This window comes from Lotus japonicus, chromosome 1, assembly GCF_012489685.1.
Source record: "Lotus japonicus ecotype B-129 chromosome 1, LjGifu_v1.2".
NCBI lineage: Eukaryota > Viridiplantae > Streptophyta > Magnoliopsida > Fabales > Fabaceae > Lotus > Lotus japonicus.
Window position 1 is genome coordinate 102,678,593 of NC_080041.1, and position 72,089 is coordinate 102,750,681.

The window sequence follows — 72,089 nt, forward strand, 5'->3', positions numbered from 1 at the left end:
CCCCTAATTTTCGGATTTTCAAGTTCCGAATTATTTCGGAATCTTATATTTCGAAATTAATTCTTGATTTGTAGTGCAAAATACATGTAACAAAAAATACTTCGGAAACCTTATTTCCGAAATATTTCGGAAACTAAGTTTTCGTAAGTGGGGTGACATTTCTAATGAGTGGGGTGTCAAATCCAATGATCGAGAACACAGGCTAAACAATTCAAGAGTGAGAGAGAATGAAACAATATCAGGAAAATGTAAAAGTGTTGGATCCCCCACCGCTTGGGCGGTGTCTTTTATTTATACTTGGGTTTTGATCCGTTGGGTCATGGGTTGCCCGACCCATTATTTACATAGTATCAGTAAGCCCAAAGCTGTATAATATTGGTACGCCCATACCAGACCACAACTCAACTAGAAGTAAAGACAAGTTCCAAAGATCTAATTGAAAATAGGCTTAATCCAGTTTTTGGTCCCTAACCTTTGTCATAAATATGACTTTAGTCCCTCGTCGGAGTAAAGGTGGGGATTGGTCCCCAATTTTTAGCAAAATGATTGGTTTTAGTCCTTCTGACCGGTTGGGTCAACGCCGGAGCTCCGCCAGCTGATGTGGCCCTTGCCACGTCATTTAATGAAGTCCAAGTGTTTTTTTTTTCTTATTTAAAAAAATAAAATTAAAACACTATTAACCCTCACTAATTAACTTCCTTTTTAATTAATTCAAAAAAAAAACCATCTATTATCTTATCAACATCTTCTTCTTCATCTTCTTATTCATCTCCTTCAACCCAGGCAAATGCTTGATCTAGCACTTCTTTTCACATTTTTCGCATCATATTTCTTCCATTTGTAATCATCATCCACCCTTTTTCTCACGTTGAATTTGTCGGTGACCATTTGTAACCATCATCCACAGAATCAATATCTACTGCAACATGATCTTTCATTCTTAGAGTTCCAATTTTTTTTTGAGAATCCAACAATTTTTCACCAAAAAAACCCCAACATTCAGCGCCACTGCCACTAACCCCCTTCTCACCCAACAACATCACCACCGAAAACTATAAACCTAGAATCGCATGACACATCAAACCCAATCCCAGCTAGATGGCCAGATCTGCGTGAGAACGGTTTAGAAGAGAACAGGTGAGGGCTTGGTTCGAGATCTGCTAGATGGCCTCCGTCTTGTTCGCACGCCCCCGCGCCGCCCTCCTCTCCCTCCGGCGCGTTCAGATTTGATTGTTCTCTGTTGTTGCAGACTTTTTTGTTTGTTTGTGTTCTGAGAAAAGAAAAGGGAAAACAGAGAGAAAGGAGAAGAGAAACACAAAGAGAAAGGGGAGGAATTAAATGGAAGGGGTAATAAGTGAGGTAGAAGAAGAAGCAAAATGGCACTGACACTCCTTCCAGATCCGAAAAATTCCTCAAAAGATCTGGGGATTTTTCCTCCTTTCCAGATTAAGTTAAATTTCCTTTTTCCAGATTTTTTGGTTTTTATTTTAAATAATTTTTTTTTAAATTAATTAGGTTTTTTTTTGAAAAAAAAGCCACCTGTACCTCATTAATTGACGTGGCAAGGGCCACATCAGCTGGCGGAGCTCCGACGTTGACCCAACCGGTCGGAAGGACCAAAACCAATCATTTTACCAAAAACTAGGGACCAATCCCCACCTTTACGCCGGCGAGGGACTAAAGCCATATTTATGGTAAAGGTTGGGGACCAAAAACTGGATTAAGCCTTCAAAATACAAACCCAAAGAAGCAAGCTTATGTTAAAATAACATAGCTTGACCAAAAATAAAATCAAAAGGGTTAAATACTTTAATCGTCCTTGAACTTTAGACATCGTTTGAAAACCGTCCCTCGCCGGAAAATTATCTGAAAATCGTCCCTGAACTATTGAAAACTAATTTGACCCGTCCCTCCGGCCGCCTTAGCTCCAGTAAGAGCCTTTTTTTAATTTTTATCCATATCTGAACTTTGAGCGAAATCTGAAAACCGTCCCTTTTTTATTTTTATTTTTTTAAAATTGAAATTCCCTAATTTCTAAGAATTAAATCTACCTAATTTTAAAATTCCCTAATTTGAAATTTGAACTTTGAGCAAAATCTGAAAAATTCCCTAATTTGAAATATGAAAATTCCCTAATTTCTAAGAATTAAAATTCCATATTTTTTCTGTTCTAGGAATGAACATTGAAGAGAGGTATAGTACCTAGAGGTAGAGGGATTGTGCTAAGAGAGAATGAGAGTGAGAGAGAGTGTGCTGAATTTCGAGTGTTATTTCATCAAATGAGCAAAAAGTCCCCTTACACTTGATAACTACCTCCTATTTATAGAGCTTGGGTACTACCTATTGGGCCAATTGGGCCTCCGAGGTCAAGGCCCATCTGAAGGCCAGGGCCCCGCCTCAGGGCGGGATACATGCTGGGCGTTGCCCCTCTAGGGGCTCGCCCAGTCCACTAGTCCACAAGACACCGAGCTCGAGGTATGAGAGCTAAGTGTGTCTTTTAAATGCTTTTACATATGTCTTACAGTACACCGGAATCTGCACTGCCAACATGGCTTGAGAAAAGAGAAGTAAACTATATCGCCAACATGGCGTGAGCAAAAGGAAACTAGCATTTTCAGTTACCCAGTCCACTGACTTGACGAGCAACCCGAGCTGGCAAGTCCACAAGTCCACAAGCGGCGAGAACGATTACTTCGTATTGGCGATAAGTTGGAGCAGGTGTATGATCGTTCGCCGGCGGGAAAGGTGGCAGGCATGGGTCATGTGCTGATCATTCAATCATTGACTGGCGGTAACCCCGGCGAGCGACTGAACTTTGTTGTTGGTGTCACCTGTCAGGCGATGGTGTTTGATCTTTATAGTGGCGAGGCTTTTCGCGCTTTCCCTTATTTTAAAACCCTTTCAAATCCCTATCTGCCCCACGTGACTGCCCCACGTGATGTGTCGGTTACATCAATTTCCCTCTTTCTCCGGAACCGTCACTTCACCTTTCATAACCGTCCCATCGTGCGCAGTAACTCCCCATTTGTAACACCCCGATTTCCAGGTGTCACTTTAGTAACCAAAAATAATCTTTACGCGGAAAACAGGTAATTTTTTTTTTCGTTTTCTTTCCTTTAAATCAAAACGATAAGGAAGTAAAGACAAAACCCAACTACTAAACTAACCAACATACATCAAATATAAACATGTACAGCCTCAGCTGCACTCCCACGTCACGCGCACTCGCAGTGACTCCAAAGCAGTGTGCCCGTAGGCAAATATCTACAGACCCAGAAGTGTAAGTGAGAAAATTAAAATTACAAACCACTAGGAGAAAGTCGGCCTCAATATGGCCTAAGCAAAGACCCCTATGGTCCAACTGACTCACTGTGATCCCTCAGTAAGAGAACCACACGAAAAGTCATGCGTCGGAAACCTACCCGATCCCAAAAGCAAAACGAATCAGAGCTCTACACAAAACATGACGCCTGCCCAAACCTAACCTCCCAGTGCCAAACCCACAACGATCTGAAGTCGGCAAGTTGAAGCTCAACTCTATGCGCCATAGAACTCCTTTCGTCAGACGTCCACGCTCGTCAGTCCGGTCCCCCATGCCCCTTCCCCGATACGTCGCCCGGTGACCAGCTACATCGATCACCCAAGCGGTGGGGGCATCCCGATCCAGCAGCTCATATCTGATCCCCCCCGAGGGAGAGACCGTCGAGAACCAGTCGACCATCGACATCTGGCAGCAGGCCGACCGCCCAAACACAAACATACAAACAAAGCCAAGGCGCTAGGGTCAACTCACAGCAATAAGTACATATACACTCAACATGTGACGGGGTATATATATAAGTTGTTATATAAGCATATAAGTAATCCTAGCATGTTATGGCTCTAACATTGCTTCAATAAACAAACAGCACACAGTCTCAGTCAGCATGCATGTATGCGTGAAATGCACAATATGAATCCGGATTTGTGACGCGTTCCCGTTCGCCACAAGTGAAGCATTCCCGTTCTTCACTATGGATGGACCATTCCCGTTATCCATCCTGGATGAACCATTCCCGTTATTCATCCTTGGTGAACCATTCCCGTTATTCACCGTATGATGAACCATTCCCGTTATTCATCATTTATGCAAGGTGAACCATTCCCGTTATTCACCATGATATGCACAGGTGAACCATTCCCGTTATTCACCCGATTGAATGCAACGTGGTTAGCCAAACAACGAATCGCCCTTACCACGAAAGTGTTTAGCTCACAACCCAATCTCAACAAACCCATGAGTTAGTGTCGGTCAATACAACACAACTCGGAGTAAGTGTCGGTCAATACAACACAGCTCCACCAACAAGAATACACAAGGGTCTAGTGTCGGTCAATACAACACAGCCCAAACAACAAGAGCGCTAAGTGTCGGTCAATACAACACCGCTCCAACAACAAGAGAACCCAAGGGATTAATGTCGGTCAATACAACACAACCCCATCAACAAGAGTACGTAAAGTACTCGGTGACTTTCAATCATCACCATAGCTCACCTTAGTGGCTTTCCCCAATTCCAATAACTCACAACAAAGGTCGACTTTTCCCCGTCTTTCGTAAATATTTTCCCCTTCAGTTTTCTTATACTTAAACATTAATAAAAATGATTTCAATTCAGATTAGTCAGGTTATGAGTTTATTTCTCAAAATCTAGGTTTCCCAAGTCTTTAGTTTACAAAATTCTATTCATTCTAGGTTTTCCGAAAACCAACCACCCAAAAGAAGTTTCCCGGGGAAAGTCTAAGTAAACCAACGAATCCCAACAAATGGCTAAGTCCCAAACCCCTCGTTTGAACTTGCCTAGGGTTGCTCATCCAACCCGAAACATCAAAGATCACCAGATCAATGAATCTCCACTCCGAAGTCGCGTCAAAACGCACAATCCAACAAAGCACAACATCACAACATCAGTTCATCAACATAATCAACATCAAAGTAAAGCATAAGTCGAATTGATCGACGCCTATCATGCATTCATAGCTAATATATAGTAAGTTGCCCTAACCTCGAGCTGTTCCAGCTTCGCAAACAAAGTTCTTCTCAAACAATTGCTCTGAGTCTTCCAAAGTTCCCTCAACTGAACCTCGGAGAAAAACAAAGCAGAATCCAAACAAAATCGATTAGTTCGATCGCAAAACAATACATAAACGATAGACAAAGCATTAAAGCTTCAGAATAGGACAATCAGGTACGAAAAGACAAGTTTTCGAAAACGAAAAACTCCCCCCCTTAGGGAATAGCCCATGGCCATAAGGAGAAAAGAGCTTCGGCTCTTTTTCTTCGATCAAATCAGTTTACAAGGTAGTTTTAGGGTAAAACTAAGGCAAAGAAACTGTCAGAACAATTTTCGGACAATCGGGCCGAAATATGACTATCCAGGGGCATTTTGGTCCAAAATAAAGGCTCAAAACTTCAAAGTTATCAGTTCTGAAAACAAATTTGACAGCAATGATCCTCATGACATCCGTGACAACAAATCCTAAAGGCACGAAGTCAGATTAAGTCTTTTTGACAATAAAGTTTCGAAATGTGAGACAAAAAGGGTTTTGAAACAGTTTTTCAGATCCTGGACAACTGGATCACAATCAGCGTTTACTGACAGAGGTTTTAGGCTCATGGGAACCTAGAGAACATAACCCAAGCGAGAAATCGAAGAAATCAGACAATTTTAGAAAAAGCTCAAAACTGTGAGCACAGAAACGACTTCAGAAACGCAACAGAAACAACAATCAGAGGTAGGAATCGTGTTAATTACCTCGATACCTAGAAGTAGGGACGAACTGCACGAAGATTGGTCAAGATTTCGCGAAAATCTCTCCTCTCCCTCTCTCTCTACAATTCTCGGCCAAAATGGGTGAAATGGAGAAGATATTTGCTTTTTCGCGCTATTTATAGGCGGGTGAAATCGCGGAAAAATGAAAATTTCGCGATTCCGATTTTTGCAGCACGATCACCGAGAAATTCTAAGAGAGATTCTGGCGTCGGAATTCCAGAACTCAAAACAAATATCTAGGATTTGGGAAAAACGATATCGAAAAACTCAAAAGCGGTGTCGGTTAATCTGCCCCGAAAAACTACTTTTTGCTGTGATGCTCAAACGACAAAACTTCCTACTGAAGAAAGATTAGAAACGTCGAAACAAGTCTGGCAACACGGACGGAATCTTCGTTAGAAGTCTCGAATAGAAAAAGTCTTCATCCATCGCTCAAAACTAGGGTTTCGAAGCAAAGAAATTAGCGTCGGCGGACATCCGAAAAGTGAAACCTATCGTGCGTACAGTCCAGAGTTCCGAAATGAAACGCTGGTCGATGGAAAAATAAAGAGAATCTTTAAATTTTCCGAGAGTTCGAAATCTCACTCAAAACGTTGCTTTAAGAGCGAAATAGCCTATTCTGGACACGCTCGCCATAAGGCAGGTGTGCAGACGACTCGCACTAACTCCGAAAACAACTACGCAACATTCCTCAAGCAATTCCTGAACTTTCTTCTTCATTAATCTTTCTCAAATGTCAAACTCCTGTCACGCTTACACTGATTCTACGTGTGAGTCGGAAACTTAACTTGTTCTGAAAATCTAGGTCTTACAATACTCCCCTCCAAAAAGAAAGTTTCGTCCTCGAAACTCAGAGTTCTGAGAAAGTCCGGAATACAGTTCCTCGATCTTATCTTCCAATTCTCATGTAGTATTGCCTGTGTCATTGTTCCTCATACCCTTTACTTAAGCAATCTGTTCTCCCCTTAATTGTTTCACTCTTCTATCCCCACTGCTAACGGTCGGCGTCTCAAAAGACAAAACATCATTCAACCTCATATCGTCTGGCTCGATTACTTGCGTCGGACCTCTGCTTGAAATGATACCGGTTGGCACTCCGTGCAGTCGCACAATCTTAGCCACTTACTTCTTTACTTTCGGTCGTCCGAAATTCTTCTTAAACTCGGTGCCTCTCTGTCATCTTAAGGTAAATACTCAACTCGTCCTCGTGATCTTCATCTACAGTCCAAAACTCCACTTGTCCGTTCGATAACTCCTAGACGAAATATTGCGTTGGAATCTAATAGTCCATTAACGTCACATCCAACTTCGTAACTATCATCACTCGCACAATGAAATCAATCTCCTACTTAGTCACCATTCGAATTAAAAATCGACTTATGTCCTTATTTCTTGTCCTTCACTAATCTTATCCCCTTCAACATCAAGTTATCATCAACTTATAAGATAATCCTCTTCTTAATATCTAACAATCCATTATTATCGTCTTCTTCCTTAGAACTTCCCTCACTCAAACCTATTTACACTTACTGAAATCCCTAACACTTCGCACAAATCAAGACTTATCCTCTAGAAGATTAAATCATAACTATACCTCAAGGGACTTAACTAGCCATCTTATCATCCGATCCTTCAACATTCTGAGATTTAACTCTTACCGTAACCGCTAACACCACCAAATCTCTTATGTGTACAGGAATCTCAGCTCTCTAGGACAACCTTAGCCCTAGGATTCTTATTCAACTTTAGCAAAATTCACTTGTTACCCGTAATGTGCACCATCAAAATCCATAACAAAGTTTCATTCCCTCTTAGGCTCTGAGGAACTTGTCCAAACATAACAACTTCAAGTATTCATCTTAATACTAACACTTTCCTTTTTGTCACTCCATCACCATCTCGTCACTCAACTTCTTAATCTCTCAATCAAATTCTGACAACCTTCGAGTCTTACACACCTTAGACAGACATTCATAGATTTAAAACCTAAACCTTCACCAAGTTTGGTCCTCTAATGACCTTTAATCCTTCAATACTTCTTAAATGAATATCCGTTTCTTAAAAACTATAACTCCTTCACTTACCCAAACGACCTGATAAGTGTCGTCATGCTTCCACACTCACCACTTGGTCCTGCTATCCATAATCATAACCTATTATGCTAACATCATTCAAATCTTATCACATGGTCATTATGTCCGCAATCTCATAATCAACATCAATCGATCACCGACCTTAACACTCCACACAACCCAGAATTCCTTTACTTCAAGATCTCTCTTATACTACACCTCAATGGTCTTAACCCGAAACTCACCTTCAGGTCTTCAATCTTCTAAGATTCAACTCCTATTGTCACACCTACAACCATAAGATCTCCTACTCGTACGTGATTCTCGGCTCTCAAGATTCAATCTTAACCCTAAGATTTCAATCCAACTTAGTAAATCTCACTTAGTAATCTCAGCATATTTCCTTGGAATCCATATCACCAACCTCAAGTATTCAACTTATGCTAAAACTTTCTTTCTCCAACTTAATCATTAATTCAACACTTTTCAAATGAAAATTCATCTCTTAAGACTATAATGTCTCCACATATTAATCAAACGCTTAGCGAAACTTATTGCTCGAACTCGACTATAACAATCTAGTTCAGAGTTAATTCTTCTCACTCTTGCTACCATCAAGCTATCATCTAAAACCTGATTAAATCCAACTTATTTAGTCTCTAACAATTCCACTCAGCAATCACATAACCTATAACTTCATAACTTCCGAGAAACTACTTAATACTTTTCCAGCACTAAATCTCTTGACTTGGTCTACCTCTACTTGGAGTAATCACACGAACTAACCAATCAATGTCTATACGACACTCATCGACTTCCACAGATTCAAATCTTAATCTTTTACAATCAAATGCTTAACACGAACTTTCCTCCCAAATTCGACTAATCCTCAATCAATTCAAATTCATCTTACCCGTCCTTCTATCAAAGTCCATAACCAGCTGTGATTCCGAATATCACCCCCTCAATATTAGGTTGATCAGGCCTAATCCATCGAAGGTGGAAATTTAGAAAAACCCACTGGAACAGACAATGAGTTCCTAACATCCAGTAACCACAATTATCCTGATATCAAGTTCCTAACGATTCCGCTATGGAACCACACACCCTCAATCCATGTAAAAGATTAATCCTTCCTCGTCAATTGAGTCAAAGGTCCAACAATCTTGGCAAATCCCTCAATGAAGCGTCTATAATATCCAGCTAAATCCACAAAACTTCTGATCTCTGTCACCATCTTCGGTTGCTCCCAAGCCAAAACAGTCTCCACTTTCGCCGGATCCACAGCTATGCCCTCCTTCGAGATAGCATGGCCTAAGAAATTGACTTCCTCCAGCCAGAATTCACACTTGGAAGGGTTCGCATACAGCTTTTTCTCTCTCAACACTTGTAAAACTTGGCGCAAATGTCCTTCATGTTCCTTCGCGTCCTTCGAATAGATCAGTATATCATCAATAAACACCACCACAAACCGATCTAAGAACTCATGAAAGATGCGGTTCATGCAATCCATGAAAACAACAGGTGCATTTGTCACTCCAAACGGCATCACTAAGTACTCGTAGTGTCCGTAACGTGTTCTGAATGCAATCTTCGGTATATCCTCAGTCTTCACTCTGATCTGATGATAGCCTGACTTCAAGTCTATCTTGGAAAATACAGCAGCCCCTCGTAATTGATCCATCAAGTAATCTATCCTTGGCAACGGGTATCTGTTCTTGATCGTCACCTTGTTCAGTTGTCGATAGTCCACACACAATCTCGACCTTCCGTCTTTCTTCTTGACTAAAAGCACTGGCGCTCCCCACGGTGAAACACTTGGTCGAATGAATCCCTTTGCCGAAAGATCCTCTAACGACTCCGCTTCAAAACTAAACGCCCTAAAATCCTACGTATCGTACCCATAAGGAATTTCCCTGAGATCCTAGCTTCCTTATCAACGCGTCGGTAAAACAACTTCCTAGCTCAGCGTGCTATTCTAGACCTCGTGTAACTTCTATAGTTAATTCACGAGCAACTTTGAATAAGGTCCTACTAGGGATAATAATCATAAGATCTTAGTCTAAGTAGTAACGCAAACCATTAGAGCGAAAATCGCTCTGCAGACAATCAAGTTTCACTCTTTGCAGAGTCACACAACCTAGCACAGAAGACCTATTCCCCAAAGACTCCCAAAAGACTCGACTAAGCTCTGATACCACAATGTAACACCCCGATTTCCAGGTGTCACTTTAGTAACCAAAAATAATCTTTACGCGGAAAACAGGTAATTTTTTTTTTCGTTTTCTTTCCTTTAAATCAAAACGATAAGGAAGTAAAGACAAAACCCAACTACTAAACTAACCAACATACATCAAATATAAACATGTACAGCCTCAGCTGCACTCCCACGTCACGCGCACTCGCAGTGACTCCAAAGCAGTGTGCCCGTAGGCAAATATCTACAGACCCAGAAGTGTAAGTGAGAAAATTAAAATTACAAACCACTAGGAGAAAGTCGGCCTCAATATGGCCTAAGCAAAGACCCCTATGGTCCAACTGACTCACTGTGATCCCTCAGTAAGAGAACCACACGAAAAGTCATGCGTCGGAAACCTACCCGATCCCAAAAGCAAAACGAATCAGAGCTCTACACAAAACATGACGCCTGCCCAAACCTAACCTCCCAGTGCCAAACCCACAACGATCTGAAGTCGGCAAGTTGAAGCTCAACTCTATGCGCCATAGAACTCCTTTCGTCAGACGTCCACGCTCGTCAGTCCGGTCCTCCATGCCCCTTCCCCGATATGTCGCCCGGTGACCAGCTACATCGATCACCCAAGCGGTGGGGGCATCCCGATCCAGCAGCTCATATCTGATCCCCCCCGAGGGAGAGACCGTCGAGAACCAGTCGACCATCGACATCTGGCAGCAGGCCGACCGCCCAAACACAAACATACAAACAAAGCCAAGGCGCTAGGGTCAACTCACAGCAATAAGTACATATACACTCAACATGTGACGGGGTATATATATAAGTTGTTATATAAGCATATAAGTAATCCTAGCATGTTATGGCTCTAACATTGCTTCAATAAACAAACAACACACAGTCTCAGTCAGCATGCATGTATGCGTGAAATGCACAATATGAATCCGGATTTGTGACGCGTTCCCGTTCGCCACAAGTGAAGCATTCCCGTTCTTCACTATGGATGGACCATTCCCGTTATCCATCCTGGATGAACCATTCCCGTTATTCATCCTTGGTGAACCATTCCCGTTATTCACCGTATGATGAACCATTCCCGTTATTCATCATTTATGCAAGGTGAACCATTCCCGTTATTCACCATGATATGCACAGGTGAACCATTCCCGTTATTCACCCGATTGAATGCAACGTGGTTAGCCAAACAACGAATCGCCCTTACCACGAAAGTGTTTAGCTCACAACCCAATCTCAACAAACCCATGAGTTAGTGTCGGTCAATACAACACAACTCGGAGTAAGTGTCGGTCAATACAACACAGCTCCACCAACAAGAATACACAAGGGTCTAGTGTCGGTCAATACAACACAGCCCAAACAACAAGAGCGCTAAGTGTCGGTCAATACAACACCGCTCCAACAACAAGAGAACCCAAGGGATTAATGTCGGTCAATACAACACAACCCCATCAACAAGAGTACGTAAAGTACTCGGTGACTTTCAATCATCACCATAGCTCACCTTAGTGGCTTTCCCCAATTCCAATAACTCACAACAAAGGTCGACTTTTCCCCGTCTTTCGTAAATATTTTCCCCTTCAGTTTTCCTATACTTAAACATTAATAAAAATGATTTCAATTCAGATTAGTCAGGTTATGAGTTTATTTCTCAAAATCTAGGTTTCCCAAGTCTTTAGTTTACAAAATTCTATTCATTCTAGGTTTTCCGAAAACCAACCACCCAAAAGAAGTTTCCCGGGGAAAGTCTAAGTAAACCAACGAATCCCAACAAATGGCTAAGTCCCAAACCCCTCGTTTGAACTTGCCTAGGGTTGCTCATCCAACCCGAAACATCAAAGATCACCAGATCAATGAATCTCCACTCCGAAGTCGCGTCAAAACGCACAATCCAACAAAGCACAACATCACAACATCAGTTCATCAACATAATCAACATCAAAGTAAAACATAAGTCGAATTGATCGACGCCTATCATGGATTCATAGCTAATATATAGTAAGTTGCCCTAACCTCGAGCTGTTCCAGCTTCGCAAACAAAGTTCTCCTCAAACAATTGCTCTGAGTCTTCCAAAGTTCCCTCAACTGAACCTCGGAGAAAAACAAAGCAGAATCCAAACAAAATCGATTAGTTCGATCGCAAAACAATACATAAACGATAGACAAAGCATTAAAGCTTCAGAATAGGACAATCAGGTACGAAAAGACAAGTTTTCGAAAACGAAAAACTCCCCCCCCTTAGGGAATAGCCCATGGCCATAAGGAGAAAAGAGCTTCGGCTCTTTTTCTTCGATCAAATCAGTTTACAAGGTAGTTTTAGGGTAAAACTAAGGCAAAGAAACTGTCAGAACAATTTTCGGACAATCGGGCCGAAATATGACTATCCAGGGGCATTTTGGTCCAAAATAAAGGCTCAAAACTTCAAAGTTATCAGTTCTGAAAACAAATTTGACAGAAATGATCCTCATGACATCCGTGACAACAAATCCTAAAGGCACGAAGTCAGATTAAGTCTTTTTGACAATAAAGTTTCGAAATGTGAGACAAAAAGGGTTTTGAAACAGTTTTTCAGATCCTGGACAACTGGATCACAATCAGCGTTTACTGACAGAGGTTTTAGGCTCATGGGAACCTAGAGAACATAGCCCAAGCGAGAAATCGAAGAAATCAGACAATTTTAGAAAAAACTCAAAACTGTGAGCACAGAAACGACTTCAGAAACGCAACAGAAACAACAATCAGAGGTAGGAATCGTGTTAATTACCTCGATACCTAGAAGTAGGGACGAACTGCACGAAGATTGGTCAAGATTTCGCGAAAATCTCTCCTCTCCCTCTCTCTCTACAATTCTCGGCCAAAATGGGTGAAATGGAGAAGATATTTGCTTTTTCGCGCTATTTATAGGCGGGTGAAATCGCGGAAAAATGAAAATTTCGCGATTCCGATTTTTGCAGCACGATCACCGAGAAATTCTAAGAGAGATTCTGGCGTCGGAATTCCAGAACTCAAAACAAATATCTAGGATTTGGGAAAAACGATATCGAAAAACTCAAAAGCGGTGTCGGTTAATCTGCCCCGAAAAACTACTTTTTGCTGTGATGCTCAAACGACAAAACTTCCTACTGAAGAAAGATTAGAAACGTCGAAACAAGTCTGGCAACGCGGACGGAATCTTCGTTAGAAGTCTCGAATAGAAAAAGTCTTCATCCATCGCTCAAAACTAGGGTTTCGAAGCAAAGAAATTAGCGTCGGCGGACATCCGAAAAGTGAAACATATCGTGCGTACAGTCCAGAGTTCCGAAATGAAACTCTGGTCGATGGAAAAATAAAGAGAATCTTTAAATTTTCCGAGAGTTCGAAATCTCACTCAAAACGTTGCTTTAAGAGCGAAATAGCCTATTCTGGACACGCTCGCCATAAGGCAGGTGTGCAGACGACTCGCACTAACTCCGAAAACAACTACGCAACATTCCTCAAGCAATTCCTGAACTTTCTTCTTCATTAATCTTTCTCAAATGTCAAACTCCTGTCACGCTTACACTGATTCTACGTGTGAGTCGGAAACTTAACTTGTTCTGAAAATCCAGGTCTTACACCATTGCACGCGACCCACCTCCCCAAAACCATCATGACTTCCAACCTTCCACACGCGTCCAACACGCGTCACCCTTCCAGCTTCCCCCCTTCTCCTATAAAAACCCTTCTTCCCCACAGTCATCCCTTTCCGAGACCCCTCTTTACCTCCCTAATCGCTTACCAAACTCCCTCTGCCCACTTCCGCTCCGGAGCCGTCGCTTATCACCCTTTCCGCTACCCACTCTTCACATCCTACTCCGGTGAGTCCCACTGTCCTTATCTTTGCATCATACACATACTCATCTTTTCCTTTCTTTCACTTCACTGTCTTCTAAAAATGGCCTCAAGCCCTTCCTCCCCTAACCACTCCTCTTCTTCCTCCGGAAGCGACCCTGATGCCACCGCCGCCGGCAGCCTCCGTTTAGAAGTCCCGGAGATCCCACCTTACCGACTAAAAACCTACGCCACTCTGCCCTTTCCAGTCCAAATAGCCCCCACTCACGAGGCTATAGACCAACCTTCTATTTTCCAGAATAGCGATCTCATCGTGCAGTTCGTGAACTCCCTGGGTGGTTTGTCTAATGACGATGAGTTTAACGCCAAACTCAGGATCTGGATTTGCAGTCCTGGGGACCGCCCCTGGCTTCATAAGCCAGACGGCGACGTAAAGAGATCCCATTTTTTCTTTGCGTATGAATACATGTTTAGCGAGCTTGGAATCAGGCTTCCTTTCTCGCCCTTTGTCCAAACCGTCCTCCGCGACATCAACGCGGCTCCCTGCCAACTCCACCCTAACGCCTGGGCCTTCATTCGATGTTTTGAAATCTTAAGCGCCGCTGTCGGCATCGCCCCATCCCCCACCAGTTTCTTCTACCTCTACGACGTCGACCCCAAGTCCATCAAAAACAAAGGATGGATTTCCTTGAAGGCCCGAGCCGGCCGGAAGTGCTTGCATCCCCACAAAAGTAACGCGAAGTCCTCCTTCGCACGGAAGTACTTCCGTGTGGCGGTTCATCCCGCCTACCCAGAGGCATTCACCCTTAGAGACGGGACCGCCCTTTTTCCTCTTTACTGGACGGAGAAGCCCAATGGGATCACCGATCCTTCAGAGGAATCTTTGTCCGCCAACGACAAAGCCTTTCTTAATCTCCTTGCCCCACTTCCCATCCTTGACTGCACAACAGTCCTTGAGGGCGCTGACCTCTCAAGAACTCCCAAATACTTAGGTTGCCCATAGCTCACTTTTATTATTGACATTTCCTTTCTCGTCTCCTATGTTGTCACTGATCGTATTTTTTATTGTTACAGAAGATATGAATTTCACGAACGACGAGCTCCTGAAGGCCCGCGAGAGGAGAATGGCTCGCTTTTCCCCAAAATTCAACACTGAGGGCGACGTGAAAAAACGGGGCGGTGCTGAGAACCAAGCCGAGAGCACCAAAGCTCCCAAGAGGAGAAGATTGGTCAAAGCCTCCTCCGGCGCTGGCACATCCAACCCTGGCGCTCAGCCCACCACTGCTGCTGCGCCTAAAGGCAAAAATGTCACTGAAGCCTCCGTCGCCGCGGCTATCGAGCCAACCACCGTACCAGCTTCTACTCCTGCCACCGCCGGTGCGACCGCTACTGTTGCCGCTGAGTCCCCTGCCGGCGCCACAGCCGCCTCCGTCGGTGCCACAACCACCAACATTTCTCAATCCTCAGCTGCCGAGAAACTCGCCGGCGCCAACGCCACAAAAGCTGCTGCGTCTTCCGACACTCCTGTTGGAGAGAAGGAAAAAGAAAATGAAACCCTGAAGTCTCCCTCTCGCCAAGATGCGCCTCCTAGCCCGCCCTCAACACATGATGCGGGCTCCACGCCTTTCCCGCCTCATCAAGGGGAAAAATCCTGTCCTGGCGCTGCCACTACCTCTGAAGCGGCTCAAATTGAACAAGCCCCTGCTCCCGAGGTCGGTTCTTCAAGCTATTATAATATGCTCCTCAACGCCATTGAACCCTCAGAATTCTTACTTACTGGTCTTAATCGTGACGCCATATAAAAAGAAGTTTTGAGTCGGGGCCTTAATGACACCAAGGAGGAGACTCTTGCTTGCCTCCTACGCGCTGGGTGCATCTTTGCCCACGCGTTTGAGAAGTTCAATGCCGCCACCGTTGAAGCTGAGCGGTTGAAGGCCGAAAGTGCTAAGCATCAAGAAGCCGCCGCTGCTTGGGAAAAGCGTTTCGACAAACTGGCGACGCAGGCAGGAAAAGACAAAGTCTATGCCGACAAGATGATTGGCACGGCGGGGATTAAAATCGGCGAGCTGGAGGATCGGCTGGCGCTGATGAAGGAAGAAGCAGATGAGCTTGATGCAAGCCTTCAAGCTTGCAAAAAGGAAAAAGAGCAAGCTGAGAAGGACTTGATCGCACGAGGCGAGGCGCTGATTGCTAAGGAGTCAGAGCTTGCCATACTGCGCGCTGAGCTGGAGTTAGTGAAGAAGGCGTTGGCGGAGCAAGAGAAAAAGTCTGTGGAGTCCTTGGCCTTGGCGAAGTCTGACATGGAGGCGGTGATGCAGGCTACGTCCGAGGAGATCAAGAAAGCGACCGAAACTCATGCCGAGGCCCTCGCCACGAAAGATGCTGAGATTGCTTCCCAACTGGCAAAGATCAAAAGACTAGAGGACGAGCTGGCGATGGAGAAGGCCAAAGCCACTGAGGCGAGGGAACAAGCCGCTGACATCGCGCTTGACAACCGCGAGCGCGGTTTCTACCTCGCCAAAGATCAGGCCCAACATTTGTACCCGAACTTTGACTTTAGCGCCATGGGAGTAATGAAAGAGATAACCGCCGAAGGACTGGTTGGTCCCGACGATCCTCCCCTGATTGACCAACACCTCTGGACAGCGACTGAAGAAGAAGAGGAAGAAGAAGAACAGGAGAAAGAAAACAATGAATAATGTAATTTTAACATTACTTTAGCTTTTACTGTCACCTTGTAGTGTACTTTTCCGCCATTCGTCTATGTTTAAGTAACCCTTCGCCATAGCCTTTTATATCGCCGTTGGATATTTTGTAAATCATGTTGGAATGCTTCCGCCGTACACTTTTTAGTCGCCCTTGGTCCGCAAGTCCACAAGCTCGAAGCAGGAGAGCGAAGTGTGTCTTCAAAATGTGACCGCCAATCTCTGTCCCCTTGTGATTCCCCTAGCAGGTCGCCCGTTGCCACTTTCCACTTGGTACGGCGTTCCTCGGCTGGCGGTTCCGACCAACGCGCAGGAACTATTCCCAAGCTTCTAGCTGCAATAGCTTCCCCGCCTAGAAGATCACCTAACCACGCTACTTGGCGGGATCAACAAAGAATATATAAAGCGTGTAGGTCGCCGACATGGCGCGAATGAAACACAAACCGCTAATAGGCGCAAGGAAATACACAAATACATGAATCACCCATTGACGCGGGACCTAGAAAGATGGTGTACAAACGCCTACAAGATTAAGGAGTCGTGGTGACCCGCCAATCTCTCCCGCATCCGCCCCTCGTAGCATCTTCACGGATCAAGTTGCTTCCGGGGCGAGTCCCTTAATATGGTGAAAGGATTCAACCAGTCCACGAGACACCGAGCTCGAAGCATGAGAGCATAATGTGTCTTCAAGCCGAAGTCGCCGCCGCATCGTCCTTAGGAGAAGGTCCGCCCAGCACGCATGCTCCTTCTCTCGCCAGAGTCCACAAGTCCACCAGACTCCGTCCAAGTCATGAGGAGTAGGAGTGTCCTCACTCGCCGCATCGCCATCACCATCTTGCTTTAGCCTGTTTCCTTATAAGAAATTAGTTTGGCTTGCTCGCCACTCTCAGCGTAAGGCCGCCACCATTTTGCGGTAGGTCGCTACCCTCATCTTTGGCGGTAGGTCGCAACCCTCTTGCGGTAGGTCGCGACCCTCTTGCGGTAGGTTGCCACCATTTTGCGGTAGGTCGCTACCCTCATTTTTGGCGGTAGGTCGCGACCCTTTAGCGGTAGGTCGCCATCCTCTTGCGGTAGGTCGCGACCCTCTTGCGGTAGGTCGCCACCCTTAGCGTCAGGTCGCCACCCTTTTGGCGACTTTTGTGTGTCTAGAAACTGAGTCTTACAGGTCGCCACCCATAGCGTTTGGTCGCCACCCTTTGGCATGTGGTCACCACCCTAGCGGTAGGTCGCCACCCTTGGTGTGATCGTCCCATTTCGGGACTCAAAGTGCTTTGGGTTCCAATGGCCAGTTGGATTACCAAAGCGGTGCTCAGTAGAATGGGCAATTTGTACCCCACACATCGCCAATGAATCCGGTTGTTACGTGGGCTTTTCCGGGGCTAATTTAGTTCATTGATGAAATAACACTCGAAATTCAGCACTCTCTCTCTCACTCTCATTCTCTCTTAGCACAATCCCTCTACCTCTAGGTACTATACCTCTCTTCAATGTTCATTCCCAGAACATTTTCTAACAAGAAGAAGAAGAAGAAAAAGATGTTGTTGGTGGAGGAAATGAGATGTAGATGAAGATGAAGAAAGAAGAAGAAAAGAGATATCTGAAGGAGGAATTGTGGTTAAATTGAGATGAGTTAGGGTTAGATTAAGGGATTTGTGGTTAAATTGAGAATTCAGACTTAGATTAAAGGGTCTTAGATTTAATTCATAGAAATTAGGGAATTTTAATTTTAAAAAATAAAAATAAAAAAGGGACGGTTTTCAGATTTCGCTCAAAGTTCAGGGATGGGTCAAATTTGTTTTTAATAGTTCAGGGACGGTTTCCAAATAATTTTCCAGCGAGGGACGGTTTTCAGATTTCGCTCAAAGTTCAAGGATTGTTATATAAGGGCTTCGCCGGAGGTATGGTGGCCGGAGGGACGGGTCAAATTAGTTTTCAATAGTCTAGGGATGGTTTTCAGATAATTTTCCGGCGAGGGACGATTTTCAAACGATGTCCAAAGTTCAGGGACGATTAAAGTTTTTAACCCAAATAAAAATAACATAATGAACAAAGAAATTACAATACGATGACACTCTTTAATATGAGTTGCCTATTTGTGAAACTCGATCACTCCCAAAACAGAGAAAGCGCGACAAACAACTTGAAACCTGGAAAATCCAGAGCGCTTGCCCAAACACTCAAGTTGTTTCTCAGTCCTTTCCCTACCACCAGGTGTAATAAACATGATGTTATCAAGAATTGAAACATATTTATGTTCATTTGTAGTTTCTGGATCTTCTGGCAGTATGAATTCCCCTACAATAACCTTTCCATTTGTTGGCAAAGCTTTGTGACAATTGCTTAAAATTTCCAAGCATTTCTCGTCTGACCAATTATGCAATATAGCCTTCAACAACAATATCATTTGACACAAAAACATTTATAGTTAGCATTTTAATCAAGTTACCAATAATTGAATCACAATTTTATCACATCATAAATAATTTTAAATAATAAACTACCAAAAAAAAACACAACGAGATATAATTGAATGTCTTGATCAATGTCAAACTAAGAGCGCGTTGTCAATTTGAGTTCTAATTAACTTATGTGTCAAACCCGACTCGCTAATGGGTTAAATTGGTTAAAATTCAGTTCGTATAAACTCCGAGTCAGATTGGCTTGGCTTATAGCTTGCAGGTCATCAAATGTTAATTTTTTTTTTGTTTTATTGAAAAAATGTGTTAAGTTAGATTAGAATGTAGACAATTGTAACAAAAACAAAAAAGAATGTAGACAATTATATCATACGTCACACATGGGTATTCTTTCACGCTTCAATTTTTTATGCATATTAGTGTTTCTAGAGTGAATATAATTTTTTGTATATATTTATTCTTTGACAGGAAACACATTACTTCCATTCTAGATGTATTTGCATTAGAAGTCTATCAACACTTGATTACGATTTATTCATTGATTATGATATTTTTCATTTTTTTTATAATATTTTCAATATTTTTTTCTTTCTAATTTTTACCTTTTTTAATAATTTTTTTCTAAAACTTGTAAGTCAACCCATGGCGGGTCAAGCGGGTCCAATTTTTTGTGTCTCGTAAAAATGTCAGTCGGGCTAACCCAACTCGTTTTTTTTTACAACCTGGATGGGTCAAACTAATTCATGTTAACAGCTCTAGTAGAACTATTTATACTCTCAGTACATATAAATTAATTATTACTATAAGGTAATAAATGTTTAATAATTGTCAAAAAAAAGTTTAATATACTAACCTTTAGCATTATGGCATCACCTCTGGGAATACTTTCAAACATGTTTCCTCCAACATGCTCAATCCCTAAATGAATTTTGAAAATATTTGGATAGAAGATTATGCAAACAAAAAAAAACTTAACAAATGTAGAGATCAGTTGTCGCAAGAGATTGATGGAATACCGGGACGTATTGGTGAATTTTCAATCACTTGTGGAAGGTCAAAATTAACCCCTTTAATTGAAGGGTATTTGGATATTATCATTTTGAGACCTTGTCCATTTCCACCTGCTACGTCAACCAAAGTTGATATACCCTCAAATCCTGTGTATATTTCAATTATTCTGTTCATGTGTGATGAGCATATATCAGACATAGCTCTGTTAAATACATTGTTCATTTCTGGATCTTTTCCGAAGTGGTCGAACTTTGATGTTCCATGAACTCTCTTGAATAGATCAATCTCGGGGTCAATAATTGCTTCCTTAAAATTTTGCCTATATTATAGCCACACACAAAACCGATTTTAAAACATATTTACTTGTATTGTCTTTACTTCTTTTTGTGAAACCAAATATAGAAAATCAATTTATATAGTGTGAGTGTTATTGAGTATGGGCACATCTTTTTTCCATCGTAATAATTAAGCATTGTAACATCACTTACTCACTTACCATACCCTAAACAGTTCACGGTGACAAAGAAACGATGTGAATGAAGCAAGGTAACCATCACGATTTCCTTCAGAGACAAAATATTGACCAGAAGGTGAGACCCCATACACTCTCACCTCGCTACCTGCACCATCCTCACCGGAGCGAGTGGAAGCAGCGAGAAGAGAGTGGCTCGCGAGCAATCGCAGCACGCGTTCGAGCCTGTTTGGCAAATCAGGGTGGTGGTGTTGGGTTGGTAGCTCAGAAGCGATTTCAGAGGCTGACAAGAACCCACCATTTTGTGGGGAGCTTCCCTTGGAAATTATGTCAAACAGGTTGAGCTCAATCGCTGCATTGAGGGCTGCAGGGAAAACCACACTGATACCAAGCACCATGGCAGAGAGGGTGTCACTGTTAGTGCTATCAACATGGTTCTCTTTCTCTGAGGAATTGGAATTCATGTTTAATTCTTAATTTGTAAGCTTGTAGTGTGTGTGTTTTGGGCTGCTTCGCTTTTTATAGGCAGATTATAGTTAATTCATTATCTTGTTTGGTAGGTATTCATTTTGTCCTTTGTTTTTCGTAGGGGTAACGTGTAGTTTTTGCATAACTCTTGGGCAATTTGTTGTTCTAAACTGTAATTAATTAATTATTATATTAAAACAAATATTGATAAACATTATTAAACAATGTCAATTTGAATATTTTTTAATAATAAATCACACATTCATGGAGATTTTTTTTAGCTTGAAAAAATTGTTCATGTCTCATTATAATTAGAGAACTTTATGATCAATAATGAAACTTGAATGTAAGTTTTGTTCTTTAAGAAAAGGTATCGGTCCACACTTTTGGTCTGTATTCATGTTATGTGAGGAAAGAAAAGATGTAATAATAATAATAATAATTTCCATAAAATAATTATAGTAATAATAACAACAAAAAAATGTAATAAGTGTTACGTAGAGTGAAAGAAGCAATGATCGAACTCTAGACCGCTAAGCATAAAAAAAAACTCTAAATTGCTAAGTCATAGAGACTTTGATACCATGATAAATAATAAATTATCTTAAAAGCTTAAGCTATAGGATAATGGCTAAATGAATGATTTTATATTACATTCTAACACTATTTTGAGTATAGAAGAAACTCATAATTTAGGAAGAAGGAGAAAAAAAAAAAAGGAGGAATAGGCTGCCATCATCGTTAACCCCACTTGTCCACGTCAACTTCTACCCCTCCAGCAAACTCATCATGAGAACCATTGTCATTTTCTAAACTCAAAGGTACTAATCGCCCAAAGGAAGTTGAGAAAGAAAACCATGGTCTGGAGAAAACATAGCTCTCGATGCCTTATATGGGGCGTTGAGCGGCCAGTGAGAGGCACTAAGCCCAGTTTTTACGACAACAACCATTACGGAAAGGGTCAAAACTTCATTTTTTTTAACTATCTCTCCATATCCTTTCCATTCTCCTTCAACTTCGTGAAGGAGGGACCCATGGGCCTGTAATTGAAGGAGTGAAGCTCTAAAATGATGGTGGCAGCAATCAGAGGATCCTGAAAACCTCTCGGAGGCCATGGACGACTTGGAAATGTTTCTATGACCCTGGACTCATCTTCGTTCTTTTGAGTTTCATCTCTTCTTTCTCTATCTCTTGTATATGTTTCTTTTCCATTTTTGTGTTCAAATTGTTGTAACTTGATTCTTGTAAACTCATTCATTGATGTAAATGAAATGGAGGAGGTTCCTGATGTTGATTTTAAGCAAATTTGGAGTAGCCTTGCACCATCTAATGTGAAATCTTTTGTCTGGCGTCTGATGCTCAATCGAGTTCAAACGAAGACAAATTTGCGGCGAAGACATGTTATCCGTGATGACCAGAGTCTGGCTTGCTCCTTTTGTCAGCTTCAGGACGAGACGAGTGACCATTTGTTTTGCACTTGTGCGTTCTCCATGGCCATCTGGCGCATGGTGCTTGGTTGGTTTGGGGTGTCCATAGCTTTACCATCACTAGTTAAAGCTTTGTTTGTCCAGTTTCCAGTGTTTGGTAGGTGCAGTTCCAAGAGGGAGGCCTTGGTGACAGTTTGGATGGCGACTTGTTGGTCACTTTGGCTGATGCGTAACAGAGTAATTTTTGATAATGGGGAACTGGATGCAGGTTTGGTTTTGGACTTGATTCAAGTTCGTTCCTGGCATTGGATAAAGGCGAAGAGGGTGAATTTCCAGAATTCTTTTTATGAATGGAAGTTGTCCCCATTGGCTTGCTTGGACTCTTTGTGATTTTTGCAGGGGCTTGTTGCTGGTGTAGGATGTTGTCTGGTGTTTCTCTAGGCTGGTTTTAATGGGGTGAACGTTTGTATGGGAGGGTGGGGTATTTCTAGGGCTGATTGTTTGTTTCTGTTGTAGGTTGTTGGGCGTTCTGTTTTCCTTGCTTTCTGTTTTTTAGTTTCTTCTCATCTCTTGTATTTGGGTTAGCACCCCTTGTGCTAAATTTAAATGCAATTCTTTTGTTTATCAAAAAAAAAATTGATGTAAATGAAAATCTTTTATGTGTGGTGTTTTTTTCTATGCTTCATGCCTCTAACAAATTAATTGATAATATAACTTTCACTAATTTCAAGGGTGACAATAGAGATTCGCAAGCACGAGATACCTTGTCTTAGGATAAATTAGTCATTGGAGATGCCTTTGAGAGTGAATTGAGCTATGCTGTTCCTTTTGGACCTTCTAGATTATAATGGATTAGGCCTAGGAATTCCATATGATAAGTTCACCTAGGCTAAGGATAGCTAGGCGGATGGTTCTCGATATCATTAATGAATGAATTTGTGCATGAGTGTTTGAGTTGAAAAAATTATAGGATTAGATGAATGCATTTTTGAATACATCTTCTTCTTTGTTATCCTTGTAAACCTTCTTTTACTGTTTCATTTATATTAAAAATCATAAAAATAATTTATTCAAATATCTTTTTATCTGCTTAGATCAATATTTTTAGTTGTTGGAATTAATGTTCACACAATTTTTAAGATGATAAATCTGTAATTTTTTTGTTGTTGCTACGATTGAATATTAAAGCATCAAGTCAAAAACATTACAACTAGAAAAACCTTTTATCATTCAGCATTACCGACCATCGTCATTCATTCTGAAAAATTATGTATATTTTACTTTTTAGTAATGCCTGATAGATCACTATTTATATGGTGCACCGTAGAGAACCCCATTTGTAAACTATTAAAAAAAATGAATATGAGACTAAATTCAAGGGGCAAGTTACTAGAGAAATTTCTAGTAATTTTTAAGTTTTTAATCTGATCACCATATATAAATTTAGAAGATATGAAAACTTTTTAGTTTGATTCCATACTTGAGCGACGCGTATGGAAAAATATATATGTTGGGAGATGCTTACTAGTTAATACTCCCTCCGTCCCTAATTATAAGCTAAAGTTGTAAAAATCACACTTATTAAGAAAGCCTTAATTGATGCATTGGTTTTCAAAAAAAATGTACAACTTTCTATGTTTACCCCTATTTATGATAATACTTTTTCATCATTGTACTACTAATGGTGGTGCTCCACTACCAATAAATGCAAGGGTGAATATGGAAAGAAATATTAACTTTTGCAAGGTTAGCTTATATTTAGTGACACAAAAAAAGTCTCAATGTTAGCTTATAATTAGGGACGGAGGGAGTATAATTTCTGATTCTTAAAGAAATTAGTCTCATAAGTGTCGGATATAAGAATATCTTACGAAATCAATTAATTTTATTTTTTTAGATTTGATTTGTATGCATTAACAATTTAAATTTTTTTAACACATGCATTAGTTACATTTTTTTTCATTTTAAACATTTATAAATTGATTTTTTTGAATAAATGAAATTAAAAATAAGAAAGCAACAAACTAGACACAAATAAGAGAACAATGTCCATTTGGAACAAGAAGTGGATTTAACTCAATCGAGGCGAGGACCAATTCAGAGACTAAATTGAAAGCATAAACTCAAGAAAGCAAGTTTGTCACTACACATATTGACCTCACGCGGGATATGTTAGAAACCAACTCGCCACAGACAGGTTGAAATGTCAACAATCTCCACGAGCAAAGCTCTCAAATGTGACGTCAAATGGGAGAAAAGAAGAATATAACATCTGGACAACATCAAACGAGTCGCTCTCACAAATAACATGCAGAAAACCCAACTCTCACGTTAAGAGTAGGTCATGTTTGATGATCATCAACTCGGTCGAGATCACATAAGACCCAATAGAGGAGCTAGAAAAACCACCTAACCAAGAAGCAGATGCATTACGATTTACGAATAAGATCACCAAAGTCAATCAGTTGCTTGGGTGAATCAAAATTGTCATCAGTGTTAAGCTTCCCCGCCTGAGAGAACGACTTTGTGTTAAACTTTTTACCTATATATAATTAAACTTTTTTTTTTTTTTAACCTGTTGCATGGCATGAGTGAGGGTACATTCAACAAAACGGCACCGTTTGATGCATCTAAAAGACAAACTATATATGAAAGAAGGAGGCACTGGGTCAATGTAAAAGTGCAGATGAGATGAGTGCCTGCAAAACCCTTCTCTGCGCTTCACTCTCTTCCTCCTTCATATCTCTCCCCTCTCCGCCACCCACCGCCACCGTCCTTTCTCTCTCCTCGCTCCGCCGCCACCACCACCGCCTCACGTGGAGATGTTGTCACACATCATCTCAAACCGTCCCTGCTTCCGATTCCTCCTCAACCGAAGATGAAGAACCAGAAGAACCCCAATTGCAGCACCTCCTCTCCACCGCCGAGGGAGTCTCCTCGCTCATGAAAATGGACCGCAAGCCTCTTCTCCTCCCTCACAAGCCTCACCCTCGCTGGTTCCCTTACCTCGACCGCTTCCGCTGCGGCGACGGTTCGACCCTCACCAGCACTGAGGTCATCGATGCTCTCGCTCCGTGCATCTCTGAGCCGCGGAGGCTCAGGTTCGGGAATGCTGTTGGGAACCGGAGCTACTCTCTCTGCCTTGTGGTGGAAGGGCTTCGAGACTTCGGCAATGTCTCCGCTTCGTTCCGCTCTGCTGATGCTCTTGGGGTTCAGTCCGTTCATGTTGTGTCTTCTGACGCCAACAAAAGGTGTTAACACTGTTGAGGTGAAACAAAATTTGAAGTAGTGTGTTTAATTTTTCTAATTTAATAGAATTCTATGATGTTTATACTAGTAATGAAGGATTAGAACATTGAATTTATGTTAGAGGAATATGTACTGATCAAGGGGATGGGTAGTTCACATGGTTGGGTTAAGGGTAATTGTAGGTGAATGGCTCGACCCTGAGGAGGGATAATTTGTACTAATTTACTAACGACTAACATTTGCCTATAAAAAAAATGTGGATGTTATCATCACTTGCATCAATTTAAGAGACTTCTTTCAAATTTGACAATCATTTTAAGGCATTATGTTGAGTTATGAACTGAATTATGTGGACATTGTTGAAACTATTGGATGGAGTATTGCATTGTAATTAATTTCATTTTTCACGATGATCGACAGCCTCTGAAAGCTGGGTTCCTTGCTGTAGGTATAAAGATAATCGCCATGTGAGCATGGGTGCGGAGAAATGGTTGGATATTGAACTGTGGGACTCTCCAAAGGGTTGTTTTGATATATTGAAGTCACGTGGTTACCAAATTGCCACAACTCATTTGGGAACGGATGCGGTATTGTTTGTCTCTGCTATGTTTTGTTAGTTCATATCCAGATAAATGGTATGCAATCTGCATCGTATTCATTCATGCAAATGAATGTTTTTCAGTGTTGCACTTGCACTGCTATTTTGTTTTTAGTTATTATAAATCTGGAGGCAAAATGTCTGAAATTCTCAAGTGGCATGCAGTGAAGTTCACTAACCTTCTCTTACTTTTTATAGGTTTCTATTTATGAATTAGACTGGTCCCGTCCAACTGCAATAGTAGTCGGGAATGAAAATAGGTTATTTCCTTTATTTTCATCTCTTGTCTATCCATAAATTAATAGATGCCTTATTAGTAAAGTTGGTTTGGTTCAATTTGAAAAATCCCAAGTAATACTTTTGAAGCTGCAAATATGAGCTGATTGTCAATTTATTCTGGATGAACTATGTCTATGTGATCTTGATGCTGAATTAAATGTCAAATAGTTGTACACTTGTACTTCTTGTAACTTGGGTTTGACTTTTCAGCTCAGATTTCTTATGTATTTTCTTCTTGCAGGGGTATTAGTGATGAGGCTCTGGAATTGTCAGATTTACATTGCAGTATTCCAATGAATGGGATGGTGGATTCTTTCAATGTTTCAGTTGCAGCAGGAATCCTCATGCACCATGCTGTTTGTGATAGAATATCTCGCACGGTAAGGATTTGAATCACGCACTTTATTTGGCACCTAAGGACATATCAACCTGAATATTATATCTGATATTTTTTGAATTGTAGTGTACCATGGTAGTCTTCCTTTTCTCTTAACTCATTTAATTTGAGTAAAAAAGAGTCATGTTACGATAAGATTTTGAAAAATCAGAATCTACAATTTTTTTTTTGCAGTTTATGGAGTTTCTCAAAATAATCTACTGAAATGGGAGGAAAAATAAAGTGTGCTTTTGTATAATTATAATCAGATCGTTTCATTTCTGAAAAAAAAAAATCATTATTTTATCCGACCTCAAAATCACTTATTTACCCTGAATCATAGGAATAGGTATAAAAGTACCGTGGTTATTCAGAGCAGCACTTTTGTTTTGTTTTTATATATTGCCTCTAAATGAAGAAGTGAACAAGTCTGGTTCAACCACATTAAACTCAAGTCTGGTTCTATAATTCTTCAGTTTAACGTTTAGTAGACTCTGATTTTTCCATAACATATGCAGGGTCGTCATGGTGATCTGACAGAAGAAGAAAGACAAATTCTGCTTGCAGAGTTCTTGCTGCGCCATAGCAAGAGTGCCATTAATGTTGTTGAAGGTTATGCCAAACGCAAGGCAGCAACTTTGACCTAATAGCCATGACAAGAAGTTAAATTTCTGCATGTTTGAATGTTCTTGACAAGGATACGGCATGAAACTAGATCGCATCTGGTGACTGATTATTCATACAAACTAGGGAAGCAAATGCTGCTACATTGCATTAGCTTAACCTTTGCGCACGAGGCTTTATAGACAAACAGTTGGGATCCTACCATAGAATACCAAGCTCCTGCTTTGACTGTAGAATAGCCCAATTTATTTATAAATTGAGAATGATTTCATAAGAAGTGCAAATTTTTGTTTAGTTTCTGGGTATAACTGATTGTAAAAGACAAGGATTTTAGTGCTTGTCCTAGTCTGAAACATTTTGACACTAGCTAGATGAAAATGTATTTTTTTTCCCAAAGAAACATGTTGAGTTCATCAGTAAGAATCCAGCAATTTTGATTCTTGTACTACAATTAATAATGAATAATACTCGTTATTTGGGCTCCCTTTTTCATGAAAAAAAAGGCATGGAAATTGTATTTGCTTCATTTCATGGCAATACAGATTGATAGTATTTCCTTTTTCGAAAAGATAATTCTAAAGTGATTTTGTCAATAAAGTGGAGTTGTCTAAATGACCAATGATAAAGTTTGAGTTAAATAACAGAGTTCATTTACTGTATACAAAGAAATGCTTGTGTAAAGTTACACAAACCTAGGTTCACCTGTTATCACAAGTTTAATAGCAGGTCACCCCTTTTTTAATTTAAATTAGGTAAAATAAAAAAATAAATCTAAATAAGTCTAAATCTGTCATCACCATCCTTAATCTTCTTCTTTCATCTAAACTCCACTCGTGATATTCATCTTCACTCTTCATCTTCTTCATTATTCATCTTCTAAATCAACATAAACTTACCTACAGTACAATAGGTACTGTTATTGCTGTTCTCAAATGAAAGAACGACATGTGTGCTAATTTATCTACCCTCTCTATAGCGACGACAAGGCCTTTGAGTTCTCGAGACATTGAATTTGGGGACATGGTGGTGACTTGCCCGTGGTTCCCCTTCTATGACTATGATAATGGAAACAGAAGAGTAAAGCACTGACGGTGTTAATTAATTAAATTTTGATATTAATGATATGAAGTTAATAGTACAGATGTTCTTTTATCATTGGGTAACAGCAAAACCCAGACCACACCACCACCGCTGAACCACCACCAAGTTGATGTATTTTTCTTCAGATCTCTGGCCCTTGTTCAACAGTAAAGCTCAAAGATGAGAAAAAAATGTGAAAGCTTCAAGCTTTTCAACCCAAATCGGAAGAGAAAAACTTCAGATCTGGCCTCAACATCTGAGTCTGTGGCACACTCAGATGTAAAGTTCCTCCTTTCTCAACCCACATCGAACCACCACCATCAAAATTCCATCCCTCAAAGCCTCAACCCCGATTTGGACAACTTAAAGATGTTCAGTGTATAGTGAGGGATGAGCATAAAACCAGATATGTTTCACTTGAAGAACAACAACCACCGCCACACCACAGCCCCTCTCACGGGAAGAAATAGTCATGGCGAACAAGAAGGTGTGCGAGATTCACCACCTGCAACAGCGTCATCGCGTGCTCAAGGGGAAGGGGTAGGTACCTGAATCACTGAAACTTCACCGCAAGAACAAGTGCAAGAATAACGACGATTTGCAAATTGGCGAAGATCTGAACCATCTATCGCACCGAACCTCCATGATCCCGACCCACCATCGACAGAATCAAACCAGATATGAACTCCTCGACCTCGTCGTCTTCAATTGAAATGGGTTGTTGGTTGAGGGTGTAGATGTTGAAGATGGTAAATGCAATGCGGTTGGTTTCCTTTCTGGGTTGTGTAATACTATATGTTTTGTCTTTAATTTCACTTCTTTTCTGGATTTTATTGTTAGAGGAGGCAGGTGATAATAATAAAGATTAGAGATTAATTTGATTTAACACTAATTAATTTCATGATTTTACACTAATTAATTTCATTTTAAAAAAAATGATTTAACTTGTTGTAACTTGTGATAACAGGTCAATCTAGGTTTGTGCAACTTTGCACAAGTATTTCTTTGTGTACAGTAAATAAACCTTAAATAACCCATCATCCAATCACATTGGAGATAAGTGAGTTGAAATTTCTATATTTTATTTATTAATTTATTTTCAACTCATTTATCTCCGATGTGATTAGATGATGGGTTATTTAACCCAAATTTTATCATGGGTCATTTAGACAACCACATAAAGTGGGCATATACTTATTACAAATTTAATTTTAAGTGTAGTATTAAAATCCAAGGGTGATATACATCACACAACCAGATTTCTTAAGTTTAAAGACGTTATTTTGTTTTTGTTTTCCATTGCTATGTATTTCCTGTCATTTTCAATTATATAATATGATATAATGAATTTCTCAATATTGTTCTCAACATACTATACTAGTTTTTAACCCGTGCCTTGCACGGAGAATTCAATTTTGGATTTATTTTTTTATTTATTTTTGTTAATCAATTAATATCTTTTATTTATTTATTCTATATAGGTATTTGGTTTATTTTTCGTTTTTTACACATTTGTGGTGTAGGTTTTTTTTTTTGCAAAGTAATGTGTTTAAGGATCGAAAGCACATTTAAATTGACGTATGCACGAAGATTTGCAAATACAAAACGATTTATTGAATATTTTAGTAACATGGTCAATATACGAAAAACAAATGTCAAAATGTTTGAAAGTTACCACCGAGGTCAATTTACAAAAAAAAAAACACATTCTCAACGTGGGTAAAGACATAAAAGTGAAAGTTTAACACATAGGCTCTTTATTTGTAAACAATCTTGAGAAAATGCTACTAATTCTTTGAAAACTTGATCTTTTTGAACATTTTTGCATCGTTACTTCCAACAACTTCTGTTATGGATCCATCGTCTGAACGACGTTTAATACGTGTGTTGGAGTCCTCAATTATAGGTGGAGGTGTGTTTCGTTTAACACTTTCAGTGATTGTCTGCAAAAACAAACATATTTTGAAATAGTGATGACCAATGTCTAAAACAAACCTATTTGACAATAGTGATGACCAATACCTCAATCAGAGATTTTACATTTGAATCGAAAATATCAAAATTCATTATGTAGATATAAAAAATCATTATTTAGTAATAAGAGTTTAAAATTTTACCTTTGTTTTGAATTTTGAAATTATTTATGGGTCTTTGCAAATTTTCAAAACGTTAAATGCTGATTTAAACCACCTTCCGCATCTATCCTTCCCTTCAACCTTGAAAAGAAATTCCTTGTGCACTAAATCTACAATTTCTTGTGGGGGTCTTCCATGATCCCGGTCTACATTGAATTTAAATTAAAATGAAAAAATTAATATATTATGAATTAAGTGAGCAATGAAAATGTACCTTTTTTGACATGACTATGTTTACCTTTTCCATTTTTCCAATATCTCTTGCCTTTTTTGTTCATCAGATAATAACCTTCGCGATAAAAAACGGTAATTTTTTAAATATAATAACATAATATATTAAATGTTTATTTACTAATTTCATAATTTATTCATTAATACTATGTTAATAATATAATAAGTAATTGTTTTATCTAATTAAAACATTGAGTGAAAATCAATGTCTGTTTTTTTTAATAAAAAAAAGTCTTATAAATTAAATTAAAAGTGATGAGAACATACCGATCTGCAAGTAACCAAATTTTTAATATTTGTGCTTGGGAAAAACGTCAGGAACTCATCTTTTTCAGTAACGTTTAATCTTTCAATAACAACGTTCATTACTTGAGTATGAACTGCGTTACACTCAAATAATCTGCGAAGAAACAAAAATTATGTTGTTATTTGTCATATAAATTTGTTCAAAGTAATATGAAATCCACATTGCATACATACATTTCTCTGTAGGACACTGCTTGTGGAATGTCAGGATTGAACACTACTTTAGTGCAGTTTAACCCAGCAGTTAGTTTATATTCCCCTGGAAAAAAATTAGCGATCGATTGTAAGTTTAAGTTTGAACATGTTGATTTATTATATAGAAGTTTATGTTTGTTTGTTGTTCAAAATAATTAAATGTACCTTGATGAATTGTTACAACTCCCAACAATATGATAATAACAACATGTTTGTGGTCTTTTGAATTTAGGAGGGCATCCAATTCGTCGACAAATTGGCCGTATAAAAAACATTTAATTTTTTTTGCTGGAAAAAAATTAAATAAAAGTTGTTAACTTTCTTCCGTAGGAATTTATAGAAATTAATAATACTAATTTGTTATTGATAAAAGCAAATTTACCCTTGAGATTCAATTTCAATGTCTCTGCTTTGCGTATGGACTCCGTTCCGCTCAAATTCGTTGTAATATCCGATGTGCATTACTTCTCCCATAACATCTGTTTAATGGTAATGTCAATACATGGAAATGTTGATGTATTTGAAGTTATTTAAATGAAGGTATTTACATTCCAACTAAGAACCGCTCATCAAAGTCAGGATTTAGAATTTCATGCACGTTGTCAAATATCAGATCACGTATAGGAAACACGTCTTTATTATATCGAACCATCCTTGTCCTACTTTGCAAGTGTATCTTGTAGATATGCCTAGATGCACTAAGACTATTTTTATTCGATTTTCCTACATAGTAGTCAACGGTTTTAAGGAAAGATATTTTTAAGGAATATTTGTTAAAAATAATTGAATGTAATTAATGGAGTTAGACTATTTTATTATTTTGAATTTAATGTACTTTATCGCGTTATTAAGGCTATAAATTAGGTATATTTTTAATAAATATGGTTTTTTTACGCATTAAATGTTGAAAAATACCTTTATTTAAATTTTACTTTTTTAAATGCTAGATATTATAAATGCGCTTGATTATATATTGACTAAAAGTTATTGCAGAAAAAAATCATTAAATGCGTGACTAATAATTTTATTGTTAACGTAACTTAAATGATATAATTAAATCATTGTAATTAAGGAAATAAAATAAATTTTGTCATGAATTTTTAAAGATAAGTCAACCGAATTAATGAAAAACTTTTACGGATTCATTCTAAAAATAATTGAACGTAATTAATGCAGTTAAACTATTTTGCTATTTTTAATTTATTTTACAATATTTCGTAATTAATGTAATAAATTTGGAATAAATGATGGTATTACTATTTTTACCCATTAAAACTTAATTACATTATAATTTCTTTGTAGTTAAGTAGTTTTTTTTAGTAACAGGGGAGTAACTGCAATAAAATAAATTTTATTTTATTTTATAAAGTTTAATAATCAAATTGTTAACAAAAAAAAGTCAAGCACTAAATCAAGTTTTTTTTTGTACCAATAAAGGTTGAAAAATACCTTTTTTAAAATTTTAATTTTTAAATGTTAAAAATTATAAATGCGAGTGATTTTTAATTGACTAAAAGTTAATGCAGTAAAAAATCATTAAATGCATGACTAATTTCACGTTTAAGCATTAATTAAAGTATATAATTAAATCATTGTGTTTTCAAAACAAAAATCTAATGAAATCATTGTAATTAAGGAAATAAAATAAAATTTGTCATGAATTTTTAAAGATTAGTCAACTGAATTAATGATAAACTTTAACGGATTCATTATAAAAATAATTGAACGTAATTAATACTGTTAAACTCTTTTGTTCTTTTGTATTTATTTTAGAATATCTAGTTATTAATGCAATAAATTTGAAATATTTATAATAAGTGATGGTTATTCAATTTTTTATGCATTTAAACATTAATTAAATTATAATTTTATTATAGTTATGTTATTTCTTTTTTTTTTTGAACAGGAGTACGCCCTTGAATGAAATTATAAGTAATTAATATTTTAGAAATTTTATTTTCTAAAGTTTAGTAATCAAATTCTTAAAAAAAAGTCAAGCATTAAATAATTTTTTTTCTACAAATTAAAGTTAAAAAATACGTTTATTTAAATTTTAATTTTTAAATACAAAAACACATAAATGCGCGTGATTATTTAAGGAATAAAAGTAAATGTAGGAATGCGTTTATTAATTTGTAATGTGAGAAATTATGATTTTTAATCACTCCTTTAATTTATTTATTTATTATTAAATTCGCAGTGTAATATGTTTCAATACGATTGTTCAACAATATTTTTGAACAATTAGTAAAGAAGCAAAACGTATAAAGAAAACCAATAATAACAACAACATAAAATAGAATGGCTAAGCAAATTAAATAATGTCGTCAAAACTAAAATCTGGCAATCACATTTGACTAATTTATGTAAATTTGTGACGCCTCATAAATTTTACCGTTATACAAATTTCATAAAATTCAGAATTATTTAGGTTGTGAATTGGATAATTTCGGAAACATGTAAATTCTTTTAGAGACTTCCCATTAGACTGAAGTTACTTGTCAATGTAATTAATTCAATGTAACTACTTAATAATGTAGTAAATTTGTAATATTTGTAACAAATGATCGGAATTAATTTTGTTACGCATTAAAACGAACGTCAATTTTTTTTACAGTTAACTACCTTCTTGAATGTAATTTTTTTTTGTTACACTTTTTTTTTAAACTGGTTACAGAATTAATTGTAATGGAATTACAATAATGTTGTTTCCCTTTTTAATAAACAATAGTAAAAAACATTCAAGAATTAAAATAATTTTTTTTTCTATAAATTAAAGTTTGATAAAGACCTTGATTTAACATTTTGAATTTTAAAAATAGGAAATGCGTGTTATTATTAATTAACTAAAATTTAATATAGAAAAAATATTAAATGTGTGACTATGTATTGTTTTTATAAAAAATGATTGAGCTATACTAATCATTGTTTTTATCAATGTCTAAAAATCAAAAAGAAAAATGAAGAACAGAAACAAAGTTCATCATAATAGTACTGACAAAGGAATTAGATTTATCATAGTGAAGAACAGAAACAAAGTTCATCAAAATTTCACTACAACTCAAATGCTAAATTTGCTGGAATTTATGAAGACAATTGGGTCTTCATTCTGTTAAGGTGAAGACAGCGATCTGAGAGCGTTACTTCACCATTAAATTTTCTTCAAATAGCTGCTCGATAAAAAATTCTGGTTGGACCAAATATTGCAGCTATATATCTATCAGTAGTGCCTACATCGATGAACAACATATATTTTATAAATTAAGAAATAACTAAATAGTAAATTTGAAAACACTAATTTGGCAATGAAAAATTGTACACGCAATATACCTGGGTGCGTCTTTACTTTCCCAAGCGGAATCAAAGCCACTGCTCCGTGTGCACGATCAGTGGAGACGAAATCAATGTATTCGTCTACAAAGTTCATTATCAAAGCACATTTTATTTTGGCTCTACAAAATCAAATAATGGAATACATTAGACTTTTCGGTCTAAAAAAAAAAGATTGAAATTATTTTTCACATCAAGGCCAATACGGTTTCCCTACTGCAGAAAGCTCAAATTGAACGATCTTCTCGACATTTCCGTGAACATTGTATTCTTGAACTCTTCCAACTTTAGTTAAAACTCCAATTACATCAATAATTTTTAAAAATCAGAAAAAATATAGAATAAATGTAAACATAAAAGAAAAAAAGAATTAAAAAATCTCACCGATTAAACAGTTGTAGCCGACATCTAGATTTAAGACATGGGGTAATCGGATAAAAGAGTAGGGTGAGCGACTTATGGAAAAATCATTAATTTGATGGAACCAAGTATCATCCCGAAAGTTGAGTTAGATTCCATAAAGCATTTAATGTCTTTTATGATTTTATATAATGAAATTAATATAATTAAGTAATTTATATAAGGAAATTGAAGGAAATAAATAATTAATTTTGAAAATTAATTTCCTAACATAAGACTTAGCTACCGAATTTAAAAAAATTTTAAATATTTTTAACTTTTTTTTATAATTTAAAATTTGAAATTATTTACAACCAAGGAAAAGGGGATTCATGTCATTAATTTTTTTATATAAGGAAATTGATTATTTAATACGTAATTAATTATTTAACTGTTTTTTTTTTCAGTTTGAAAATGGAAATTATTTTAAAATAAAGAAAACGTGTTTCACGTAATTAAATGTTTTATATAAGGAAATAGTAAAAAAAAATGAAAATAGCATTTATTCCATAAAGCATTTAATGTCTTTTATGATTTTAAATAAGGAAATTAATATAATTAAGTGTTTTATATAAGAAAAAAAAGGAAATAAATAATTAATTTTGAAAATATTTTCATAAATAAATAGTCAATGCATTTAAATTTATTTAATTATTTTAAATTTTCTTATTAAAAAAAAAACGAAAATAACATTTATTTCATAAATCATTTAATGTCTTTTATGATTTTAAATAAGGAAATTAATAAAATTAAAGGTTTATATAAGAAAATTGAAGGAAATAAATAATTAATTTTGAAAATATTTTCCTAAAATAAATAGTTAAGGCATTAAAATTTATTTAATTATTTTAAATTTCCTTATTTAAAAAAAACGAAAATAACATTTATTTCGTAAAGCATTTAATGTCTTTTATAATTTTAAATAAGGAAATTAATATAATTGAGTGGTTAATATAAGGAAATTGAAGGAAATAAATAATTAATTTTTAAAATATTTTCCTAAAATAAATAGTCAATGCATTAAAATTTATTTAATTATTTTGAATTTCCTTATTAAAAAAAACGAAAAATAGCATTTATTTCATAAAGCATTTAATGTCTTTTATGATGTTAAATTAGGAAATTAATATAATTAATATAATTAAGTAGTTTATTTAAGAAAATTGAAGGAAATCAATAATTAATTTCGAAAATATTTCCTTAAATAAATAGTCAATGCATTAAAATTTATTTAATTATTTTAAATTTCCTTATTTCAAAAAAAAAAGAAAATAGCATTTATTCCCTAAAGCATTTAATGTCCTTTATGATTTTAAATAAAGAATTAATATAATTAAGTGGTTTATAAAAGAGAATTGAATTAAATAAAAAATTAATTTCGAAAATATTTGTCTTAAATAAATAGTCAATGCATTAAAATGTATTTAATTATTTAATTTCCTTATTTAAAAAAACTAAAAATAGCATCTATTCCATAAAGCATTTAATATTTTTAATGATTTTAAATAAGGAAATTAATATAAATATGTGGTTTATATAAGGAAATTGAAGAAAATAAATATTTAATTTCGAAAATATTTTCCTTTAATAAATAGTCAATGTATTAAAATATATTTAATTATTTTAAATTTCCTTATTTAAAAAATACGAAAATAGCATTTATTCCATAAGACATTTAATGTCTTTTATGATTTTAAATAAGGAAATTAATATAATTAAGTTATTTATATAAGGAAATTGAAGGAAATAAATAATTAATTTTGAAAATATTTTTCCTTGTATAAAACTTGGCTACCGAATTTAAAAAGTAATTAATTTTTTTTTACCTTTTCTTATCATTTTAAAATTTGAAACTATTTTAAAACCAAGGAAAATGAGATTCTCGTAATTAATTATTCAAACGTTTTTTTTTTTCATCTTAAAAATGGAACTTATTTCAAAAGGAATTTTTTTAAAAAATTCGTATAAAGCAATAATTTGACATGAATGATATTGATATTAGACTAACTTAAATTGGCTATTAAAAATAATTTTTATTTTTAAAAATGTATGGTAAAAAAGTTTTTTTGGTATTTGACTAAAGTTCTTTTTTATATATAATCTTGTTTGGATCTTGACCGTAAAAGGATGACAAAGAAAAGAAGCACCATTGGAAATATATGGGTATATTATTATTATAAATCGCCGGTAAATGCAAAATTGTCAAATATATCAAGCTTGATTCAGCCCACATGACAAAGTGTTGAAGTCAAGGAAAAAATTGTACTCGTAAAACAAAGGAAAAACAAAGTAAATCATGAGAACAATTTCGGAATGAAAAAAATATCAATTAATCTTGGATTTTATTTGATAAATAAAGTAAATCATGAGAACAATCCTCTCATGTAGATTGAGAAAAACAAAACCACGAAAAGATACCCAAGACAAAATAACAACTGATTAAGTTTTGGAATGAATAGCAACTAACTAAATATTTCCATACACCACCTTAACTTCAATAATTCTATTTGCTATTCTTTCAAACCTAAAATAAACTATGTCACCGCCTCTAATTTTCATTAATTTGCAGAACACTCACGAGATCAATAATAATAATATACCCTTGATCCATATCCATGAAATTGTTATTTTCAGCGTCTATTGGTCTAATGACACCATAATCCTGTAAAAAAATTGTTGAAAGGGAATGAGGAGAATAGCATATTAGGATCAGTAAAACATGAATTTTGAAGAAATGAGATTAGATTACAATAACACACACCAAAGACATGAAAAATTGATTTCAGATGAGAAAAGGTACATACCTTATATAATCATGAAGAACCACAAAATGAGATCTTGAAGACATGTAGAAAGGCTCAAAAAATACAAAACGCAGGAGATGATTGAAGAAGCAGTGTAGGTTAAGGAGAAATCCAAATAATGGAGAGATGAATGAAGAATAAGAGTCTTATATAGGCTTTTAAATAGAGATGAGTGTAGGTTAAGGAGAAGGGTGTACATTAAGAGGAAAGGAGGAATGATTGCCATGTAGGATTTTTAATGAAATTAGCCAATCATGAGATGGCACGTATGCGATGATTGGACCTAGAAAAACCCCTGAATGTATATATTATGGATTACATTTTAATTTCCTTTCGAAAATGTTTAGTACACAAATAAGATTTCAATTTTTGTTGAACTCAAACAAACAACTGCGTGTGTGAAATATTATTAACAAGGCTGTCAAGCTTAAAACATCAAATATACTACGATTCAGGATGGAGGGCGACTCCTTGAGAATTCATTTTTTTAAAAACTTTTGTAAGTTAAGTATATTTATTAAATTTATGTCACATACCAAATTAAATTGTAGGTTATTAGAGCAGAATAACAAAATACAATTAACCTTATTTTCCTATGTAACAAAAATAAATACAATAAACCTCATGAATTTAGTAGACGAAATCCAACGAGTATATTAAAAGAAAAAAGTAAACTTGTCCTCATAATTACATGAAAGAACACAATGCTAATGAACTTCCAATAAATTATTTCACATCACATGTTTTTCCCATTTTCTGTGCATATATGGCTAAATAAGAACATGAAATGAATGACTTCACAACAAAAACATCAATAAATTAAAAGCTCAGTTAATGACCTATAATATTATTAGAAATGAAAAATATATACTAAGTAAAAAAAGGGATTTTAATGATGTCTTTTTACATGAATGAATGGAAGTAAAAAAATTAATTGAACATTAGAATCAAAGTCAAGAGAAAACTTGCTTTCCATTTGTAACCAAAAAGAAAAAGTCAAGAGAAAACTGACAATTTTTTGTATTATAATGCTCTTAACCTCATTTCTGCAAAATGCTATTCGATCACTAAGTACAAAATAATACACTACCTCCTCATGCCTTTAGCCAATGAAAAATTAGAAGGCAAGACAATTGGAGGAATCAGTTCACTACTAAACAACACAGCAAGGGACACTCATTTTGCAGGAAATATGTTAAAGCAGGAAGAGTAAAAGAATTGGACATGGTGTTTCATGTTATCTTTTTCTTTTGCATAGATATATGTTAGAATGAATCATCAGTTTCGCCAATGGATACACTGGATGATGAATATCCTGTATTAGCGGGACCAAATAGTAATTCTAGGCAGAAGGAAGGGCCACATATTGATCTTCCTTTTTTCCCAACTTTGTCCAAATCCTTTACTGTGAGCTACAAAACACAAGTGAACACAGTCAGTTACACACACTGGATTCTATTGTGATTTCCTATTTAGTATGTGTTTTGATTCTAATTGGTTCTCGTTATCATAGTTTCCAAAGTTATAAGCACGGAATAACACAACAGACGAGGCAGAAAATCGTCAAAGCTGTAGGAGAGGTCCGCTCATGTAAAGGACTATTACTTTCAAACTGTTAGGTATAATATGAAACTAGTCTTCAGTTTTAACCAGACAGTGTAAATTTTCGTGATAGTTGGTTCATAGCATGATATCAAAGACTAAAATTCGTCATAATTTCCCCCATAATTCTAATAAAAAAATAGAATTTCAACATAAGGTAGGTGGACATGTGCATTGTCTACGGCTCTACGCTTATAACCCAATGAACTCTTATACGATGGGACATGTTAGAAGTATATATGAAATCATTCATGTATCTTCACCGAACCAGTTAAACTCTTGGGATAATTAGTTCATGTCACAAATTAACCTCAACACAAAGAAAATAGAAAAGAACATAACTCAAGTTGTTAAGGTTCCACATCTACTGAGATATAGTTAAAATAGTCCTTATAAAGGGTAGAATATTCCTCACTCCTGAACTAGCTTTAGAGGTATAGTTAAGCTTAACCCGAATTTTAAGACAAGCGGTTTCCTCAAATTCTATCACATTATTTCTTCAGCCAAATCTGAACTTAGTTTCTCACTAATTTTCGTGAAGGCCTTTCTATTGCTTTTGTCTTATCCTCTGGGGGTGCATTTTGGTTGATTTGATTATGACTATAATAGCATTTTTATCCTAGGTATAGCCCTCAAGAACAACTACTCTGTCCATAAATTTTATTGAACTGAATGACATGCCATGATCAACGTTGTTCACCATTTCATTTTCACATCTGTACTTTTAAGATCATCTAGTTTAAAGTCATGATAACTTAGTTGATTTTCTCTATTCAGTTATATTTCGTCACGTCTCAGTAGTTTTTGTTTATAATATTGTGAATGCTTCAAAATTCTCACTTTGTCCATGATGGACACCCTAACATAACTTTGTACTTGAAATTTATGTAATAGGTTCACCATGAAGAGATTCTCCATGGAAAAAGACATATTATTGCCCTTCTGTTTAAAATCACACTTAAAGGGTATAATCTAATCCCCTTCCATCGAATATATAGATGCAAAATTAATAGTGCCCTGAATAGAGGATGAAATTACCTGAAGTAAGCTATTCCTAATAAAAGCTGTGTTGAAACAACAGTAGAAAAGACGGCCTCCAATCATTTTCTCGTAGAATGTGACGCGTACATCTCCAGTTACCTGTCCAATGATTCAATGTCTGGTCAGAATACTTACAGACAAGTGAAAATGGATGTTAGATAGAAGGACACCATTAGCAGAATTGGCTGTTGATGTTGTGCACTAATAATTAATAAATAAGCAAAAACAATAGAAGTGATTCCAACCTTCTTTCTAAGAACAAAGTTGACTAGACCTTGTGATTATCACAATTGTAAACATTAAATTTACAGTAATGATACATAGACACAAAACAATGCAGATACCCCAAAGACACCTTATTTCTCTCTCTCTCTCTCTCTCTCTCTCTCTCTCTCTCCTTATCACATATATCATAAATCACATCCATTAACTTCCTCTATTCTCTTCCTTTCTCACTTTGAGTCTATTGGGTGTTTGCACTATGCAAATGTATACGAATCATTTTCATTAAATATAATGGTCCGTGATTACTTACTCGTATAGGTTTATCAAAATAATGGTCCAAACATGATTTTTGATATATTGCAGGACTCTCTGTGTCCATTTGAACTACAATACGAGGTTCTTCTATTTCTGATTGATGCCCATCTTCATCACCTTCAAGAACAGAGATATAATAGCGAGGACTGTTGTTTCTCTGATAACCTTTCTTAACTCGTCTACTACAGCCGCGGTAAACTTCCACAGGGGGACGATAGACCTCATTAGGAACCTGTACATGAACAGGAACAACACATCTTGGTAAGTATAAAAACAAAATCTTGTATCTAATCATTATTTAAGGATGTTCTCAACCACTATGTTTGGATACACGCTGGCACAAGTTCAAACAGATGTTTGCACTTACTTTGAGACAAAAAGTGAACGAAATTCTTCTTATGAATTGGGATGAAAGTCTGTTCATGTTGCACTCAACTGGTACCCAAACACGCACATATGTAGTTATGAGGGTAGATCATAGTGGAATAAAACAATTTGTTGAGATTTAGGGACTGGTGGAAAAAAAGAGAAGCTAAATTGTAATATTGCTATGAGATGTGTTGCCAAAACATTAACCTAATATAGCTGATTCTTAATTAGGTCAATTTCTCATGTAATACAACTAGTGCAAACTTAACCCAACAAGACTCCTAAGACCTAAAGAATTCAAATATTCATTCTAACAGTATCCTCAGCTTGAACAAATTAGTATACTAACAGAAAGAAACTTAAAACATATAATGTTGGCTCCATAAACCATTGCTGGAAACATAATTCTTCCGAATGAAGATCACAAACATTTCATGAATTGAGGTGAACTTACTTCCTGCAGCTCTGAAATCACAAAGAATACTGTGTCAATGTTGACTGTATCATACAGCCGGATTCGCCGCAATTCTCTGCTACATGGTGGAGGCAAGTTCACCTTTGGTGGGCCATGTCCAGCGCCCCTAGGGATTGATAGTAGACTTTCCCAGTACCCTACATAACGACGTTGGCTTGGTATTGATACCTGATACCACACAGGCACAAATTTGCACTTGAATTTAATTTTTCCATTTTTAATTTCCTTGGGGGTAAAAGAAGAGTTCAACATTAACAAAGTTGTCATTGTTTCTTATAAATATTTAAGTGTTAAGATTCAAAAGAGTGTTGCTGAAGATAAATTTACATTTCAAATTGTAGGAATTATACCTAATACAACTTACTCCTTCATTATTGGTTGTTCGTCTATCTGCGTACAATTGAAGAGCCTCATCTGATGACATGCCACAATAAGTTAGGTATGCAGACACCATTAAACCAGTTCTACCTTTTCCTGCCTGCATAATTAGAACCAAAGAATACAGGTGAGAAACAATGTAACTAGTCATATTATTAAATTGCTTAGTATTCTAATTGGAAGAGTGACCACGCATACCATGCAATGAATAACAGCAATATTTTTTGGGTCACGTGACAGCCATGAATCCACACTTTCGCAGAAAGCTTTGACCATTGCAAGAGATGGCACATGATTGTCATCGAAAGGGAATGCTTCCACACGTCCATAGAAGTGTGATGAATCATAACTTTCTTCTATACAGAGATTATAGACCTGAAAATTTTGAAAGTGATTGCAGGATAGGTACAAGCAATAGTCTCTACAATTACCATTTTGTTAACCTTTATATGTAGTCAAAAGATTATGCAAGGAATGGCAAACTATAATAAAATGAAAATCAACCTACAAGTGACTTGTAACTAACATAATTGTAAATACATTTGACATGGATTCCAGGAAATTATTCTAGTCCATTTCCTCAAATAAACAAGGCATTAGTGCACAATGGGTACAAGTTACCAACCACAATCATACCCAATACTAGATTAGTCGTGGATAACCAAATGTTTCCCAGTACAATAGCCCAATACACAGACTTTAGAAAGAACTGCAAGTATGGATAATCATGGTGAGCTCGCAACAAAAAAGAGATAAACTTGCTCTGAACCCTTCACCCTACCCAATAAAAAAGAAAGACAGAAAAACAACATTCTGATTGTATCTGTTGTTGTAATCATTCAATTATTTCAATATTTAAGCATATAGTTCATAGAAGAAATGGAATTTCATTTTTATCAAATTCATGCAGTAGATAGAGAACTAAATAACAACAATGCAAATGAATTAAGGGTGAGTAAACTTATAGTATGCACTATACATGGCTGTGGATTGAACATGCACCTTATAATGGTCATAATGTCTCATATCCAACACAGATTTGACCTGCCAGAGAGGATTTCGATACATTGCTCGCATACGCTCTGCAGGAAATGACATAGCTAATACCCGATCTGAGATATACGTCATGTCAAGATCGTAGCCAGCAATGAGCATTCTTCTCCGTTGCTTAGATACCAAGTTACGAATAAAATTCTTGGTAAGGTAATGGATCATGTGATGATGTAAACCTAGGCTACTATCAGTTTTGTGTGGTGGTGCCTCCTTTGAAAATTTCAACCCCATTAGGTTGATATTTCAGGTTCCACGCTGATGGGAAGGTACCTAAGGCAAAAATATGATGTTTGTAAAATATGAACTGATAAAGGTTAGGTGCATAAAATAAAAGAAAAATAATGAACTGTATATTAGTGAAGTGACAACATATCAGCTGTAAAAGTCTTAAATTTGAGCTATACAAAACTCTACCCCAAAAGGGACTGCACAAGTCATTAAAAGCTCTACTTTGGCCAATCAATGTAGGACCTCAGTTAGTGGGACTGAGCATCAGTAGGAGGCCCCGTAATGGACAAGAGGTACATATAGATATATAGGTCAAGGGTACCATACATAACCATGAGACTTCCCCTAAGCAACAAAATCATGTGTAGTCCTATATAAACCTCCTCTGCTAGATTGCCATGCAAATATGCACTTTTACTGACAAATGGGTATAAAGGTGAACGACGCATAGCAACCATGGTAAGAAATAGGCGAAAAGATGCCATTTTGGCCATAGAGGAGAAAGTATATCACAATAGCCAGGAGCCGACTCTCCAAAAAACTTACGCTATTTGGTGAAGACATATGAATGATCTTATATTCTATTTCTAACATGCTTCCACACACAAGAGGCCATTGGGGTTGATGCGTGAACAATGCATAGGTCTACCTACCTTGTTCTGAATTTTTTTATTAGAATAATAAGGAGCAACAAGGCCCAAACTATTGCTTTTTCAATAATCAAGTGTGTGTTTGTATTAATGTTGGGTGAATGTAAACGGGCATTTGCTCAATCCAATCCTTCACATAGGAAAGGCTTTTATGCCTCAGATTGCGCGCGAATATACATTGGAAACGTTCCCAACCGAAAAACAATGCAGAAATTATAGGTTTCAACATCAGGTTGAATAAACCAAATAGAGATTACACCCTCCAATCAATGTATCAACCAGAAACTGCATTTATGATCCACTAAGTAGAGAATGAACAAAATGTTTGGCAAAATATGTATCAAAATTTGAACTTCATCTGTTCTAAGGTTTCATTTATTAAAAATATAAAAAGGGTCATTCCATTATCTTCCATATGCCTTTGCAATAAACAAATATGAAAATTTCCATCACCCCATTACAGAGCAGGGATGAAAATGTGGTGGTACCTGATTAAGCTGAACATGTAGCTGTAGATTGAAAGCTCTAAAAATGAAAGAGCAGAAACTAGCAAAATCTAGGGCTCCAAAGGAATAGAGGAGGAGGAGGCCCCAGAGAAAGCCAGTGGTGGGGGGAGGATGAAGAAATGAGAGGGTGGTGATGAGGAACTCCATGATGAGGCATGTTGTGATGATGATGGGGTTTGGTTGGTAAGAGAAAAATTGGGAATGGGGATTGGCAGATATAGTTTGCCATTTTTGGAGATAATGGTGACCTCACTTCCACCCAACATTGATAAATTTGCGCACAACGGAACCGAAATCGTAGGAAAACGAATTCATATGACATGCTCTGTTTCTATTTCTCTTCTCTTGTTGCCGCCAAATCACACTGGGGAGTTGGGTTTGGAGCCCCACCCCTTAGGCTTTGCACCCCACTAAAATAGATACGGAATTTAAATTTCCGTATCAATACGGAAAATAAAATTTCGTATCTGTTTTAGTATATAATGAGTGGTTGAAAATGTGACACGCATGCTTAAATACAGTACGGAATTTTAAGTTCCGTATTCAATATGGAGAATACGGAACTTTAAATTCCGTATTTGATAAAGTGGGGTGCCAAGCCCCATAGGTGGGGTGCCAAACCCAACTCCCATCACACTGTCTTCACTTTGCTTTGTTAGGAATAAAATTGTCATTCTGGATTTTGTATGCAAAATCTATTTTGACAAAAACAAAGTATAATCTTTTACTATTATAAATTTATAATTTTTTTTTGAGACTAGGGTGTCCTGCGAGCAACAATGATTAATTCGATCAGATGGTGCTCACAATAAACGGTTAACCATAAAATGTGTCTTAATTATTCCTATGGATGATGATCTAACCTTCAACCTCATAGTTAAGGAATGAGATGAGATTATCCAAAAAAAATAAAAGGAATGAGGTGAGCAAGCAACACACTACATTTTTTTTTCGAAAGCAACACACTACATATAAGGGTATACTCCAATTAACAATGACAATAAGTGTTCATTCCTAAGCTAATTTGAGAAGTTTAAGTTGATGGAGATATTACAAACACTTATTTATGAGCATAAATGAGCTGGTTATGAAAATAAGCTCAAAAGAGCTTATAGATAGATCAATAATTATTCTAAACATTTGTATAAACACTTATATTATAAGATAAACTCACATAAATTCTCATGTCTAAGGGCTAAATTTAGTGTTTTTTGAGTACTTGAGAGTTGAGAGTTGAGAGTTTTATTCAACTGATTTTTAACAATTTCAAATTACAATATGAAATTATGTTACTTTATTTTTATACAATAATTAAGTAGTTAGTTCAAGTAATACGAGTTTGATTTCCCTTAATATCTTATGTTTGAGTCATGTTGGTGGAAAAATAACCTTTCTAACTAGAGAATGACCTCATGTGGATGTGGAGGATAACTGTATTACAAAAAAGAAAAATATAATTTATTTTGGTCATTGAAAGCAACAAACTTAAATTGTTTCGTTTCCAGCTTTACACGAATTAGTTGGAACACATTTCATCCATGCCAACACATTTCATGATAACAGTTGTGGAATCCGATAACAAATTTAATATTGCCAAAAGGAATCTGTTCAATAAATTGTTCAGATGACAACTTGACATTCAATCATTCATGACAGGACAGTCGTGGAATCACACAATAAGGTGGATGTTTGAAAATCCTCTTACAATTAATTCTAAAAGTAGAATCAATTTTGGAAAGAAATCTTTGTAAGTACTTCTGATGTTTAGAGTTAATTCTAATAAAAGAAAAGCTGATCCAAACATGATAAATTCATTAAGAAAAATGGTAAAGGATACCATATAGCAAAAATGAACAAATGGAAATCCAATGATTTTACAAATACTCTTGCTCATTTTCTTTTTATCTCCTATACATTTCATGAATGATTCCACTACTACCATTCCATATTAACTTCAAAGGTCTAATGGACTTGATGAGACACGATTTTATTGAGGATCTTAAACCCAAAACAGAAGTAAAACCAAACACAGACACGCTCTTTCATTCAAGGTGGTCATGTGGCCTTATTGACATGAACATTGCAGCATACTGCAAAAGCCTGCGTTGATCAGCGCCTCCATTATTCTCCCTCACAGGTGTCACTGGACCTCCTCTAGTCCTCTTCCTGTAACGTCTCCAAGCAAATTGAATGTTGACAGCAGCCCATGTCCTCCAATTGGATGAGTAGTACCTCGCTGTTCTCTTCAGCCGCTCGTTGGCGAATTTGTATCTGAAGTGATCAGTGATGTACCTCAAGTGATGAGCATCGAGGCCAAATGCTTCAGCTGATTCGATGCATATGAATGTGGCTGAGGAAGCCGGGAGCCGGTCAATGAATGGGCGGCGCAGGCACCATGAGAGGAGCTCGTCGCCTAAAAACCCTCCAGGTTCAAGGACGCTGGAGGCTACCATGCCTTTGCTGAGGCTTTGGTTTCTCTTTATGCGTCCGCGGACAATGAACACCATCCTCTGTACAGGGTCACCTTCTCTAATTATCTGTTTCACAAGGGCATCAATGAGTTGAAGTATTGAAACAAAAATTGAATGGAGCATCAATGAGTCTTCTAGTACTGAAAATTTGCTCCATTTTAGAATGGAAAGGTTGAAACAAAAATTGGTTTGTCATGAGTAATCAGTTGTTTATAATATGATCAGTACCTTTTCATCTTTAGAGAAAACTAGGGGCTTCACCCTGTCGCAGATGTTATCAAGAATAAGATCATCCAAGTTATGGAAAAGAGGTACCTAAGAAATAGAGAAAACTACATGCTATCAGAGGTTGCTTAGATAGTGATAAAAAATTATTCTTGCTATTTGTACAGCTTTGCAGATGTTAGCACACACTTAAGAACAAAAATTAATGGGACTCTTACGGATTGGATTGAAAGTCCAATTATATTGCGATCAACTGATATTCAAACACACACTTCATCATTAAGTAAACATGTAATTTTGCACCAGCCCAAAATATTTTTGGAGGACTGAAATGACACGTTTTTCATAATAGAGACTGAAAGTGTACTTAAACCTATTAAGGAATATTGAGCCAATCAACTTTTAATGTATGAGCCTCTTTCATTTGTTTTTCTTAATCTAAGGGAACTATCAAACTTACTAAGGAATTTTGTGTTCAACTTCTTTCTTTTTGCAGGATCTGACATTTCTTACCTTTTTAATGAGGTCCAGGCAAAGATAGCGCTTGATGTCCCTCCTCAGCCCCTCAGGCAAGTCTTTGATCATTTCCATCTCATCTTCTCCTCCCATAGCTGCCCACCTTTGCCGTTCGAAATGGCGAACTCTTTGTCTTAATCGCGATGGCAGCTGCCTCCTCCTCATCCACCATTCCATGTCACGGCATCTCAGCTGCATCTTTCTCTTCTTTGCCATGACAGCATGCAAGAATACCTTCATGATAGAAAAGGAAGAATGGTCCCCATTGTTAGACAATGTTTGAGTATGAAACAGTTTTTCAGTAAGTGTAACAATTCAGCATTTTTCATAGTTGCTTGTGATAATATTACCCTACACATACCTGGATGTTACCAATCAACAGAGTGAAAAGCAGTAGTCCACTGAGTACAATGCATATGCTGAAAATAACTTCTAGCCAGTCACTGGTGGGTTCAAGATCATTTCCAAAAGTGCTGCAAGAATTAGCAGGGGATATGAACACTTAGATGCTTAATCAAATAGGTGTAAGGCTTATTTGATCTAATATAATAATTGGATACGTTATAAGTAGGTATAAACGCTTATTCTTAAGCTAAATTGAGTAACTTATGAAAATAAATTCAAAACAACATATGAATTTGTCATAAGCGATGTATATAAGCTTTCCCAAACACCTGGATAGACGTTTATACTATAAGATAAACTCAAATATGTTCTTCCAAACACCTCCATAGTGCTAACACTGAGAGTAAGTTGATTGACTAATTTACCTGAGGGTCATCAAGCCCCAAAAAATGGGATAAAGAATCTTTACAGCTAAAGAATTGCTAGATATGACTGGAAGTGCCCATTGGTAGATCCCATATTTGAAAGGTCCTTCAACATCCAAGCACAAAGGCTTTTTTAACACTACTGATGAGTTTCCACCACATGGATTTCCTATGGTGCCTGCTGGTAGCAAAGACTGGTAGCACACCTCCTCTGAGCATGACACAGAGAGATTGCACCCATGAGTTCTCTCACACTGCTGCCTCAGGCAGGATGCAACACGTTGAATAGCAAGGACATACCAGCACCCTCCAGCAACCTAAAACAGGGGAAAAGAAGGTAAAAAACATAATCAATTTACAAGCAACGGATTCAGTACATGTTTGGAAACCTTTCTACAATTGATTTAGAAGCCAGATTTATAGAATGTTTAATCAGCTTCTATTTCCTCAGAATCAATTTTGAAGGCCAAGACCTTCTCTCCAAAATTGATTATATCTTCAGAATAAATTGTGCAAGTGTTTCCAAAATGCACTTACAATCAATTCTCAGTGACCAGAATCACTTTAGGTGGCTATATAGATGTTTGGCAATCAACATAGAGAATTGAGTTTAGTCCCAAAGTCAATTATGCGAGAAGGTAGTAGCGTCTATTTCAACATAATCAATTGTATGATTTTATAATTAGATTTCATAACATCACCTTATAGAAATCAATTTTCCGACGTATCCTATCATAAATCCCTTTTACGCGCAAACCACTTTAACTCACTTTTACTACAATCAATTTTACCATAATCAATTCCTACAACGGTAATTCTAATGAAAGAGAAACTGATCCAAACATGCTATTAGTAATAACTTGATAATAAAAAGGTTCAAACTTCAGTTGTCGGGTTTGCTTACATGAGAAGCAATGAAGTAAGCTATGAGATTGAGACCAAAGCCCCACCAAATGGTTCCAAAGATGTAGCCTGTGACTTTCTGCATTCTTCTCATCATGCAGATGCTATGGTAAACCTTGGGAAGAAACTGGAACAAGAAAATTAACAACATTGTGGTCATGATGATTTTAATCCTCTCTTCTCTTATCAATTTTGGTACTACTAACCAAAACACAGCCTGCAAACACAAGGGAAACACATCGTCAAAAGAGAGCTGATTTCAGATAAACAATCAAAGACAGAAAGGACTAGTTAACACATGAGTATCTTAGGAAATTTCAGCTACATGTGTTAAAATATTATTAGACCATATAATGTTCGTGTTTTTATCCCATATTTACTTTCGGCATTTAGACAACCCTATATCAAAACACATATATGTCCAACAACACAATCAGTAATGATACGTGTAGCACCAAACAGTTTACACACCCTGAGAATCTCTTTTCTCTCTTCTAGCCATATCATATCTTATATAAAATTACTTTTCTCTGATCTCTTAAGTGGTCTACACTCATTAAATGAACACCGATCTTTATTCCCTCCCAAACAATGCACATTATCAAGAACCATTATTCCATTACTTAAGCAATATAAAATGTATGTATAGGGCCCGTTTGGTGCGACGTATAGTATAAGGCCTGATAGTATAAGACCTGATAGTATTAGGCCTGATAGTATAAGCCCTGATAACTTTTTTATACTATCCAGCGTTTGGACATACTCTGTATAATTTACCATATCGTTTAAATTGATGCAATTTTATGTTTAATGAAGTATTGAATAATGGTATATAATAAAAATCAAATATGGAGATGATTATAACGGTGGTGGCGGTGGTGATGGAAGTAGTGGTAGGTTGGTGGTGGTGGTGGCAATGGTGGTAGGTTGGTGTTGGTGGCGGTGGTGGTGACAGTGGAGATAGGTTGGAGGTGGTGGTGGCAGTGATGGTGGTGGCGATGATAGGGTGGTGGTGGTGGTGGTAAGGCGGTGGTGGAGGCAATGGTGGTGGTGGTGGCGATAGGGTGGTGGTTGTGGTGTCGGTGGTGGCAATAGAGTGGTGACGACGATTATGGTGGTGGTGGCGATAGGGTGGTGGTTGTGGTGTCGGTGGCGGCGGTAGGGCGGCGGCGGTGGTGGTGGCGGTGGTGGTGATCGGGTGGTGGCGGTGGTGGCAGCGATGGTGGTTGTGGTGTTGGCGACGATAGAGTGTGGTGGTGGTGGTAAGGCGGTGGCGGCTTAGTAAGGTGGCGGCGATGGTGGAGGGTGGAGGCAATGGTGGTGGTGGTGGTGGCGGCGACGGTGATCGGGTGGTGGCGGTGGTGGTGGTGGTGGTGGCGACGACGGTGATCGGGTGGAGGCAATGGTGGTGGTGGTGGTGGCGGCGACGGTGATCGGGTGACGGCGACGGTGGAGGGTGGAGGCAATGGTGATGGTGGTGGTGGCGGCGACGGTGGAGGGTGGAGGCAATGGTGGTGGTGGTGGTGGCGGTGACGGTGATCGGGTGGCGGCGGTGGTGGTGGTGGTGGCGGCGACGGTGATCGGGTGGTGGCGGTGGTGGTGCCAATGATGGTGTAAGTTGGCAGCAATAGAGGGTGGTGGTGATGGTGACTTATACATCACAACTTTATCATGCCTTATCCATCACTCACATGATGGATTAAATAATACGTCATTTTAACGTATAAGGGGACTTTGATGGATAAGCTTATACAATACAATGTCATCACCAAACAATGGATAAACTCATAATGTATTGTATAAGCTTATACTATCATGCCTAATACGGCGTGCCAAACGAGCCCATAAATTAATCACAACAATATAATATAGCACAACAATTGAAAACTGCAAACCTAGAGACAGTACAGTAAAAACATGTTTCCAACCTCCAAAATGACACGTGGAAAGAAAACACAAAAAACAAAAAAGGGTGAATAACAGTGAATGTGTTTCAGATAGAGAGAATCTGAAAAGTGAAAATGAGAGTGGCTAGAATGAATCGATTTCTAACCTGAGGAACTGGAAGGATAACGAAGACATCAAACCAAAATCCCTTCAACGATCGCAGGTAGTGAGAAGCGATGGCACGTGCGTCCCACACGAGCTTCCCACACCCAACAACCAGCGACTCCCTCGACACGTACGCCAGCCTGAACTGCAGCCACACGTGCAGCAAATGCACCGCATCCACACACGTGCGCGCCACCGTCACCATCGCCGCAAGCCCACCGTCCATGTACAAGCACGGCGACCCCGCTCTCCCGATTGACAGCGCGTAGAAAAACAACGGGTCTATGGCCAGCGCCACCCCACGCGCCAGCAGCAACGCGCGGTTCCACACCTGCACGCGCTTGCTCCTCGGATCCACTACGTGCCCGAACGGCCCTGAATGGGCGCTGAAACTCTGGGTCTTCCCCCCTGTTCGGTTCTGTATCGGGACCAGCGATGATCCCGCACATGCCTCCCATTGAGGTTGATGACAGCTATCGCAGCTGGTGGAGTGGAACACCGGCACGCCTACTTGCGTGCAGGCATAACACTCCACCACGCTTCCGATAGGACTGCTGTCATCAACAATTGGGGTTGCAGCATCGCCGCCGCCGCTGCCATCTCCGATGTTGCTCACTGTACTCAGAGGACTCTTCCCCAGAAGCTTCTTACCAATCCACCTGTTAATTAAAAAAAAAAAGGAGATGATACATGTTAGAGCTATCCTATGACAATAATTCAATTTCCAATTGCATTACTCATTAGAATTTTGTCATCTGTTCTTGTCTCATTATACTCAATTTTTAATTTCATCTTAAGATAGAGTGAAAAGCAGGGTTTCAAATTGCAGTTTGCAATCCTAGTAAGGATTTTGCAAGTCCCTGCATCAGCATCAACCCCCATTTTTTGTCTGCAATTTTGCGATGATGTGGCAACTGCAACCGCAATCTAAAACCTTGATCAAGAGATGTATGCAATCCTAAAAGTGAAACAATTCTAGAAGAAGAAACCCAAATTGTGCTGGCTTTTATGGGAGGACAAGTGATTCAGGAAGGTTTAAATGTGAATTTAAACATTGAAACTCACATTCAAGCAGATGTATGCATTCCTAAATTGTGAATGAATATAATTGGTTCTTGATAAGTCTTAAATCATGAGTGGAAAAAAAGCTTGTACTTTGTAACCTTTGTTCAAATGATAGCTTGTGGGATTTCAATTATAAAATCAAACACACACACACATGCAACTCAAATTGAAGTATCATGAGAAAAATTGAGAAGGACTAACCGAGGGAGAGAGGAGAAGGTAGGCATGGTTGAAGATGGAGAGTAACCATGGGAGAGAGAGAAGGAAGGTTTTGAGGTTACATGAAAGGAGAAATTAGAGTGGGGTTGGGTGATGACAGGGTGACCGTGAAGCACATGGTGTTTGATGAGAGAGTATATAATCAGGTTCAGCCAGCCGGTCCGAGCCGAGTTTGATAACACTCTAGTCAAGGAAAAATTGGAGTGTGTGAGTACTTTGCATGTGAAGGAAGGAAGGAGCTTACGGTTACGCAACGTTGATGCCTGAAATTAGTGTTTGTGGAGGAGTACTGGTTGTGGGGTTGGTACTCAGTGTCTCCTTGTGTGCCTCTTACGTTCCACCTTGCTGTTTGATTTTGCCGTTTTCTGTCATCGTTTGGGACCACCTTTTGTGTTTGCTTGCCTATTGGTTCTACCACCCTCTCTTTCCCTTTTGTTCTTTTCTGACTTCTTATCTTCAGCATGGTATTGGAACAGCATGAATCATGTTCTGAGATCATCATAATTCAATGATATTAATTTGCAAAATGCGCATATATCAACATTCCCATCCAGTCAAAACTCTGAGCAAATTCGTTTTGGATTCACTTTGTATCCACCCTCTTCAATTATATGTAGTTTAGCAAATGATGAAGCTTGTCATTTGAATTGGACAACTTCTCAAAATTTCACCTAGTTAATTATAGCACTATTTTATTTTATTTTTTAAAATTGAGGGGCTAGGCCCCAAAACAAAACCAAAACTAACTAGCAACTAAAACAGGAAATGAGGGCTCAACCTCCACCTGACTAGTCAACCTAAGATAATCTCCCATACGGGAATTAAACAAATGAATACCAAATGGAAAACTATGCTCAGCATAGGCTGAATAGTCTGCTAGCGAATTCAACTCCCTAATGCAATGAATGAACCTAACGTAACTATGGTTATTTCTCTCCGAAGAATAGACATCACCACATCGATATCAGGATGAGACTCATCCAGAGAAGATAGAATAGTAAGGATGACCTCGAGTGAATCACTTTCAATAATCACCTGAGAAATATCCAGGTCAAGAACAATATCCATAGTTGTAGACATCGCCAAAAGCTTTGCTACATTCATAATACCAAAACCTCCCAAGTTTCTACAGAAACTTGTGGCCCATGTCCTTGTGGAATCCCTTAATGCTCCACCACAACTAGCAGAGATATAATTCAATATCGAGCCCCGTCCATGTTAAACTTCATCCAACCTTCCATCACATTAAAATAACACGCGTTTGTTAAAGAGCAAGTGCGCACCCTATCAGTAAGGAATATATGTGTTATGGGGCTCAGCCCGAATGACTGAACCCCCCTTTTACTGATCACCTTCAATACCGGTCACACTCTATGTCGACCACCTTGATACCGATCGTCCAGGCCCCGACCACTTCGATGTCGAGTACCACCAACTAGGCAAGGGGTCTGGTCTCCGCCTCCACCCGTCACATCACTGCCCCTGGACCCCACTCAAGGTGGCGTGTGGGACTGCCCTAGATCTACCCGCGGGATACTAGGAATCCTTGACCCTTAGATCTCTGAACACAGCAGAAGCTACAGGAAGATCCAACGGTGAAGGAACCCCTAGTATCGTAGACTCTCATGACCACTCTCCTGGAACCATTTGATCCTGAAGAGAGTATAAAAGATCCCCTCTCTCTCATTGGGCAGGTAGGTTTTTCAATATCCAATCACATCCTAAATATCTCTAAGTCCCTGGACTAACTTTAGCATCAGAGTTCCTACAAGTACCCCCTCCGGGCACGTTGAAGCCTCCAGACCATTTGACCCCAAACTACGCCTAGTTACCCAGGCTCCCTCAACTCTCCAAACCCCTCCAACTACGTCCACACCGGTCTTCTCAGCACCTACCCCCTCCCTGGGTAGTTTTGGTCAGCCCTCCTGATCAATAGGAATGTAAGTCTCTGGGCCGGCCCTGGGCCTGTGCAAGCAGGCCCACAGCCCAGGGCCTCCAAAAAAGAAGGGGCCTCAAAAAAAAATTTGAATACTTTTTACCGCATTTTTACTTAAAAAAGCGCTGTAAATAGTCAATTTTTTACAGTGCTTCGTACCGCTGTATACTATTTAACAGCAGCGAGAGGTCCTAAGCGCTGTAAAATGCCTTTTTTTGGCTTAGTGTTTCTATTAAACTTTCTTCAAAAAAAAATTTTGGGGTCCATTTTTATTATTAATCAAGGGCCTCCAAAATGTCGGGACCGGCCCGCCCTGATAAGTCTTAGTTATCAAACCCAAGGAACTAGGTAACTAGCTACTTCTAGGTGGATATTCATAGTTTAGGTAATCAAACTGAAGGGTGCAGTGTTGTGTAAGCATGCCAATAATTATTAATTTGAAGGAAAGTACGACTAGAAAGCCATGAGACTATAATGATATTAAATCATCGCCTCCACTATTATCTATGTTATCTAATTATATATTGCGTCTGTCATATATATCCTCTTAAAACATTACCTCATCATTAAGTTATTGCTAACTATCCTACAATACTACACTATCCTACGAGCAACCATCACTGTAAAGGTGACTAGAGAAAATAGGCAAATGAAGTGCATAAAGGTGTCCTAGAGGTGTTTCACAGCCTAATTGTAGGAAGCTGAAAATATAAAAGAACTAGTCCTGAAATCTCGTGTAAGGAGAGCGATGCATTCTTAATTCCCTAGATCCATTCTCAATTTTTGATTCCATAATTAATCACTCTTATTAGGAGCAAGGTAGCCAGCATCTTCACATACATGTCTATTTCACCGAGCCTCTCTCCGAGATAGTGCCCAGATCGTTACGCCTTTCATGCGGGTCGGAACTTACCCGACAAGGAATTTCGCTACCTTAGGACAGTTATAGTTACGACCGCCGTTGTTACTATTGCTATGGTTATATAATTAAGCACACAAAGAATAATCACAAATTATAACTAAATTAGAAATAACATGGATAAATAACGAGGTTCAAATCATCTCCTACATTGCACCCTTGATAGAAGTGATTTAGCTACTCATAATAATAGAATTACAATGCAAATTAATTCTAATAGCTAAAACCATCTTACAAAAACTGGGGTTGATCTTCACAACTTCTGCTCCCTTCTTCTCCTTCTGGGCATTTACGCTCTCTTGTCTCTCTCTGTACTTCCTTTTCACACTTTGTTTGTTATGTTCTACCACACACCCGATATTCTCCTATTTTCTCCTATAAAAAGGAATAATTAGGGTTAATTCGAGGGATTTTGGCAACGCTAGGCATCACGACTGTGGCTCTAAAGGCACAACCGTGTTGACATTAATACATGTCAACACAGTTAAGGTGGACAATGCATGGTCGTGGAGACCCTGAAAAAGAAAATGTAATTAGGGGAGCAATAAGAGAGGATCAAATGAAGTGAGGAGAAGAAATTCCCTCTGCGCTTGTGAAACAAATTTTGAAGATCGAAAGATTTATTCAAAGTCGTAAAATGAAACTTGTAAAACAAGGAGAAAGTTTTGGATAATCAGATAGAACAAAATAATAATTGTAATAATACCATTAAGTGATTGAAAAATTTAATGACAGTTTGTTATTGCAAATGACTTCTACTGTTAAAAATATGTTAGAATTATTTTCTCTGTAGTGGCGCCAAAGTTATGTTAGGAATATTGGATAATTATCTAATTTCATATGTTATTTTTTTCAGTAATAGAAAGAGATGAATAGTTTTGATAGTTGAAATGTATACAAATGGTTTTTATTTATCACGAAATACCATGCTTTAGGTTTTGAATTCAGCCACGTAGCTTTGACACTTAATCATTTTTAACTATATTTTCCGTCTTCATTTTCCTATATGTTATATGAGAATTGAGAAACAAGAAATGATGGAGGGTAATAGGGAAATCACACTGATCAAATGACCAAGTTATATGACCAAATTAAGTCTTTAATGATGATGCATGAACTCGATGACAACTAAAAAACATGTATATTTATTTCAAGATCAAATTATGCAACTCCATCTACCGTTGAAAAGAAAACAAAAGATGAAATAGATAATTATGAATCTCAATATGAATTTGGCATCATTGTATTGAAAATAATACAAAAGTTGACATCGGCTATGGGCTAAAATATTGTCAGCGCAAACGACCGACGGTAATAGTTAGACTTAGTGTCGGTCGTAGTCACTAGTATGTAGTGTCAGCTTAACCGACGTTAAAATGTAGCATCGGCCAAGCCAGCCACCACTGGACCCATTGGATCCAGATCCGAACGGAAAAGAGCCCCATCGAAGTCAGGTTCGAAAGGAACCATGACCCCAGCACAGAACCAACAACGTAGAGACTCTGGGAGGCAAGTATGACGGAAAAGGGAGGGAGAAAAAACGATGGGAGCAGCGCAAGGGAGGGACCGAGCCAGGCAAGAGAGAAAGGAGACCTGGGTAAGGAAAGGAAGGGGAGAAAGAGAGAGGGAGGGTTCAAGAAGGGGTTGCCGCCGCGCGAGAACGACGCGGCGGCCACCCATGCAGAGCCGTTTCGTAGAGAGTTTAGAGTGAGAAAGTTTTAGGGAGTTCCAATACTTTTTAAATTCTTAAGATTTAATATTTTTATATAATATCAATTTCAAAATCTCAATAACAATATTTTCCGAAGGAACGAAAAAAAAAAATCTCGATAACAATGATTATTGTTTTCATTAATTACCTCTTCCACTATGCAGCTTGAGTTAATTTGTTGCATGTTATAGGGCAACATCACACGTATTTTGGCTAAGAAAATTTGTTTCTGCTCTTGGAATTGTGGACTAAAGTTCTAAACGAATTTTGTTTTCTTTTGTGACAACAGTTTTGTTGCTTTCTTTCCCAAAAAAACAGAACCACTTCATCATCATCTAAACATATACAAATTAAGTTCATGGTTGTCAAGAGATTGTGGAGAATGGAAAGATTTATTGTTGAGCATATTCTCACAGAGAAGAATATATCTTGCTTCCCCTAACTAAGAGACTTAGACACATATATTATAAAGTTTCAACATGGGTGTTATAAATTCGTTTGATGTAATTAATTAGTTAGTGGGAGTTGCTACTTTTTCATGTTTATTTACTAAATTAGAGATGATATCTTATTTGTACATATGCACCTGTGACCTGTGTAACATGAAGTGATATAGCTAGAACGAACATTTTTGTTTTTCACGAGAGGACTCAAGATACTTTTCTACTCATTTTCGAAAAAAAGTTGAAACGAAGAAGGTGCCTTTGCTGACGTTGTGGAATCTTTTCACACTGAATTATTATGTAGTAAGCTTGAAAAGTAAAGAAGGAAATTAAAGAATTTTTTTGGAACAGAATTGCTTAAGGTTTAAATTGTCTTCTTTTTGCATTTGGAATATCCTAAAAGTGAAACGTGATGCACGGCTCCATATCAAGACATTGTTTCAGAGTGTAATGATTTAGTAAAATAAAGGCACGAAGCATTCTTAAAATACTGAAAAATAAAGTGAAAGCTGTCCACATATTCTAAATTCATAGAGTTTGGATGACTTGACACCCAGAAATCTATAACGGCCAGTGATGAAGTTGATCTGTCTCGCCAGCCAGCGTCATGCGAACTAGCCGATGTGGTAACTAGCCGAGGTGAGGCAAGCAGCCGATCATGCGGTTGGATATTGAACGTGGACAAGATTTGAGCCAAGATGCGCGCACAACGAAGATATTCACCAGAGTGCGCAAAAGAGGAGCGGTTCATCTCTTTCAAAATAGGGAAGATAGTTATCGCTCAAGAATTAGCCGATACAAAGGAGTTCGGCTCGAAACAAAACTTTCAGGCTAATCAGGAGAAGCAATCGCCAACACCTACGAATTTAAATTTTACTTAGTCATTTTCGTCTTATCTTAGCTTAGTAGCCTTTGTTACCGATACAAACTTCTCAATAGCGATCACTAAGAGCTTTCTGGAGTGTTTTAGGAAACCTGCATTGAGGAATGAAGTCCCATCCTCGAGTAATCGCTTGATTAGGGAATCATTACGTTGGTTATTTCTCAGCCAACCCAAATGGCTACTTAGTCCCTTATTTGTAAACCAACAAATTGGCACACCCAGTGGAACTTATCTCGCTATTTCAAAGTTTCTATCTCCTTCACACAACAGAACTTGGCGTACACAATTGAGGTATGGACGCAAAATAGATCCTAACAACAGTCGTAGAGCAAGCAACAATCGCACCCCACCCGTGGGTACCGCTTCTACCACTACATCGCCAGTATATGCCGGACCAACTACGAAAAGTCATGCCGCTTCCACAACACTTGGGGTTACAGTCCTCCCATACGTCGAGGGCACAAATATGGCCGATGATGGGAGAGACCCGAGTATGGTTACTGCTACTACCACCACCTTCTTTATTCGGCAGCAAATTGATTGGGGTATTAACGATATCATTGCTCAAGTATCCAAAAACTTGGCTGAGATTGTGAAACCCATGGTGCATAATGAGATGCACTTTGCTCGAGAGGAGTCATAGCGAAGGAGGCTAGTTGGATCTCATGTATAGTTCAGTATATGTCAATTTAATCATTTGTTATCATATTCAATTTACAATTGGTCTTCCTATAACGAAAAGAATTAATATTGAATTTATAATTTCTTCAATTTCGGGCCATATAGGAACTTGGATGAATTAGAAACTCTTAATTGCAAAGTCGTCACTAGTTAGTGACGTGACGTATCTATCACTATCACTAACGGTTGTTAATTATTGATCATCATTAATTGGTTAGGATAAATTTTTTTTTTGCTTTCACATTTTCCTGGCTTTGAACCAAGAATCTCAAAACCGGAAGACAGTCTTTGAATCAAGAAACCACCGACTTTAGTCACAACGGAAATAGTAGCTTCCACTTTCATAGTTAGTTACGATATTTTTTCTCAGTGACGGCTATGTATCCGTCAGTAATTTATGACGAGCTATATTTTTAATTTAACTTTTAGTGTTACCTTTTTAAAATCTTGTATGATTTTTTTATACAAATGCAAAGAAAGAAAAAAGAGAAAGGAGGTTAGACCCTCATGAATGAAGTGCCCATGAAATCAGTCCTCAACAAATCAGCAACACCTATCAATTTTAAGTATAGTTTTTATCTATTCTTTTATAACTATATGAATTACATTAAAAGTGCACTTTTTGTTAGTGACTGAGTGTGTCTATGCGGATATAGACGCAGAATTTCAATTCACATTGTAAAATACTTGTGGTGATCCGAATCGTCTCTATCCACATATATACCAACTAATATCTAGACCAAAAACGAATTAAATGACAATTTGATCCAATTATTTCTATAAATATTAATTGATCCAATAACTAATTAGTTGTTTGTTATTACTACCTTAGAACATCCTAAGTTAATTTTGTATGCATCAATCAGAAAACGTTTATAAATAAGATTTGTCAATTTGGATTGACACAACTGGTCATAGGTTCAAAGTCTAAGTTTCATCTCCCTATAGGTTGATGGTTCGTATAGGTTGTGGGTTCGAATTTCTTCGGGTCAAGTAAAGCCGTAGTTGGTGGGCAACCCTCCTCAGAGCCTTTTACTGACGCTCTAGAGTCCGGAGGTGTTTTTTCTCCATTCTACCATTTTTATTAAAAACACATTTATAACATTTTACCAATAATTAGTTTTGGTGAAGATAGTTAAATGTTATCATCATATATTAATTTCTCCACATATTTGAAATCTCAACAAAATGAGAGCATCAAAAGAAGGGGAAAAAGAAGGATATCATTACCTTTATGCATGTAAAGTGTTTGTGATTTGTCATATTTATCAAAAGAGAATCCTTACGTTGGTTGTGATTTTCACCAAGATATATGTCCTCTCAAAATGTGAGATTCACAAAGCAAATTACCAAAGTGGTCATAGGTATCCATCAATGTTCACTTTGTACTTGCAACCTTTAGGAACCACAATTCTTTTTGGAACTTCGAGGTCGAGAATTACAATAAATGAGAGACAATCCGAAACAAGCACAAGTCTAAATTCTTCTAATAATTGAAAAACAACAAAACCCTTATCTTCGTGGGGCCTTCAAATAATGGATGCAGTCATTTTCAAGCTTCCGTACAAAAAATACGTACCTCTGCTTCTCAATTGCTGAACTGAAATTGAAGCAAAACCAACCTGTACACGAGGACCATCAAAATTGATAGGAAAATGTTATGAGACATCACATGAAAGAAAAATAAAGAGAAGTGAAACATGTTATAAATAAGGATTAAATGTGTTTTTTACCTCTATAAAATAAGTGAAATTTGGTTTTAGTTTCACATCGGAGTAAAATTGTAAAAATACAATAGTGATTAGAGAAATAGTCTCATTTTAATCCTTTCCTAAGCCGCAGCTCCGCTCACTTTGCAAAATGTCCAGCACTCCCGCTTGAGTTTTTGTGAAACGCCTACAAGTATAATTAATGTGCTTACGTGGAAGACTTGCATAATTTTTAATTCAAATTAATGAGCTTACGGGTAAAATCTGTATGATGTGCATATTACGGCAGTTTAAACCGCAATGTATACAACTCATGAGAAGATACAACTTTCATATTATGGCGACTTAAACCGCCGATTTATGTAACACATGAATATGTACGTGTATCTTACGGTCGTTCGAACCACCGTTTAATACAATAGTAAGTACGGTATTTCACCTTAAACCACTGCTATATATGAATGGCGAACGGAATTACGGCGGAAACCAAAAACTGCCATTTATGCACAAGGTGATGGTTGAAACCCGTAAAGATGCATAACAAACGCCAGAATTTGCACAGTTTTTTGTAGGCACAACCGTCCCAAATAAAATATGGTAATACAGCAAAGAAATTGTGTTGAATCTGACTCCAAGTTATTAGACCAATCTTTAGTTGTGAATGAATAAATCATACAAGCATTCCAATTTTGTTGTTCATATATGGACTGTTCTTAATTTTAAGAATTAAGAACTCGCACATCAAGTTGATTGCTATGGGAGGAGGAGATTATAGTCCGGCGACGATCGCATGGAACAAGAGACACAACACACCGGCACAGTCGACGAAATCCAGAGCAAACAGATGGAGCGGACCAGGTAACAACAGAAGAGCAGATGGGATACATAGAAGGATAGGAAAATCTCTGTTCATGGATGGTTTGACTGATCAAACTACTCGTCTACAAGTGAAGAATGCATTTGCAAGTTTTGGCAGGATCCTGGGAGTCTTTGTACAAAACGCTAAACGAAAGCAACAGAGAAGCAAATTTGGCTTTGTGCGTTTCAGCTTTGACTCAGATGCAGAGGCGGCCATGAGGCGAATGAATGGCTCTATCCTCAACGGGGCAACCATCAATGTCTCTCTGGCTAGACTTCCTCAGGATCAACATACACGACCAAGGCCAACCGATAACCAATGGAAGGGAGTTCCGAAATGGGGAGAGCAATCGAAACCAAACAGGGGTAACAGAAGGTCAGCTAGGAAAGAATGGAGACCCATAAAGAGGAATTCTCAATTTGATTCCCCTTTGACCTATGACACTCTCTTCCTTCCCTCGATAGAAGAACAGGACAGTGTGAGTAGAACGCTCATTGGCACTTTGAGAGATGTACAGAACCCTCAGGAAACTCAGGATTTTCTAGTATCTAACGGTGTGCACAAAGCCAAGATCATTCCAATTGGTGCTATGGAGGTGGCTCTAGAGTTTGATGAAGTTGCTGATATGAAACATTTCATTGATACCGCTGGATCGGCGTTGGGGAAGAAATTTGATACATTCCAGCGAGCTACCATACATTCGGTCCCTACCAGACATTTTTTGTGGCTTAGGCTAAAGAATGTCCCCTTGGGTGCCTGGAACTCCAGATTCTTTTCAAGCTTTGTTTCAAGATGGGGAACCTTCGTGAGGGTGGACCAATGTACAACAGATAGAACGACTTTGGAGTTTGCCAGAGTACTGGTGTCAACCTCATCTCCTGCTATCGTTGATTGTGTGATCAGAGTTTGTTTGGATGAGAAGGTGGTTCCAAGAACGGTGCAAACAGAGGTGTGCCCCGAACCAACCATGCCATCCAATTATTTTTCTGAGATTTCGGGGTACACGACGTCGGAACCAGAAGAACGGGATTCAAATCGCTCAAACCAGGATTCATATACCATTGTAGAAGACACGGCGGAATCAGGGGACCACTCCGACTCCGATGACTCCCTAGCCAGAGACATATCGAGTGGGGTCAACCAAGTACCGTTAGAAAGCCAGTGTGGCATAGTACAGAGGAAGGCTTCTGATGTGAGGTTCCAAATCACATATATTCAAGTAGCCTTTTTAAGGCATATTTTCAAATTTCTGACACCAAGGTTGGGCACAGAGACATACGATTGGTTCTCATCTTCTTTTAACATACTCTTTGACTCACAACCTATGCTAAAGATAAGCCTAGACCGACTGCCGTTCCTTCCTGACACACTGAGAGTGACCTCCAACGACATACTTCTCAACCAGTGGATTACAAAGTCAATGGTTGAGGCAACTAGGATTGACACCGAAATCAACTTGATGGCTACCAAGCGATTATATAAACCGGGTCCTGTTTGGCCCTTTGACATCAATAATGGGCCACTACTATTGGGCCATAATATTATGTCTGTGATTGAGAACGAACCCAATTTCTCATTATATGTTGACCTGGGCCCGGTCCAGGTATCAAATTCCAATTCTGGTCATCGTGAGTCAACCTTTGAAGAAGGGATTGAGCAATTATCACTTGGGGCCCCAAAAATCGCCACGGTGGAGGGACAATCTTATCACAACTCACCTTCCCCACCCTCTGCCTCCAGCTCTCGTAAATCTGCAACAAACTCCCAAAGAACCAAATCTGGGAATGGGTCGAAGGTGACCGACCCTAAAAGAAGACGTGTTCCGGCGACTGCCACTGCAATTCAATCGGATCCCTCTTCGATGTTGGTCCAACCAAATTCTCAAAACCAATACAACATCCTAACCAGGGCGCGTCGGTCCTTGTCCTTCGGAGTTGAGGTAGGCGTGGTTCTAGAATGCTCGGAGGAAGAGGCACTGACTGGCTTGTGTAACCAAATCTCTTCCCACATATCCAACTCATAATCCTGCTACAATGAAGAGACATTGGGTCTCTTGGAATGTTATGGGGATGGGGAAATCAACAAAACGAATGATTGTCAAACAGAAAATTAGAAATTCCAGAGCGGAATTAGTGATTTTACAAGAAACTAAGATGGATGTGCACCGCAACAAAGTCCTGCTAGGTTGGGCTACTTTCATGGATATGGGGATGGAGATTGTGCCGGCTGTTGGCTTGCCGGAGGGCTCGTTATGCTGTGGAAGACCTCCCTGTTTCAGGTCTCTCAGGTATGGAAAAACCAGCGCTTTATTCTAATCTCTTTTGTTATTACACAGTCAGGTGAATCAATCACCGTGGGGAACCTATATGGTCCTCATGAAGACACTCAAAGGGGGGAACTATTCAGAGCCCTTGGTGAAATTCTGGAGCAAATCCCAGGCCGATTAATCATTGGGGTGACTTCAACACAATTCTCAATGATGGTGAAAGGAAAGGCAGCGATCTTATTTGTGTGGGTGACCCGATTTTTAAAACTTTTGTGGATGATTGGTCTTTAATAGACATGCCCCTGCACAATGGTGAATTCACGTGGACAAGTTCTAGGAATGGAGGACTAAGTAGCAAGCTTGACAGATGGCTACTTAATGCAGAAACAATGTTGGAATTTGATGGAGCATGCCAATCAGCTGAGGATTGGGGCGTTTCAGATCACAGGGCAGTTTCCCTTACCCTGGGATCGCTTGATTTTGGACCCAAACCATTCTCGTTTTATAACTATTGGCTACTTGAAACGGGCTTCAAAGATTTAGTGAAGGACTGGTGGACGTCTTCTGTTGTGGTAGGCTGGTCGGGATTCAGTTTACAATTCAAATTAAAGGAACTAAAGGGGAAGATCAAAAGCTGGAACAGAAACAGGGGTGGTTGGGGCTCCGAAAAATTAGAAGACCAACTTCACGAGGTTGTTTCCAAAATGGAGAACGACGGTGCCTCTGAAACATTGAGACTAGAGAGATTACAGGTCCTGAACGCACTATGGAAGGAATACCGCAAACAAGAAAGCATGTGGGTTCAAAAGGCGCGTGTTAGATGGGTGAATTTTGGAGACAAAAACGCACAATATTTCCACAAGGTCTCTAAAGTCAAAGAATCAAGATGCAGTTTGAGAAACTTACACGTTGATGGGGAACCACTCACTGCTCCATTGACAATCAAACAAGTTGTATTCAATCATTTTCAATCCTTTTTCAAGGGGGGAAGAAACGTTATTGCTAAACTGAAATGTGATAACATTGCAAGGTTAGATCGTGTGACTAGCGCTGAACTGGAAAAGCCCTTCACAGAGGAAGAAATATGGGCAACAATTAAGTCTTGTGATGGCAACCGTGCACCGGGTCCGGATGGTTTCAACCTTTCTTTTTACAAAGAATTTTGGGGTTTGATCAAAGAAGACATAATGAAGGTCTTTCATGACTTTCATGATCACGTCAAGCTGGTTAGAGGTATCAATGCTGCTTTCATTGCCCTCATCCCGAAGATTCCTAGCCCGGTTTCCATATCTGATTTCCGTCCAATTAGCTTAATCGGGAGCATTTACAAACTTATCTCAAAAGTCCTTGCTACCCGGCTCCAATGTGTCATGCCATCCATTCTTTCCAACAACCAATTTGCCTTCACTAAAGGTCGACAGATTGCTGATTGTATACTTATTGCTAATGAGATTGTTGATGCTATGAAAAAGCATCGTGAGGGAGGCATACTCTTGAAATTGGATTTTGCCAAAGCTTATGACAACATTGATTGGGCGTTCATGCTTAACCTACTTGAGGACATGGGTTTTGGTGGTCCATGGGTCAAATGGATGGAGGAGTGTGTTTCTACAGCTTCCCTCGCTGTTCTTGTTAATGGGTCTCCAACCGATTTCTTCAAGATTGAGAAAGGCCTTCGTCAAGGGGATCCATTATCCCCTTTATTGTTCAATATATGTGTCAACGGCTTCTCATGCATGCTAAACAAATTGCTCTCCTTATCCAATCCGTGTGGCTATCCTATTGGAGATTTGATGATGATCAATCACCTACAGTTCGCGGACGATACGCTTATCTTTTGCAAAAATGATCCGGAACACATTAAGAACATTGGAGCTATTATGGAGATTTTCCTTGCAATATCCGGCCTCAAGGTAAACTACTCAAAATCCATACTTATGGGGTGCAATGTTGATAATTCTATGGTGCAAACCTTGGCTGATTTTCTGGATGTGAGTGTTGGGACCCTACCTATTACCTACTTGGGAGCGGCTTTGGGGGATAACCCACGCAGAAAAAGCTTTTGGATACCAGTTATTGATAATATGAGGAGCAAGTTGGGACTATGGAGCTCAAAATGGTTGTCTTTGAGTGGGAGATTAGTTATGCTCAAATCTATCATGAGTGCGGTTCCGATCTATCACATGGCTGTCTTTCTTGCCCCTGTGGGGATTATTGGTGAAATGGAAAAATTAATGAGAGCTTTTCTATGGAGTAGAAGGGAAGGTGGTCGTCATATCTCATGGATTGCTTGGTCTCAAATATGCAAAAGGCTACAACTTGGAGGCTTGGGTCTTGGGTTCCTTAGCTGGAAAAACAAGGTCATGCTAATTAAATGGTTTTGGAGATTTGGAACGGAGCGAAATGCCTTATGGAGGAAGGTGTTGTGTGCCAAATACAAGTGTAATTCAAGGCTCATATTCCTACATGAAATGCATGTTACGGCGGCCCATTTGTTTATTTATGTTCATGATATTTTTAAGGTGCTGAAGGAAGACACTATTCTTGCTAAAGTCTTCAAGGAAGGCTGCTTCTGCAATGTGGGGGAGGGGCACAACATTCGCTTCTGGCTTGACCCGTGGCTTGATGCTTCACCGATTTACCTTAGGTTCCCCTGCCTATTTGCACTATCCTTGGACAAAAATGCTTTTCTAAGCGCTGTGGGATCCTATGCAAATGGCTGCTGGTCCTGGAACCTAAACTTACGACGACAATTGTTTGACTGGGAAATTGACTGTCATAGACAACTCATGGGCCTCATCAATCTGATTGTACCGAGTGAGGGACCTGATTCTATCTTTTGGATAGGTTATCCATCCGGCACGTTTTCAATTAAAGGCTTTTGCGCTGCTGTGGAGCTGAGAATTTTTTGAGAGCATTCTTGGCTTGTTCCAAAGAGAATCCGTAAGATTGTTCCCCCCAAGGTTGTCCTCTTTACCTGGCAATTGATGGAATGCAATGTTGCGGTCAAAGCAAGTCTGATCAGAAGAGGGATCCCAATTGAGAATGGGGGTCTATGCGATATTTGTGGGTTGACAGGGGAATCAGAAAGCCATCTAATGCTGCACTGCCCTAAAATTTGGCTGTTATGGACTACAATTTTGGCTCGTGAGGAGGTAAATTGTTGCTTCCCACCATCCATTCAAGGGCTGTTACTGGAATGGTCTTCCCTTCGAGCCATATCTGATCCAATCATGTGGCAAACCATACCCTATGCAATGTTCTAGTCCATATGGCGAGCTAGAAACGATTTAGTCTTTAATCAGAAGGATTTTTCTGTTGAATATGTTTGGGACCTGCACCTAAATGAGAGTGATGTGGTGGATAAAAACCTGGTGGAAAGAATGCCCCTTCACTGTTCTAGACTTTTCCCAGCATTTTGAGAAGATCAAGGTCAAAGTTGCTGCCCCTAAAGTTCGCTCTGCTGATTGGTGCCCTCCCCCTCCTGGTTGTCTAAAATTCAACGTAGATGGCTCTTCTCGTGGGAATCCGGGTGTGAGTGGCATAGGTGGAGTTCTAAAAGATGCAAATAGTACCATTGTGGGTTGGTTTTCTTGTGCTGTTGGATCTACTTGGGCCTATGTGGCTGAGGTAAAAGTTATTCTTCATGCTCTCTTATTTTGCAAAAATCATGGCTTCAAGCACATTTTGATCGAAAGTGATTCTACTCTTGCAGTGGGGTGGGTAACGACCAAATCGAATCGTCCTTGGAAGCTTATGAATGATCTGAATTTGATTAACCGTCTCATGTCTGAAGTAAATTGCATTGGTGTTTCTCACATTTTTAGAGAAGCTAACTCTCTAGCTGATACCTTAGCAAAACAGGGCTGCGATAGCAGCTCCCCCCTCGTGGAGCTTCTCCTTGCTTCAGTGGTTTAATCGATGGATGCTGTAATAACTGGTTGGGAGCTCAAGTGTTTGGTGCTTGCGTCTCTTGTTAGTCCTGTTTCTTGCTGCTAGGAGAAGGCTCCTTATTCTGTCTTTCTTTCCTGCTTTCTATCTTGCTTTTTATGTTAGCTCTAGTTTCTTTTTTTCTGTTAGCCTAGTTTATTCTTCATTCCTTGGTTTTTTTGGCAGTAGGTTTCTTAAACTCTCAAGCCTACTGCTTCGTTTGTAATTCTCTTTCTTTGATAGTAAATTCAGCTTTCTAAAAAAAACAAGCATTCCAATTTCCAAAAAAATGGATACATAAAAATTGCTAATTATTCACAAGATTTAAGTTCATACGTAGCCACTTATGTAATTGTGCATATTAGTTCATTATATATTTATATTGAACATAATTAGGATAGTAAAAAAGACTAAAATTATGGGCAATATTAATCATATTATCCTTCCAATATTAAGACAAAAGAAGCAGAAATTATACATTCTTATTCGAGTATAAGATTTTCTAAGTCAACCCCTTCACCTTGAAGCTTTCCAAGGATTCTTTCACGGCCATCTTCAAACCATTTTGGGTTGGAAAATTGCCCGTCCTCAGTACTGAAGGAATTACATGTCCAATAAGGACTCAAAACTATTTGTTCCAGTTTGTGGAAATATTTCAAAGCATTCATGGCGAACTCAATTTCATACCAATTTCACACACAACCTCCTAGCTCAACATCTTTGATCTCACCATGAGAGAACATTATGAAATCTTGATTATCTCTTTGATTTGCATGAATCAAAGCATATCTTATCTGGAAAAAAAAGTGATAAATAGGTTTGGGTTAAAAACTATAACCGTCCCTGAACTTTGAGCGAGATTTGAAAACCGTCCCTCACCGGAAAATTATCTGAAAACCGTTCTCAGACTATTGAAAACTAAATTGACCCGTCCCTCCGACCACCATCCCTCCGGCGAGGCCCTTATGTGGCACGCCACGTCATTTAATGAGATGACGTGTATTTTTTATTACTCCCTCCGTCCCTAATTATAAGTTAAAGTTGAGACTTATGTTTTGTCACTAAATATAAGCTAAAGTTGTAAAAGCTAATATTTCTTTCCATATTTATCCTTGCATTTATTGGTAGTGGAGCACTATTATTAGCAGTATAATGATTAAAAAGTGCTATCTTAAATAGGGGTAGACATGGAAAGTTGTACCTTTTTTTTAAAACCAATGCATCAATTAAAACTTTCTTAATAATCGTGATTTTTACAACTTTAACTTATAATTAGGGACGGAGGGAGTATTATTTAAAATTAAAAAAATTCCTAATTATTTTATTTAAGCCAATTATCCTAAATTAACCATAAATCCCCAAATTAACCCTAAACCCCCTTTGAACCCAGAAATCTTGCAAGGTTCCATCTTTGTACATTCTGCATTGAACATCGTTCTTGAAACAGAGTAAAAATAGAGCTGGAGAACAACGGGTTCGTGCCTCACCAACACAGCAAGAAAAGAAAAAAGGGTGGATCATAACAAGGGAAAAAATCAGAAAAATGGTTCCTTTCAACTGGGGAACAACACTACTAGTATTGTAGAAATAGAGTAAAAACAGAGCTCAGTTCAGTTCAAGAACAATGTTGAAGAAGAGAAGGAAAACACTGCATCAGAAGCAGATTGTGGAACGTACAATGCAGATTGTTGGGTGGGGGCTGGAGAGGGAAGAGAACCAAAAACCACTGCCACCGCCCCCAACCTCATGCACCACCACACACCACCACGCCCACCCACCACCACGGCACAAACCCATCACCCCCAATCTCACGCACCACCACACACCACCACGCCCACCCACCACCACGGCACAAACCCATCACCCCCAACCTCATGCACCACCACGCCCACACACCACCACGCTCACCCACCACCACAGCACAAACCCATCACCCCCAACCTCACCAACCCAGAAACCCATACCCACCACCCCCAACCTCACCAACCCAGAAACCCATACCCACCTCAAGAGCAAAAACCGACCACCCTTACTCCCACCACCCTCACCCCCATCGAACAACCCCCACCACCCAGAAACCCAAACCCAACCCCACAGATCTGTCAAGAAAACCAGAAAAAAAAGAGAAGAAGAAGAAACTAACAGAGCAGCAAGAACATGGGGCTGCAACAAGAAGCAAGAAGAAGATGAAGATGAATGAATATTTTGAAAATGAAGATGAATGAATATTTTGATTCAGGGAGATGAAATGAGATTTAGGGTTTTTTTTATGGAAGGGAAGGAGGTGTGATGAATGAATATTTTGAAAAATTATAAAAAAAAGAATTAATTGCTAATTAGGAATTTTTTTAATTTTAAATTATAAAAAAAATCCACGTCGGACTCTCATTAATTGACGTGGACAGCCACGTAAGCGCTGGCCGGAGGGATGGTGGTCGGAGGGACGGGTCCAAATTATTTTCAATAGTCTGAGGATGGTTTTCAGATAATTTTCCGGCGAGGGACGGTTTTCAAAACTCGCTCAAAGTTCAGGGACGGTTATAGTTTTTAACCCAATAGGTTTTATGATGGGCCTCAGAGAGAAAAAATGCATGTGTATTGACTCACCATGATTGAAAGTTTCTGCAGAAAAGGAGAAGCTTGAAGAATAGGTAAAATCCACCGAATATCAAAGCCCTCATATGTCGCAACAATGCTCAAGTTGAATTGTCTGAGGTTTTTCAGTGTTTGAATACCTTGTAGTGGTTTAATTACCTGACCAATGACATTTAAAATATTGGATGAAAATCAAATACCAAAAGCAAGTAAAATTTTGACTGTTCAGACAGTTTCTCAGGCTAACCTCTATAGTGTTATAGATGTATAAATTCAGAATCTCAAGCTTAGGAAGCATGGCGAAGAGTGCAAAACTGCAAATGCATCATGCATTTTCTTAGTGTGAGCGTGGTAGACAAAATATTCAATGGTCTTCAATATAGGAGCATTCATTGATAAGCTCCTTGATCTAGTGTTGTCATCATAATAAAAGAATGTGAGTTTTGGGCAATACAAGGAAATGAATTCTAAATGCCTATCGTAACTACCATCCAACTCTTCAATCTTGAGAAGGCATAATGATGAACTTTCTATTCTTAAGGGTGATGAATTTATGCTGGCTACTAATTAAGCTGAGCTCTTCAAGTAGGAGACAATTAGATAGAAGGGCTGTGATGTGAGCAAGTTTACATCCACATCTGAACCTTCAATTTCAAGAGATCTCAAATTTGTAAAAGGGGATCAATATATATTTAAGATGGGTGCACGGAATAATTCCTAAACCTTCTCACCTCCAACACATATGTCAATCAACTCTTACCACTTAAATTATTCTTCAGGGACAATATATTTTGTTTTAAAATAATCAAATCATCCTAAATTATTTGTTTAAAAATCAAATCATCCTAAATTATTTAACCTAATATACATAAACGGGTTATATGTATCTCCAATCTTTTATATATATATATACTTTTCTTTTTCGGAAACAACTAATATAGATATATTTTGTTTGAAAATCAAATCAATCTTGATATATTTTCTTTTAAGAAAATCAAATCATCCTAATCTACATAAAGGGTATCATGGGTGGTGGTACCGTGATCATAATTTAACCTAACAAATATGATATTCATGTGCCTCC

At 38.1% G+C, this 72,089-nt stretch overlaps 5 protein-coding genes across 5 annotated transcripts; 2 read left to right on the top strand and 3 right to left on the bottom strand.

Annotated features, from left to right (window-relative positions):
- Window positions 1-18,588: 18,588 nt before the first annotated feature.
- On the bottom strand, window positions 18,589-21,002 carry LOC130728572 (isoliquiritigenin 2'-O-methyltransferase-like). Its single transcript, XM_057580079.1, has 4 exons — window positions 20,534-21,002; window positions 20,043-20,356; window positions 19,880-19,944; window positions 18,589-18,995 (listed from the first exon to the last, which is right to left on the bottom strand). Exons 1-4 carry the CDS (start codon window positions 20,971-20,973, stop codon window positions 18,699-18,701), a joined length of 1,116 nt encoding a protein of 371 aa, XP_057436062.1. The 5' UTR covers window positions 20,974-21,002; the 3' UTR covers window positions 18,589-18,698.
- A 617-nt stretch (window positions 21,003-21,619) lies between these two features.
- LOC130728574 (uncharacterized) lies at window positions 21,620-23,018 on the top strand. The gene has a single exon (XM_057580081.1). It carries the CDS (start codon window positions 22,249-22,251, stop codon window positions 22,792-22,794), a length of 546 nt encoding a protein of 181 aa, XP_057436064.1. The 5' UTR covers window positions 21,620-22,248; the 3' UTR covers window positions 22,795-23,018.
- Window positions 23,019-25,064: 2,046 nt separating this feature from the next.
- LOC130728573 (uncharacterized) lies at window positions 25,065-27,975 on the top strand. The gene is made up of 5 exons (XM_057580080.1): window positions 25,065-25,655; window positions 26,102-26,240; window positions 26,450-26,511; window positions 26,772-26,910; window positions 27,425-27,975. Exons 1-5 carry the CDS (start codon window positions 25,096-25,098, stop codon window positions 27,551-27,553), a joined length of 1,029 nt encoding a protein of 342 aa, XP_057436063.1. The 5' UTR covers window positions 25,065-25,095; the 3' UTR covers window positions 27,554-27,975.
- Window positions 27,976-38,937: 10,962 nt separating this feature from the next.
- LOC130728571 (phosphatidylinositol 3,4,5-trisphosphate 3-phosphatase and protein-tyrosine-phosphatase PTEN1) lies at window positions 38,938-44,996 on the bottom strand. Its single transcript, XM_057580077.1, has 8 exons — window positions 44,835-44,996; window positions 43,418-43,738; window positions 42,614-42,790; window positions 42,402-42,515; window positions 42,017-42,205; window positions 41,189-41,425; window positions 40,651-40,752; window positions 38,938-39,422 (listed from the first exon to the last, which is right to left on the bottom strand). The coding sequence occupies exons 2-8, from the start codon at window positions 43,697-43,699 to the stop codon at window positions 39,276-39,278; spliced, it is 1,248 nt and encodes a 415-aa protein (XP_057436060.1). The 5' UTR covers window positions 43,700-43,738; window positions 44,835-44,996; the 3' UTR covers window positions 38,938-39,275.
- A 1,648-nt stretch (window positions 44,997-46,644) lies between these two features.
- Window positions 46,645-53,396, bottom strand: LOC130728570 (cyclic nucleotide-gated ion channel 2). The gene is made up of 8 exons (XM_057580076.1): window positions 53,056-53,396; window positions 51,791-52,448; window positions 49,739-49,954; window positions 48,835-49,151; window positions 48,426-48,537; window positions 48,062-48,298; window positions 47,552-47,638; window positions 46,645-47,389 (listed from the first exon to the last, which is right to left on the bottom strand). Exons 1-8 carry the CDS (start codon window positions 53,079-53,081, stop codon window positions 46,895-46,897), a joined length of 2,148 nt encoding a protein of 715 aa, XP_057436059.1. The 5' UTR covers window positions 53,082-53,396; the 3' UTR covers window positions 46,645-46,894.
- Window positions 53,397-72,089: the final 18,693 nt, after the last annotated feature.

What these genes read in the sequence shown, in the direction of transcription:
- LOC130728570 (XM_057580076.1), bottom strand. Translation starts at nt 53,081, where the DNA reads ATGCCTACCTTCTCCTCTCTCCCTCG. An exon ending in ACCTTCTCCTCTCTCCCTCG is followed by an intron (nt 52,449 to 53,055) that starts GTTAGTCCTTCT and finishes TTTAATTAACAG; the next exon opens with GTGGATTGGTAAGAAGCTTC. An exon ending in GCCTGGACCTCATTAAAAAG is followed by an intron (nt 47,639 to 48,061) that starts GTAAGAAATGTC and finishes TCTATTTCTTAG; the next exon opens with GTACCTCTTTTCCATAACTT.
- LOC130728573 (XM_057580080.1), top strand. Translation starts at nt 25,096, where the DNA reads ATGAGTGCCTGCAAAACCCTTCTCTGCGCTTCACTCTCTTCCTCCTTC. An exon ending in GTAGTCGGGAATGAAAATAG is followed by an intron (nt 26,512 to 26,771) that starts GTTATTTCCTTT and finishes TTCTTCTTGCAG; the next exon opens with GGGTATTAGTGATGAGGCTC. An exon ending in GTGATAGAATATCTCGCACG is followed by an intron (nt 26,911 to 27,424) that starts GTAAGGATTTGA and finishes TAACATATGCAG; the next exon opens with GGTCGTCATGGTGATCTGAC.
- LOC130728571 (XM_057580077.1), bottom strand. Translation starts at nt 43,699, where the DNA reads ATGGGGTTGAAATTTTCAAAGGAGGCACCACCACACAAAACTGATAGT. An exon ending in TTGCTGTTATTCATTGCATG is followed by an intron (nt 42,516 to 42,613) that starts GTATGCGTGGTC and finishes CTAATTATGCAG; the next exon opens with GCAGGAAAAGGTAGAACTGG. An exon ending in GAACAACCAATAATGAAGGA is followed by an intron (nt 42,206 to 42,401) that starts GTAAGTTGTATT and finishes GTGTGGTATCAG; the next exon opens with GTATCAATACCAAGCCAACG.
- LOC130728572 (XM_057580079.1), bottom strand. Translation starts at nt 20,973, where the DNA reads ATGAATTCCAATTCCTCAGAGAAAGAGAACCATGTTGATAGCACTAAC. An exon ending in CGTGAACTGTTTAGGGTATG is followed by an intron (nt 20,357 to 20,533) that starts GTAAGTGAGTAA and finishes GCTATAATATAG; the next exon opens with GCAAAATTTTAAGGAAGCAA. An exon ending in AAATTCACCAATACGTCCCG is followed by an intron (nt 19,945 to 20,042) that starts GTATTCCATCAA and finishes AAATTCATTTAG; the next exon opens with GGATTGAGCATGTTGGAGGA.
- LOC130728574 (XM_057580081.1), top strand. Translation starts at nt 22,249, where the DNA reads ATGGAGGAGGTTCCTGATGTTGATTTTAAGCAAATTTGGAGTAGCCTT.